This window comes from Malus sylvestris, chromosome 14, assembly GCF_916048215.2.
Source record: "Malus sylvestris chromosome 14, drMalSylv7.2, whole genome shotgun sequence".
Lineage (NCBI taxonomy): Eukaryota > Viridiplantae > Streptophyta > Magnoliopsida > Rosales > Rosaceae > Malus > Malus sylvestris.
Window position 1 is genome coordinate 22,713,276 of NC_062273.1, and position 72,089 is coordinate 22,785,364.

At 37.5% G+C, this 72,089-nt stretch overlaps 1 protein-coding gene, 2 long non-coding RNA genes and 1 pseudogene across 4 annotated transcripts; 2 read left to right on the forward strand and 2 right to left on the reverse strand.

The window, feature by feature from the left end:
- Window positions 1–7,501: 7,501 nt before the first annotated feature.
- On the reverse strand, window positions 7,502–8,177 carry LOC126600582 (uncharacterized). Its single transcript, XR_007615482.1, has 2 exons — window positions 8,145–8,177; window positions 7,502–7,878 (listed from the first exon to the last, which is right to left on the reverse strand). It is a non-coding gene; the product is annotated as an uncharacterized LOC126600582 (long non-coding RNA).
- Window positions 8,178–11,432: 3,255 nt separating this feature from the next.
- Window positions 11,433–13,868, forward strand: LOC126599122 (uncharacterized; annotated as a pseudogene).
- A 4,342-nt stretch (window positions 13,869–18,210) lies between these two features.
- On the reverse strand, window positions 18,211–20,489 carry LOC126600423 (uncharacterized). Of its 2 annotated transcripts, XM_050266998.1 has the most exons (5): window positions 20,196–20,489; window positions 19,995–20,049; window positions 19,828–19,899; window positions 19,477–19,523; window positions 18,211–18,412 (listed from the first exon to the last, which is right to left on the reverse strand). In XM_050266998.1, exons 2-5 carry the CDS (start codon window positions 20,032–20,034, stop codon window positions 18,299–18,301), a joined length of 273 nt encoding a protein of 90 aa, XP_050122955.1. In that variant the 5' UTR covers window positions 20,035–20,049; window positions 20,196–20,489; the 3' UTR covers window positions 18,211–18,298. The 2 variants fall into 2 exon arrangements, with proteins under 2 accessions (XP_050122955.1, XP_050122954.1); XM_050266997.1 differs by having other exon boundaries at window positions 19,995–20,489.
- A 29,207-nt stretch (window positions 20,490–49,696) lies between these two features.
- Window positions 49,697–50,082, forward strand: LOC126598834 (uncharacterized). Its single transcript, XR_007614986.1, has 2 exons — window positions 49,697–49,758; window positions 49,886–50,082. It is a non-coding gene; the product is annotated as an uncharacterized LOC126598834 (long non-coding RNA).
- The last annotated feature ends 22,007 nt before the right edge of the window (window positions 50,083–72,089 follow it).

Sequence of the window (72,089 nt, forward strand, 5' to 3'; positions counted from 1 at the left end):
AAACCTCCCAAACCACGCTCTAGGAGATTGTTTCAAACCATACAAAGTCTTTCGTAACCTGCATACAACACCTTTTCCAGGAGATGTTCCAATACCAGGTGGGAGATCCATATAAACTTTTTCCTTAAGATCACCATGAAAGAAAGCATTCTTAACATCAAACTGCAACATAGGCCAATCCTGGTTTGCTACTAAGGACAGAAGAACACGCACAATATTAAGTTTGGCAACAGGAGAAAAAGTCTCATGATAATCCACCTCATAGGTTTGAGTATAACCCTTAGCAACTAATCTGGCTTTATACCGGTCAATAGAATCATCTGCTATGTGCTTAATAGTAAACACCCATCTACATCCAACGACTTTCTTCCCATTTGGTAAAGGAACCAAATCCCAAATAGAATTCTTTTCCAAAGCTTCCATCTCAACTTTCATGGCATTAACCCACTTAGGGTCAGACAAAGCATCTTGCAATTTTGTTGGAATTGATACACTAGATAGCTGACATATGTAAGATGCATACAGTTTGGAAAAACGATGAGTAGACACATAATTGTTGATAGGATATTTGGCTTTGGCATGCATATCAGGCTCATATTATACTTTAGGTTTTTCACGATTAGCTCGTGGAGGCAACTGATAAGTAGAAGAAAAGTCAGAATTTACCTCATGTATGCCACCATCTTGTACCAGGCAACTCGTTAGACATATCAGCAACAGGCAACCAATCATCAGAAGGTAATTCAACAGGCAACTCGCTGGGCACATCTGATCTGTCGTTAATAGAAATAATTCCGGGAATGACAGGTGACCGATCACTATTTGTAGCCAACTAATCAGTATCACGCAACATAATAGGTTTTGTTTCCAACTCTGCATGTAACACATCATCCATACCATCTCTTCGAATCTGCACTTCACTCCCCCTCTCCCCTGAAGTAGAGAGTAGGAAGAGGGCTTCATAAAATACGAAACTTCCTCGTGGAATGTGACATCTATGGTAATATAAGTTTTTTGAGTCGGAGGATGATAACACTTATAACCTTTTTTATTATTAGCATACCCAATAAAGACACATCGGAGAGCACATGCATCAAGTTTACTCTGCTGATGAGAGTAGACATGCACATACGTAATACACCCAAACACTTTCCGAGGAAGTTTTGATACAGAAACAAGATAAACATGTTTTTGTAGCACATCAAACGGTGTCTGAAAATCAAGAACTCTACTTGGAACACGATTGATCAAATACACAGCAGCTAAAACAGCATGACCCCACAAATGATTAGGAACACATTTATCCAACATCAAGGAGCGAACAACCTCCATTGTTTGACGATTCTTCCGTTTGGACACACCATTTTGGTGGGGTGTAAACGGAGTAGTCGTTTGGTGAATAATATCATGATCATGAAAAAAACATGCCAAAGTGTGATTCACATATTCTTCTTCGTTATCAGACCTGAAGACCTTAACCTTGGTCTGAAACAACAGTATCCTCCATAGTCAAGATGTACAAACCCCTTATTCTTTTACCATGACCAATTATCTTCTGAGTTTGAATGTCTTGAAAATAACAATATGTAGAGTAAAAGTGAACATAACAATATAAGGTATCAAGAAGTTTTCCTACGGACAAAAGATTGCACATAACATCAGGAACAAGTAAAACACGGACCAGTGATAAGGTTGGAGTCAGAGAGATAGTGCATTCACCCTTCACAGGGAAAGGTGCTCCATTTGCACTAGTAATATACGGATCACGAACATAATCATATAGCTCATCAAACACTCTAGGGTCACTAGTCACATGATCAGTGGCCCTAATATCAATTATCCATTTATTTGTTCTACCAAGATGCATAACAACACTATGATTATATTGAGTCATTGAACAAAATCACGAACAATAAAGTTACAAAAGATACGCAGCGAAATGAAAACAATTTACCAGAACACTATAGCAATCACTGTTCACGGACTATTGCAAAGCACTATTCATGACACTGTAGCAATATGTTCACAAAGCAAATCACTGATTATGTACTGTAGCAAACGATATACTGTAGCGCGACACTATTCACTTTATTTTTTTATTTTTTTTAACGAAGGAAATCACGAAAAATGTGAGCACAAAATTAAAGCACACATGTCACCAAGAATGAACTGCTATGATGTCATATTAAACTAAATATGGTAAATACCAAAAATATATATGACAATATTTGGGAATTTCTTATATATTCATTAATCTCCAAAGTGGAGTATATATAGGAGTTGCAATTGATATTACATATACTTCACCACAACAACAACAACAACAAAGCCTTTTCCCACTAAGTGGGGTCGGCTATATGAATCCTAGAACGCCATTGCGCTCGGTTTTGTGTCATGTCCTCCGTTAGATCCAAGTACTCTAAGTCTTTTCTTAGAGTCTCTTCCAAAGTTTTCCTAGGTCTTCCTCTACCCCTTCGGCCCTGAACCTCTGTCCCGTAGTCACATCTTCGAACCGGAGCGTCATTCGGCCTTCTTTGCACATGTCCAAATCACCGGAGCCGATTTTCTCTCATCTTTCCTACAATTTCGGCTACTCCTACTTTACCTCGGATATCCTCATTCCCAATCTTATCCTTTCTCGTGTGCCCACACATCCCACGAAGCATCCTCATCTCCGCTACACCCATTTTGTGTACGTGTTGATGCTTCACCGCCCAACATTCTGTGCCATACAACATCGCTGGCCTTATTGCCGTCCTATAAAATTTTCCCTTGAGCTTCAGTGGCCTACGACGGTCACACAACACGCCGGATGCATTCTAACACTTCATCCATCCAGCTCGTATTCTATGGTTGAGATCTCCATCTAATTCTCCGTTCTCTTGCAAGATAGATCCTAGGTAGCGAAAACGGTCGCTTTTTGTGATCTTCGCTAGATTGCTCCGGTCATTAGTGTGGATAAGTATATAAATGGATAGAGATAGGAAAGCAAACACAAGATGTACGTGGTTCACCCATATTGGCTACGTCCACGGAATAGAAGAGTTCTTATTAATTGTGAAGGGTTTACACAAGTACATAGGTTCAAGCTCTCCTTTAGTGAGTACAAGTGAATGATTTAGTACAAATGACATTAAGAAATATTGTGGGAGAATGATCTCGTAATCACGAAACTTCTAAGTATCGGAGTGTGGAGTCGTCTTGACTTGCCTTATCTGTCTCATAGGTAGATGTGGCATCTTCTCTGGAAGTACTCTTCCTCCATCCAGGGGTGGTATCTTTAACTGGTGGAGATGCACAAGGTAATGTATCAATTTCACTTGAAGCTTACTTGTAGTTTCAGGCTTGGTCAAGCGCGATACAAACCATGTAGTAGGAGTCCCCCAAGTCGCCGAGCTAGGGGGTCTGCTGAAAGAGGTGACAGACAAGGTAAGCAATCAGAGCTCCGACTGATTGTTCACCTTCTCCCCATCTTGCAGCAGCATGAAGGATAAAGAGAAGAAAAATGAGAAGAGATGATATGAGATACTTTTGCTTTTGAAGAAGTAACTTTCCACAGGCTTATTCTTGAACTGAGCTGGAGGGTTTTCTGGTTTCCTCCAGAGTATAAGGCCGACTGAAGAATTTGAGGGTCAAAACAAGTCCATCAAATCTAGAGTACGTTCCACCCTGCTGATATGGGATACTTTTGCTTTTGACAGAGTAATGGATGTATCGGCACGTGTGCTGTTACGCTTGTCTCCACATGCTTCCTTGTATCCTTCGCACTTGCCCTATCTGTTCCTCAAGCAGATGCAGAATCTTCCCTGGAAACATAAGATGTTGAAGATGAGTACTCGAGAGCAATGCCAGGTAAGTAATCAGGTAAGGGGTTCCAGGCAGTCAGTTCTTGGCTGGAAGCTTGATTCCAAGTGCTGACTGATTGCTCTCTTTCTCCTTGTCTTGCAGGTAAAAACAAGGCCAAAGGAAAAGACAGGGAAAAAGCATGATATGGGATACTCTTGCTTTTAACCCTGATGATATGAGATATTCTTGCTCTAGTATAGCTTGTTTGCAGAGGTATTATCGGGGGGAAAGAAAGCTGAATATTTCGAAAGGCTTCGTTGGGAGTGCCCTCTCAGATATGATGAAGGGTTGAGCATTTTTGCAGGTCTGCCTGTCCGTTGGGGATGGAGGTTGACATATATAGGAGTCTCCCTAACAAGTAGTAATGCTATTCCTTTACCCTGCTTGGTCATAGCACGGTAGTGGGAGCTGTCAGTTTCACATGTTTTAACTCTGTCAGAGCACTTTGAAAAAGTGGTCTGTGGTATCTGGCTCTCGAGATTCGGAGAACGATGCCTCTTCGATTTTTGAGAAAGCAATCATGCTGGGGGTCTGGCTCTCGAGATTCGGAGAGCAGTGTCTCTTCGATTTTTGAGGAAGTAATCATGTTGGGAGTCTGGCTCTCGAGATTCGGAGGGCGGTGCCTCTTCGATTTTGGAGCAAGTAATCTTGTTGGGAGTGTTGTCTCGAATGTGAGTAAAGGTTGGGCATGTTTGCTAGTCTACCTTGCCACGAAGCACAAAGGTTGATACACAGGGACTTTCCAATTATCCAGCAATGGTACTGTTCCTTTACCCTCTCTTCGATTTTGAGAAAGTAGTCATGTTGGGAGTCTGGCTCTCGAGATTCGGAGGACGGTGCCTCTTCGATTTTGGAGCAAGCAATCTTGTTGGGAGTGTTTTCTCGAATGTGAGTAAAGGTTGGGCATGTTTGCTAGTCTACCTTGCCACGAAGCACAGAGGTTGACACACAGGGAGTTTCCAATTATCCAGCAGTGGTACTGTTCCTTTACCCTTGTGGGTAATAATATGGTAGCTAGACCTTCAAAATTTATGTGTCTAAACTTTGTTAGTGTTGTTTCTTTGCTATTCTTTTACCTTTCTTGGTCAGAGCGATGTAGTGGGAGCTGCAAGCTTCACGTGCTCAACTTTGGCAGAGAACTTTGGCAAAGTTATCTGTGGTACCCATGAGCTATTGTTGCGTGTGGGAAGTGGGTGATTGAACAGTAAGATTCATGTGCTTTCTACTTCACCAGAAGTCTTCGACAGAATGCCCATAATTTCTGCAAAGCTGAGTGTGCGTGTGACAGGTGCTGACAAGGCTAGAAAAGTAGGTGCCTCTTCGATTTCTGAGATCGGCCCTCGTGGTCTCTGAGCAGCCCAGCTTTTGAGAAAGCGAGCGCCTCTTCGATTGATTCGAAGAACGATGCCTCATCGATTTTTGAGAAAGCAGTCACGCTGGGGGTCTGGCTCTCGAAGATTCGGGGAGCAGTGTCTCTTCGATTTTTTAGAAAGTAATCATGTTGGGAGTCTGGCTCTCGAGATTCGGAGGGCGGTGCCTCTTCGATTTTGGAGCAAGCAATCTTGTTGGGAGTGTTTTCTCGAATGTGAGTAAAGGTTGGGCATGTTTGCTAGTCTACCTTGCCACGAAGCACAGAGGTTGACACACAGGGACTTTCCAATTATCCAGCAATGGTACTGTTCCTTTACCCTCTCTTCGATTTTTAAGAAAGTAGTCATGTTGGGAGTCTGGCTCTCGAGATTCGGAGGACGGTGCCTCTTCGATTTTGGAGCAAGCAATCTTATTGGGAGTGTTTTCTCGAATGTGAGTAAAGGTTGGGCATGTTTGCTAGTCTACCTTGCCACGAAGCACAGAGGTTGACACACAGGGACTGTCCAATTATCCAGCAGTGGTACTGTTCCTTTACCCTTGTGGGTAATAATATGGTAGCTAGACCTTCAAAATTTATGGGTCTAAACTTTGTTAGTGCTGTTTCTTTGCTATTCTTTTACCCTTCTTGGTCAGAGCGATGTAGTGGGAGCTGCAAGCTTCACGTGCTCGACTTTGGCAGAGAACTTTGGCAAAGTTTTCTGTGGTACCCATGAGCTATTGTTGCGTGTGGGAAGTGGGTGATTGAACAGTAAGATTCATGTGTTTTCTACTTCCCCAGAAGTCTTCGACAGAATGCCCATAATTTCCGCAAAGCTGAGTGTGCGCGTGACAGGTGCTGACAAGGCTGGAAAAGTAGGTGCCTCTTCGATTTCTGAGATCGGCCCTCGTGGTCTCTGGGGAGCCCAGCTTTTGAGAAAGCGAGCGCCTCTTCAATTTCTGAGACCAGCCTTCGTGGTCTTTGAGCAGCCCAACTTTTGAGAAAGCAAACGCCTCTTAGATTTCTGAGATCAACCCTCGTGATCTCTAAGCAGCCCAGCTTTTGAGAAAGCAAACGCCTCTTCGATTTCTGAGCAGGCGCCTCTTCGATTTCTGAAGCTCCGTCGAGTGCAGATTTTTATAAGGGCTGACATTAAGTTCCAAAGCACACTTGAATCTCCACCAGTAGAAGCTTCATTCTTGCACTTCTAAGATCTTGATTTGTCCGACCTCTTCTCTCTTCAACACCTTTGAAAATGTCTGGCCCCTCCGACCGTCGTTTTGACTTGAACCTTGTTGAAGAGGCAGCCCCGCCTTCTCCAGACAACATATGGCGCCCATCCTTCGTCTCCCCTACTGGTCCTCTTACCGTTGGGGATTCCGTGATGAAGAATGATATGACCGCTGCGGTGGTGGCCAGGAACCTTCTCACTCCCAAAGATAACAGACTACTTTCCAAACGGTCTGATGAGTTAGCTGTTAAGGATTCGCTGGCTCTCAGTGTTCAGTGTGCAGGTTCTGTGTCTAATATGGCCCAACGCCTATTTGCTCGAACCCGCCAAGTTGAATCATTGGCGGCTGAAGTGATGAGTCTCAAACAGGAGATTAGAGGGCTCAAGCATGAGAATAAACAGTTGCACCGGCTCGCACATGACTATGCTACAAACATGAAGAGGAAGCTTGACCAGATGAAGGAAACTGATGGTCAGGTTTTACTTGATCATCAGAGATTTGTAGGTTTGTTCCAAAGGCATTTATTGCCTTCGTCTTCTGGGGCTGTACCGCGTAATGAAGCTCCAAATGATCAACCTCTGATGCCTCCTCCTTCTAGGGTTCTGTCCAGTACTGAGGCTCCAAATGATCCCCCTCCGGTGCCTTCTCTTTCTGGGGCTCTACCGACTGCTGAGACTTCTCCTAAGCAACCTTTGTGAAGGCTCCCTCTTGTGTGTTTATTTTGACTCATGTATATGTACATATTTGTAGCTTATCGGGGATATCAATAAATAAGCTTTCCTTCATTTCAACGTATTGTGTTAAATACACCAAAGCCTTCTTCGCTAAGTTCTTTGAATTTTCTTTTGTTGAAGCTTGTATGTTGAAGCTTTCTGAGTGGAGCATGTAGGTTGGGGTAGTGTTCCCTTAATTTTCCGAGTGAGGAAAACTTCTCGGTTGGAGACTTGGAAAATCCAAGTCACTGAGTGGGATCGGCTATATGAATCTTAGAACGCCATTGTGCTCGATCCTGTGTCATGTCCTTCGTTAGATCCAAGTACTCTAAGTCTTTTCTTAGAGTCTATAACCCGCAACACATTGCGCTGTACTGCTTTTAACCATGTGATACTGATAGCCTGTTAGAGATAATTGTCAATATATACATGCATTACAGAATGATTTTCATGCTCTGTTAGCATAATTGCGTTCATAACTTCTCCAAAGATGAACCATACTGATAATTGATTTCAGAAAACACTACCTTTTTCTTCCTGCTTGATTTTTAGACTTTAATTCTTAGAACATAGCTATGGCATTAGGAGCATGGTTGAAGAGTAAACTTAATTGCCCCGTTCTCCGGTCCATGGATGCCTTTTGAACAAGGATCAGAAGACAATGCTAGGTTTTAAGCTACTTTATTAGCTATTTATGCTTTTGTGTGTTTGTATACATTCATTTGTTGATTTCTTGAGACTGTGAGAGTGCATCAGCTAGCTGTTTTGTTTCCTACACTAAAAATCTCAAGCATTTGGAGTTGGATTTCGGAGAACTGCCAAATCCAAATATTCCTTTAATCCCTCATGATGGTGGAGATTTACTAATTTTCCTGAGTGATTACAGAACGTTTGAACCTCAATGTTAATAAAGTATTTACTGAAGGTTTCAGGTTCAAGAAATGCCTTATTTAATAAAGTATTTACTGAAGATTTCAATTATATTCAGAAGCAAAATACCCATACCTGAAACAGTAGACAGAAAGCGTACCAACCCACAGGCCTGGCAAACGGGTCGTGTCTGTCGTGTTCGTGTAACACCTGCTATCTTAACGGGTCGTGTCGTGTCACACCTGTTATCTTAACGGGTCCTTAACAGGTCGGGTCACTTTACCCAACGGGTAAAGTGACCCGACCCGTTATGACCCGTTAAGAAAAATATTTTTTTTCCTAAATTTGCACATACCACACATTGCCACATAAATATTACTTCAAAACATTAAAACATATTTGTCGTTTAAGTACTACATCTGCACTAAAAAATAAGCGTCTAATAAAAAAAAATAATACATACACTACTAATCTATTACAAATATTAAATGTGCAAGGATATGCAAAATGAAAAAAAATTGTTTTCAAGGTTGTGAAGTCTTTCTCAAAAGTTTAAACCTCAATTTACAAAATCCTCGATTTACATCGATCATTATGAAATTGTATTGGAACTTTGGCTTGATCTCAGCCAATCCAATGGTCATCAATTTTTTAAATTTAATTTAATATATATATATATATATATATATATATATAATTATTATAGTTTTAAGGGGTATAAAATTGTTAAATTAGTATATATAATTATTATAGTTTATTCATACTTTTATTAAGTATAACATAAGATTTTGTGATATCCACTAGTGTAAATATTTTAAATTGAAGATCGAATTCATTCTTTGTATTCATATAGGGTCAAGGAGTGTAGCTGTAAAGAATCATCAAAATCGGAGTTAAAATAACCGTTAAATCGTGATTTTTCATTTTATAACCGTCGAAAAGTTTTGTCCCGTTACTTGATCTCGAAATGTTTGTTTTTTGCAATTTTTTGTGAATACGATCTCGAAGTATATACAAACATGTTTGACGGTTGGATCGTTGAAACTAGTTTCATAGAATGCGTGTATCTCATCAAAACAATAGATTCACTAACATTTAAAAGTTTATTCATACTTTCAGTAAGTATAACATAATATTTTTTTTGTATCCACTAATGTAAATATTTTAAATTGAAGATCGAATTAATTCATTGTATTCATATAGGGTCAAGGAGTATAGCTGCAAAAAATCATCAAAATCGGAGTTAAAATGACCGTTAAATCGTGATTTTTCTTTTTATAACCGTCAAAAAGTTTTGTCCTGTTTCTTAATCTCTGAATGTTTGTTTTTTTTTCAATTTTTGGCATATGCGATCTCGAAGTATATACAAACATGTTTGACGGTTGGATCATTGAAACTAGTTTTGTAGAATGAGTATCCCATCAAAACAATAGATTCACTAATACTTAAGAGTTTATTCATACTTTCATTAAGTATAACATAAGATTTTGTGGTATCCACTAGTGTAAATATTTTAAGTTGAAGATCGAATTCATTCATTGTATTCATCTGGAGTCAAGGAGTGTAACTGTAAAAAATCATCAAAATCGGAGTTAAAATAACTTTTAAGTCGTGATTTTTCGTTTATAGCCGTCGAAAAGTTTTGTCTCGTTACTTTATCTCTAAATGTTTGTTTTTTGCAATTTTTGGTTTATGCGATCTCGAAGTATATATAAACATGTTTGACAGTTGGATCATTGAAACTAGTTTCGTAGAATGAGTATCCCATCAAACCATTAGATTCACTAATACTTAAGAGTTTATTCATACTTTTATTAAGTATAACATAAGATTTTGTGGTATCCACCTAGTGTAAATATTTTAAATTGAAAATCGAATTCATTCATTGTATTCAATAGGGTCAAGGAGTGTAGCTGTAAAAAATCATCAAAATCAGAGTTAAAATAACCGTTAAATCGTGATTTTTCGTTTATAACCGTCGAAAAGTTTTGTCCCGTTACTTTATCTCTACATGTTTGTTTTTTGCAATTTTTGGCGTATGCGATCTCGAAGTATATACAAACATGTTTGTCGATTGGATCATTGAAACTAATTTTGTAGAATGAGTATCCCATTAAAACAATAGATTCACTAATACTTAAGAGTTTATTCATACTTTCATTAAGTATAACATAAGATTTTGTGGTATCCACTAGTGTAAATATTTTAAATTGAAGATCGAATTCATTCATTGTATTCATACATGATTAAGGAGTGTAGCTATAAAAAATAATCAAAATCAGAGTTAAAATAACCGTTAAATCGTGATTTTTCGTTTTATAACCATCGAAAAGTTTTGTTCGGTTACTTGATCTCTGAATGTTTGTTTTTTGCGATTTTTTGCTGATACGATCTCGAAGCATATACAAACAAGTTTGACGGTTGAATTGTTGAAATTAGTTTTGTATAATTCGTATCTCATCAAGTTCAATGGTGTGTGTATGTGTGTGTGTGTGTGTGTGTGTGTGTGTGTGTGTGTGTGTGTGTGTGTGTATATATATATATGTTTGTACCATACTTAGGGCCTCCGTATTTAGATCTCGTATAAATACTTGGGGGACTCAAATGTAATTATGTAATAAAGGAAGGGGTAAATATGTAATAAGTGAGGAGCCTTTATTCTATAAAAGGGACTTATCACCCTTACAATGAGGGAGGCGAATTCCTAGGCCATGAGGATCTTCACACTCTCTCCCTCACAATCCTCTCAGAAATACAATAATTAGTGTGGACGTAGCCCAAACCTTGGGGTGAACCACGATACATCTTGTGTTATTTACATTTCTTGCAGATTTACGGTTGGATTTACATTGTTCCAAGACATCCAGTTTTGTGCATCAACATTTGGCGCCGTCTGTGGTAAACGAAACAAAAAGTTATGTCGGTTCTCTTTCATTTTTTTTACCTCCGTCGTGAATCCGCAGAAACCCAAGAACCCAAAAAACCTTCGCAAACTCTGCAGTTTTAAGAAACCATCCAAAAACCCATTTTCCATCTCTCTCTCAACAACACAACTACCACCGCATCTTTTCATGTCTCGAAGAGTGGGATACAGAGAGACAGAGAGACAGAGATCTGAGGTGGGGGACTGAGTCAGGGACCGAGTCGGGTCACATCCCCTTTGTACTGAGTTGAACTTTCAAAGCTAATAATACATTGTGAACCCAGAAGAAGAAGGGATAATAAGATCATGGCTGTTAAATCCCACATCTAAAATTCCACTCCAGCCGTTTGATTAACCTCTCCATATCTCTCATATTTCTTTTCCATCTTTCTCTTTCCTTCTGCAGCTCAATCGATTTCTTAACTTGGCTTGACTTGGAAACCCAATTTCTTGTGTTTTCTCTCAGATTTGAGGCTTTCTGGTAGCTTATAGGTGTTATGATGGAGCGCAAGATCAACAGGTGTGGTTTGGATTCGGAGATTGAGCTGCAAAAATGCTTAAAGCTTTAGCAATGGCCTGGTTTGTGGTTCTTGGAATGGTGAATTTGAAGTTTTGAGAGCAGTTGGTTTGAATTTGAGTTTCCAAACTGAAGAGTGAAAGCAGCAATAGCTTAGGAACTGAAAGAACAGTTAAATCCGTAGAATTAGTGGAAGATTTTTCCAAATATTCCCACAATCCAGCTCATTTGGCAGTTGCACGCCGTGACTATGCCATTCTCAAACGCATTATCTCTGTTCGCGTCAGGAATTTTCGTCAGGGACGTTTCTTGGCCGACGAGCGCACAGCTCCCCGGGAGGTTGGCACCGGTTGAGGGCTGCTGTCGGGCTTCTGCTTCATTGTCGGGCTTTGTCGGGCAAGGCTCGTCGGGCAAGGCTTATCGGGCAAGACTCGTCAGGCACGGCTTGTCGGGCAAGGCTGGAAGAGAAGGACGGCGTTAACTTATAGAGGTGCCTTTGTGGGGCCTTAGGTGTAGGCCTTGAGGCTCACAATCAAGATTAACTTCTAAGTACTCAGGCGTGCTACTGCCAGCAGATGTAAAATGGATGTCGCGTTTTAGTTGTGTGTATATATATATATATATATATATGCCCGAGAAACCGTGTTAGTTATAACAGGTGCCTTTGTGGGGTCTTAGGTGTAGGCCTTGAGGCTTCCCATCAATAACTAAACCAGTGCTCGAACATATAATATTCGTTCGATTGATTGCAGGAGCCTTACAACTATTATACTTCTGATTACCCGAATCTGAGAGATAGAACGAACCCAAATAGGTGCGTTTGTGGGGCCTTAGGTGTAAGCCTTGAGGCTTCCCATCAGAATTCGTTCTTATACTCAAACGTTCTAGACCGCGGAATGGAATGAATCCAAATAGGTGCCTTTGTGGGGCCTTAGGTGTAGGACTTGAGGCTTCCTATCAGAATCCATTCCATGCTTAAGCGTTCTATGATAATCATAATATAATAGAAATAAAACTAAGGGGTAGGTCGATTACTTGCGCCCCAAGTAACTTTGGACTTCTTGTTTATCAAGGACTATCGTGGATGGGTTAAGTCCACATAAGGTTCTTTTTTCTACCTTGAGGCCAAGGACTTTCAACTGATCAAATTTACATGCCCGAGGGTTTAGAACTTAGATTTGGTTTGAACAATGAAGATATATTCAAATCGGATCCAAGTACTAAGAGATTCTTTTAATAGTCATCTTACTAGAAATAACTTGAATACAACTGGAAGTATACAACATATTGCTAGGCTAATGAATGAAAAGACAAAAACAAAGAAGGTCGGGCAAACCTGGTCGTCTTGCAGGTTCCCATCTTTGTGGCTTATCAAGGGTCTGAGAGCTTTTAGGGAGAGGTAAGGAGAGGAGTTTACAAAGAGAAATCGATACTACAACAAGGTTGAACAGGGTAGCAGAGCTATTACAAGGGTTTGAGTGAAGGCCTGTCCCGAGAGGGATGAAGGCTTGGGCTGACTACAGCTTCGTTCTGAAGGCAAATCTGGCTTTGAGCAGAGTTTGTGCTTGCATTTGTTTGTTTGTTTGAGTGTCCTTAATCCTGATTTCTCTTTCTTCTTTTATAGACAACTCAGCTTGGCCTCTTGTAGCAGCAGCCTTACCCGAATGCAACTTGAGAGGCAATGACTTATCAGCTATATTACTTGTTCTGCCATTATAAAGTACTTTATGGGCTGTATAGCTGGTCAGTCTATACCACTTGGCTTTTGGGTAGGTGAGCAAGTGGTCTTCATGAGCTGCACCAAGTCAGAAAAGCCCATTTTCTACTTTCTGGGTTTTGGCTGGGCTTAGGCCGGCTCTTCCTTTAGGCATCCCTTTGGGCCAGCCCCTTTCCTGAGCCCAAAGTTCAAGTTTTGATCCAAACAATCTCTACCTTCCCTCGACTTGCCAAGGCCAGTGAAGTAAACACCAAAAATGAATCTTTTGAGGCTTAGCTCCGAGCTGATGCTGTATCTGCTGCCATTGATCACCGAGACATTCCTGGTTGTGAGACTCCTCTTCATCTAGCTGTGTGTCTTCGGGACCCAAGTTCAGCGGAGATTTTGATGGCAGTTGGTGCTGATTGGAGTCTTCAAAATGAGAATGGTTAGAGTGCTCTCCAAGAAGTTGTCTGCACTAGAGAGGAAGCAATTGCTATAATCATTGCACGGCACTACCAGCCCCTTGCTTGGGCTAAATGGTGTCGTAGACTTCCCCGTATTGTTGCCTCTACGGCCCGGATTCGTGATTTTTATATGGAGATAAGTTTTCATTTTGAGAGCTCAATCATCCCGTTTATTAGTCGAATTACTCCATCAGATACTTACCGAATTTGGAAGCGTGGTTCCAGTCTTGTGAAGCAGGGGAGGCTGCAACACTAAGCTGTTTAAGATGATTGAAATGCCGACGTGGACAACACAAACAAATCAACTGTTGTTGATTCTTTTTCCAAATCCAGATCATCACCTTCGAAGAAGAACATAAGCAGCCATGGCTGACAGAGTTTTGAAACTGAACCCAACACCCAAAACAAAAACAACGTAATTTCAGAGCTCAAGTACCAGAAGGAAGCCCACATTAAGGAAATCGAAACAGAGTACCCTGTGTGCCTGTCTCTGTTTGCCAACAGCGAAGAGGTCCCGCAGCTCTGCGTCTGCAAACACCCTTTCCACTTTCTGTGCATAAACATGTGGCTTAAGGATCACTCCAACTGCCCCATTTGTAGAGCTTCAGTCGCCGTTGATTGGAGTAGTGGTGATAATCGGACGGCATCTGCTGTTCAACTATGGAACGCATCATCTCTCTCCTCGTCACCTTCTCTCTCCTGATCGTCTCGCGTGCCCAATTGGACGGTGCAGATCCTCTGATCAGGCAAATGGTGGATGTCTGTGGGAACAGTTTGAGAAATGAATATTGCCTTTAATTAGGTCATCATAAATAAAGGCAAATCCCCAATCAAGGTTATCCAAGCAGCTGTCATTTTAGAGAAAGAGTATTGCCCTTAATCATGTCGTCAAGTGACATATCCAAAGCAGAATACAGAAAGCAAAAGAAAGAAGCGGAGAGACAGAAAGAAAAGCAAGAAAAGCAAGTGGGTGATGTCAAGGCTGTCTAGGCAGCTATTACGTTTTACAGGAGAACATGCAGAAAGCTGAGAAAGACGAAAGCAAAAGCAAAAGCAAAAGCAAAAAGAAAAGGGAAATGGCATTATTTCTTGTCTATCATCTGCCAAAAGAAAGAAAAATAAAGAGAAAGCAAAAGAGAGGCACATGGGGACACTGCAAAAGCAAGGAATAAAAACCCCACCAGAAAGATGTGATTTACTTTTCTTATTTTTGAATGATGTAATTTATTTTTCGTATCTTTCGGAGATATTAGTATAACCCAATCAGAGGGTAAAAAAAAAAACGGCAAACCCCAAAATAAATGGGCTGGAATATTGTGTGGAGGGCGAAAGCTCATAAGCCCAAAATAGCACCAACCAGGTGACCAAAACTACGTCCAGTACTACAAAAATTATTCGGCACCCTACCGCTATTATCACCAACCAGGTGACCAAAAGTACGCCTAGTACTACAAAAAATTATTCGGCACCCCGCCACTATTATCGCCACCCAGGTGATCAAAAATACGCCCAGTACTCCAAATTATTTGGCAGCCTGCCACTATTATCACCAACCAGGTGATCAAAAGTATGCCCAGTACTTCAAATTATACATGAGCATTACTCATATCAATCATACATAAACATTCATGAGCATCAATCATACATAAACATTCATGAGCATCACTCATGTCAACATCCATGAGCATCACTCATGTCAACATTCATGAGCATCACTCATGTCAACATCCATGAGCATCACTCATGTCAATTAACATAAACATTCATGAGCATCACTCATGTCAACCAGCTTCAAAAGCTTCATTTACAGAGCTTTAGCTTCAAAAGCTTCATTTACAAAAGCTCCAGCTTCAAAAGCTTCATTTACAGAGCTCCAGCTTCAAAAGCTTCATTTATAGAGCTCTAGCTTCAAAAGCTTCATTTACAGAGCTCTAGCTTCAAAGCTTCAAAAGCTTCACCTACAAAGCTTCAGTGCAGGGTATACAAATACTGCATCCGAACAACCGCCACTTCGGCCCATACATGGATTCAATTTGAAGTCTCCAGCCAACAAACTCTATTGACCGAAGACTTGGGGGACTACATTATGTACCATATATTGGGCCTCATGAAAAATACTTGGGGGACTTAGCCCATTATTTATATACTGAGGAACGAGCCCTTATTCTATAAAATGGACTCTCTCACTTTCGTTAGAAAGCACTTATCGCTTATGTATTAAGGAGCGAGCCCTTATTTTATAAAAGGGACTTCCTCACCATCATTAGAGAGCATCAACTCTAGCCCATCATTTATGTATTGAGGAGCGAACCTTTATTCTATAAAAGGAACTCCCTCATCATTATTATAGAGCATCGCTGCCTGCTGAGCAATCGCCTCACCACGAGCATCAACTCTATCCCATCATTTATGTATTGAGGAGCGAGCCCTTATTCTATAAAAGGGACTCCCTCATCATTATTAGAGAGCATCGCTGCCTGCTGAGCAACCGCCTCACCGCGAGCATCAACTCTAGCCCATCATTTATGTATTGAGGAGTGAGCCCTTACTTTATTAAAGGGACTCCTTCACCATCATTAGAGAGCATCGTCGCCTGCTGAGCAACTGCCTCACCGCGAGCATTAACTCTAGCCCATTATTTATGTATTGAGAAGCGAGCTCTTATTCTATAAAAGGGACTCATTCACCATCATTAGAGAGCATTAACTCTAACCCATCATTTATGCATTGAGGAGCGAACCCTTATTTTATAAAAGGGACTCCCTCACCTTCAACGCCACAAGCCGAGCCAACCAAGGCAACACAAACAGAGCAACCTCACAACATGTGCTACTTCTAGTTGAGCATCATTTTAGATTGGGCACCGCCTCATATCGAGCATCAATTTTAGACGACATCTAGTTACTTCGGTCCACACATGGAATGAATTTCAAGTCTCCAGCCAAAAAACTCTCTTGACTGAAGACTTGGGGGACTACTGTTTGTACCATACTTAGGGCCTCCGTGTTCAGATCTCGTATAAATACTTAAGGGACTCAAATGTAATTATGTAATAAAGAAAAGGGTAAATATGTAATAAGTGAGGAACCCTTATTCTATAAAAGGAACTCTTCATCCTCACAACGGGGGAGGCGAATTCCTAGGCCATGAGGATCCTCACACTCTCTCATTCACAATCCTCTCAGAAATACAATAATTAGTGTGGACGTAGCCCAAACCTTGGGGTGAACCACGATACATCTTGTGTTATTTACATTTCTTGCAGATTCATGGTCGGATTTACGTTGTTCCAAGACCTCCGGTTTTGTGCATCAACAATATATATATATATATATATATATATATATATATATATATTATTTATTTATTAAGTAGATTTAAATCTATTTATTTTGTATGTATAATTGACCAATACACGGAGTAGTACATCACATGCATTATAAAAGTAGTGGGATATGTCATATGTGTGATAAAAAGTTAATAACTTAAAAATAAAATAAAAAATCTCACCACTTTTATTAATTTTCATTTTTCCCTCTCTTTTTTGTTTCCTTTTCATCTTTTCTTATAATTTTCATTTTTTCCTCCCTTCTTTTTCTTCAAAGGGCAGCAGCCTACCCATTTTTCCCTCTTTTTTTTTGTTTCATATTCAGCTTTTCTTATAATTTTCATTTTCCCTCCCTTTTTCTTTAAAGGGTGCGGCAGGAATGGAATGGAATTATGGAATCAATGGATGCATATTAATTAATAATTATTATAGTTTTTATAAAATTTAATTTAAAATTTAATATATATAATTATTATAGTTAATATTTTGGGGGTATAATTATTATAGTTAATTTAATATATATATATATATAATTATTATAGTATTTTTTTAGGGTTATAAAATTATAAAATTAATATTCTGCTTATCGTGTATCGTGTTACCCACGTGTATACCCGAATCAATCCGTTATCTTAACATGTGCTTATCAGGTTACCCAATAACGACCCGATTCGTTATCGTGTCGACCCAAACACCTGTTAATTTCGTGTTGTATCATGTCAGGTTATCGGGTCGTGTCAGGAATTGCCAGGCCACCACCCTAAACAAGTGGGAGAGAAAACCATACATAGAGACAATATCCAGAGATTCATGATGTCAAATTTATCAAAGTTTACTTGGTTTTTCATTCACACTCACAATGCACAACACCATCAACATCTTAATATTCGATTTAACACTAAAACCCTAAAATTCCTAACCCTAAATTTGATTTAACACTAAGACCACCAATTTCTAATTTAATTTTGCAAATTGAATCTAATTACAATACCAAAATCTTCAAATTAAGGCATTAAAGCTTGATGAGTGAGAGGGAAGAGAGAGATCGAGTGAGAGAGAGTTTGGGTTTGGTATCCAGTAGTGAAAATTTTAAAAAGCGCCTATTTTTTACAATTGCACCACCAAAATTATCCCAAATGACATGACGCAGTTATACATTTTGACATCACTCAAAGTGTTTTTGTGCAATGGCCACATTGTGGCATCGTCCAAGGTATTTTTTTAAAAAACAATTATTATAAAATTGATTGAAAATGTAACTTTACTCCCTTCAAATTCAATTTTTTTTTACATAAAACCCACAATAATATAATTTTCTAACAAAAACCCAACCCGAACTACAATAAATTTAAAGCTACTTAATAAATATACATACCATTTAATTTCTTAAGTGTTATATGTACAAAATAAATGACACACCTCGACCCGAAATATCCAGCTGAACATTTGAATCGCGATGTGCTGGCTGACACCTGGAAGGTGAAGAAACCATTAAATGTAGTGATGTGGAAAATGTGAATAAATTAAGGGAAATGTTATTGGCACTCCAAAAATCTCATTCTACACTCCTCACAAGTATATTTTTCTTTCCTAATATAGAAAGTTTGGAGTGTAGAATGAGATTTTTAAAGTGGTAATAACAATTCCCTAAATTAAAACCTAAAAGTGACTAATTTATAGTGCGCATGTGAGCGGGATTGAACCTATATCACACAAGTGATGTCAGAGCATGGATAAATGGTAGTAAAAGAAGAGCAAGATATTTATAGCGAAAGGAGAGGTCTCATATGTAATAGCTTTACCAACAATCTTCGTCGTCACAAAACCTCTGCCACTAAAATCCTAGATGGGTGAAAAACAAGGGCGAGTGGGCTTGAAAATAAAGTTTTATAAAACCATTTCGAAAAGTGTAACCCCTCGCTGTAAAACACGTATATAGTTTCCTAAAAATATTATAATAATAGTATGTAATAAGTACACTACATCACAAGTAAGCTATTGGATGTAGGCACAACAAGAAGATATCTTAACATCAAATCTCAATTCAATAATATAAGAAATTGATGCTCATTAATTTATGTAGGCATACAAGTCCATTGCAGAGGTATTCAGACAATGGAACAGGCTGAGTGTAGGTTTCACATTCTAATACTACATCACGTGAGATGTGCTAGTCACATCACATACAAGTCCAACACATCATAGAAAAGGACAGGCTAGCACCTAACTTTGGATCCAAAGCGAATGTAAACGGTGCATGTGAACTACACATAAAGCTAGTACTTGGCCTAGGACAGTACAAATAACTAAGAGACACCGTGCAAACATGTAATAATGAGCAGGTAAAACACAAGGATGCCATGCCACAATTTATGCTCACAAATAATATTAAAAACATAAAGTGTACGAAAAGTTTATTTGTAAAGCTAAACATGGCACACGTCACATCATAATATATAAAAGCAGTTGTTAGGAAAATCATATATACATATACATACATAAAAACAAAAGACCCATTCACATAACCATAACTTACTTGTTCTTGATAAGCCTTATCATTCGTCAAATCGAATAAGCTTGTACCTATACCAAGTCACATTGACTTAACAAAATACTTAAACATGAATAATATACAAAAAGTACAGATAAACTATAATCTGTCCAAATTTCGCATTTTACAAAATTGCCCCTAAACCTAGAGGTAATTGCAAAAATGCCCCCAACTTCCGAGAATTACCAAACAGCCCTAAAGCTTCAACAATTTTTGCAGTTTGGTCCTTGTTGTAAAAACAATAAAGCTACATCATTCTTTTATAAAATTTCTCACCAAACAAGCATATTCTAATATTGTACAATTTCTAACACCTAACATGATTAACAAATATACCATTGGGGTTCTCGTTCGTGGTTGCATTTGGCTGAAAAATGGCCTGCAAGAGTCGGGTTTCTTCTCCGAATTCTGGAAAGTTTACACCGAGAGCATGCATGTCAGTTCCTTAGTGATTTCCAGCTAAATAACAAATAAAAACCACATGCATGAAGATATGTAGTTACCTAGGATCGATTCTAAGCGAGCCCGAGTGCCACCACTCATGAACTTGACGGAAGTCTTGCCGGAGTTTGATGTTGGGGTTGCGCATGCATATGCAAAGGATGACAAGGTTGAAAACATGCGGATTCAAGTTTAGACTTAACATAATGCTCATTTCCATCACAACAAAAGCCCAGAAATTGAAGAGAATGAAAAAATCTCACCTGAGATAGAAGGTGAGAGCTCGAAGCTCTCAGGTCTAATGGCACTGCACTTCACAGTGCACCAATGGCACATGCAAGACCATCACTAGGTTCCCTGAGTCCCAAGGATTCATGATATATGGTTTTGATGTTGGATTTGACAAGGATTTGTGGTGAGAGTAAGGGTTATCTCTCGGTGCTAAAGATAGGGAATGTCGAGAGAGAAAAAGGGATTTAGAAAGAGAGATTTCTGAAAATAATGAGGGAAGAGTTTTTTTTTTTTGTCAAAGTGGGAAGAGTTGAGTGGGCAGAGAGAGGGAGTGACGTGAGGGAGTGGAGAGTGCACGGGAAAATGGGATGTGTGTCAGACAAAGAGAGAAGATGTGAGGGAAGAGTATCGGCTGACGTGGGAGAATAAATAAAATAAAGGGTTCTTTAGATATAGATCCTTGTAACTCTTATTTCCTATATAAAAACCCGCATAATTATAAACATTCAAATAAAACCCAAATTTAAAAGTGATTGCCATGTAAGAAAGTAATTGACCTATTAATACAAAATATTTACAACTTGTACCACAACATTCAAAATAAATCAATAAATATTATTACTCACCTTAATTACAATGAACAAATAATTTATTGCATATTATTACCCCTAACACACACACACACACACACACACACACACACATATATACACGTTCAAATGTATCTAGTACTACCACAAGCTCAATATATATATATGTACGTATGTATGCACAATACTACATATATGATCAAACATATTATACTAATTAATCTACCTATATGTAAATTTATGATGAGCAAATAACATATATTTTGTAGGTATATTATATTGTATGTATCATCATATATATTGGGCACATTTTATTATTATATGTACAAAATAATAGGTAAAATAGTATTGAATAAAATAATAATTTTTTTTATGTAGGTACATTATTTTGCATACATTGGGTTTGCTTTATTATGTAGGTAAATAAAATTTGGGGGGGAGGGGGGATGGGACATGAGAGAAGAAGTGAGAGAGATTTAATAAAAAGTAATGATGGTGTGTGAAGAAGTAGAAAAGTGAGATGTTGAAAACCTAAACAAAATAATATTAAATCTTCCACTTGCCTTTATTAAAGTTAAGAAGTTCTTATGCGACTCTCCCATGTACGAAATTCAACTTCAAAGTTTCGAGAGATTTTTCAGTGTTATCGTCACATGAAATGGTATATCACGTATTTTTATATAAATTATGAAAAATATGTGTTAAAAGGTTAATAATTTTAAATTTTAAATTTTCACCACTTACGTAAAAATACATGATGTACCATACGTGTTCTCGTCACAACTAAAATTTTTCCCAAAGTTTCATTTGTACTTAATAAAATATTAATTAAAAGCCACTTGCTTCTCTTAGTCAAATCAGTGTACTTATGCATGCTTTTAAACTGCACTAGGGCTGATTTCGTGCTCCAGATAGGTGGTGGTGTGTGCCGCAAAAGGAGAGATTCCAAGTTTTGGATTTGCTTCTGGTATTTTCATAAAGTTTTGAACATAACTTTTTCATTATAACTTCGAATTGAGTTCCATTTACGGCCACGTATTTATAAAAATGAGTATTATTCGAAAATAGTAAAATAAGATTGGAAGGGTGAAAGGGAAGTCGAGGTCCATGTGGAAGGTCTACGTGGCATCTCTGGGGTATTTTGATAATTTCACTACCACTGAAAATAAAATATGATAAATTTCAGAACGAGATGTCACAATAAATAAATTTAAATCTACTTAATAAATATATATACCATTGAAATTGATGGGATACGCATTGTACGAAACTAGTTTCAATGATCTAACCGTCAAATTTGTTTGTATATACTTCGAGATCGCATATGTCAAAAATGGCAAAAGACAAACATTCAGAAATCAAGTAACGGGACAAAACTTTTCAACGGTTATAAATGAAAAATCACGATTTAACGGTTATTTTAACTCCGTTTTTGATGATTTTTTTATAGCTACACCCCTTGATCCTATATGAATACAATGAATGAATTTGATCTTCAATTTAAAATATTTACCCTAGTGGATACAAAAAAAATCTTATATTATACTTAATGAAAGTATAAATAAACTCTAAGTGTTAGTGAATCGATCATTTTGATGGGATACACATTCTATGAAACTAATTTCAACGATCCAACCGTCAAACTTTTTTGTATATACTTCGAGATCACATACGCCAAAAATTACAAAAAACAAACATTCAAATATCAAGTAATGGGACAAAACTTTTCGACGGTTATAAAAGAAAAATCACGATTTAACAGTTATTTTAACTCCGGTTTTGATGATTTTGTACAACTACACTCCTTTATCCAATATGAATACAATGAACTAATTTGATCGTCCATTTAAAATATTTACACTAGTGGATACCACAAAATCTTATGTTATACTTAATGAAAGTATAAATAAGGGTTAATATCAGTTTACTATCCTGAAGTTTCGTGGTTTTCAACGTTTGGTATATGAAGTTTTTTTCGTCCCAAAGTCATACGTCAAGTCTTAATTTTGGAATAGTTTCATACATCCGTTAAATTTTCCGTTAGAACTTCTGTTAACTGATGATGTGGCGCCCACATGGATAATAACTGAGTGCCACATGTTAATATGGGCCCACTTCAATTAAAAAAAAAAAAAAAAACCACTCATCTTCTACCTCCCCCCAACCCCTCCCTTCCTTTTTCCCTCTGCAACCCTTACCCTCTCCCTTAACCTTCATTATCCCAAAACCAGTCTCCCCCAACCCGCACCCTCCCTTCCTTCTTCCCTCATATCCAACCCACCTTGGATTACATTCCTGGACTTCTTCCCTCAGATCCAAGCTGTGTGACGTCGTCGTTTTAGTCGTGGGTTTTTTTGTTTTGTATTTTTTTAATTTTTTTTAATATTGAAGTGGGCCTATATTAACATGTGGCGCTTAGTTATTATCCACATGGGAGTCACGTCATCAGTTAACAGAAGTTCTAATGGAAAACTTAATGGATGTATGAAACTGTCCCAAAATTAAGATTTGAGGTATGACTCTAGGATGAAAAAAACTTCATGTACCAAATGTTGAAAACCATGAAACTTCGGAGTAGTAAACTGAGATTAACCCTATAAATAAACTCTAATTGTTAATTTATCGTTTTGATGAGATACGCATTCTACGAAACTAATTTCAACGATCCAATCTTCAAACTTGTTTGTATATGCTTCAAGATCGCATACGCAAAAAACAAACATTCAGAGATCAAGTAACGGGACAAAACTTTTCGACGATTATGATTTTGATGATTTTTTACAGCTACACTTCTTTATCCAATATGAATATGATGAACTAATTCCATCGTCAATTTAAAATTAGTTAAACATGACTCCTAGAGAATTACAAAGAAGTTCTCTTCTCATTTCGTTCTCTTTCTTTTTTTGGTTAGCAAGGTCAAGGCCTTTCTCGTTGGGCGAGTGCATCCAATTCAAAAGTCATTCCCGTTCAACTTCTGCAAGGATAGAGATAAGCTTTCATAATGAGATTTACTTCCATGAATATGCATGCCAAAAAGATGCTATTTGCTGCTATTCCATCTATTTGTGCATTAAGTTCGAAGAATATTTCAATCTATAATGAAGAAATGATAGTTGCTCTTTGTTTTATAGGCTTTATCATATTGAGTCGTAAGAGTTTAGGAGTGGTACCACAAAAATCTTATTTTATACTTAATGAAAGTATAAATAAACTCTAAGTGTTAGTGAATCTATCGTTTTGATGAGATACGCATTCTACGAAACTAATTTCAACGATCCAACCGTCAAACTTGTTTGTATATACTTCGAGATTGCATACGCAAAAAATGGTAAAAAAAACATTCAGAGATCAACGGGACAAAACCTTTCGACTGTTATAAACGAAAAATCACGATTTAACGTTGATTTTAACTCCGATTTTGATGATTTTTTTACAGCTACACTCCTTTATCCAATATGAACACAATGAACTAATTCAATCATCAATTTAAAATATTTACACTAGTGGATACCACAAAACCTTATGTTATACTTAATGAAAGTATAAATAAACTCTTAGTGCTAATGAATCTATCGTTCTGATAGGATATGCATTCTACAAAACTAATTTCAACGATCCAACCATCAAACTTGTTTGTATATACTTCAAGATCGCATACGAAAAAAAATCGCAAAAAAAGAAAAAATATTTAGAGATCAAGTAACGGGACAAAACTTTTTTGCGGTTATAAACAAAAAATCACAATTTAATGCTTCTTTTAACTCTGATTTTGATGATTTTTATAGCTACACTCCTTTATCCAATATGAATACAATGAACTAATTCGATCATCAATTAAAATATTTACATAGGTGAACCACAAAAACCCTTTGCTCGATGCAGTTTGTTTGTCGCGCAAACACCCTTTGCGTGACACATTGGTTGGTACGTCGCGCAAACTGTCTTTGTGTGACGCAGTAGTTGGTGCGTCGCGCAAAGTATGTTTGCGCAACAACTCCATTGTGGCGTTGCGCAAGTTATATTTAAAATAAATTAATTAATTAAATAAAAACAAAACACATACTACTTTCCTCTTGAGCAAACTACGTGGCCTTTTGAGCGGACTACGTGACCACTTGAGCAACAAAACACATACTACTTTCCGCTTGAGTGAAAGAAAACCACCGCTTGAGCAGCAGACCCCAATGTAATGCCCGCTTGAGCAACCTAATATTTTTTTTAATTTTTTTTCACAATTCTTAAAACAAAAGCAATGAAACCTAATCCGTGAACCGCAAACTACAACACATAACTGTGCATTCCCAAACTATCCAAAAAATGGGACAATTCAAGAATTAATTGGACCGCAGTCATGCTTTTGCATCCATGCACGAAATCCAACTAATTCTCAAACGGGAAACTAAGGGCTTGTTTGGTATCCTATTTGAAATTTTTTATCATTTCTCAAAACATTTCTTAAGAACATTTCTTGAAAACAAATTTTTTAAGACTAAAAAACTTGATTGGTTTGCGATTTAAAAAAGTTAAATTTTACAACTTAAACTAGAGAAAGAGATCTAAAAAGAGGGGGTCGCATGAAAGGGAGAAAGAGGAGAGAGAAGGGAAGAAAGTAAGAGATGATTGAAGAAGAGACGAAAAAGATAAAAAAAAAAGGAGAGAGAAAGAAGAAAAGATAGAGAGATAGATGAAAAGAAATGAGTGAGTTTAAGTTTAAAAACTCTAGAAACTCACTTTTTATGTTTTTAGAGAAAGAGGAGAAAGATGAGAGAGGAGGAAAGATAGACTTTGAAAATAGTCTTACCAAACAAGTTTTTAAGGCCTAAAACTTGAACATTGTTTTTGAGTTTAAAAAGTTGGATTCAAATAGAGTACCAATAAGGGCCTAAGCTTTTGAAAATAGTCCTACCAAACAAGTTTTTAAGGCCTAAAACTAAAAATTGTTTTTGAGTTTAAAAAGTTGGATTCAAGTAGAGTACCAAACAGGTCCTAAGCTTTTATTCAAAAAAGTGTACGAAGTTAAATAGTATTAACTTCCTACAACACCAAACAATTTTGCACTTGATGTACAAAAATATGTGCATACAAATAAATTAAATCACAATAATTACTTAAACTAAATAAAATAGATACAAAATATTAGTACTTCTAAACTATAATGTTGATGGCCTTAGTTTTTACTTGTTTATACTAATTATATCATAGATATACATATTCTAGTTAGTTACACTCGAGTAATTTTGATGGTGAGATAAACGTAGTGTTAGAATATGAACACAATTGTACAAGTATTTTGGCTAGATATTGGTTTTAAAAAATCTTATTGAAAGATGTTTTGGTTATCTTCAAATGAATCCTAAATTACTTACTTGTATTAAAATTGGAAGACCATATTGATTTTCTACAAGGATTTAATAGGATAATCATTGTCACATCCCAGCTCGAGTCCCCACCACATCACGGGCTCGACTCTACTGTAGCATGATATTGTCTGCTTTGGGCCCTGAACATGCCCCCACGGTTTTATTTCTGGGAACTCACACGAGAACTTCCCAGTGGATCACCCATCCTGGGATGGCTCTCGCGCGAACTCGCTTCACTTCGGAGTTCCAATGGAACTTGAAGCCAGTGAGCTTTCAAAAGGCCTCATGCTAGGTAGAGATGGGAATATACATATAAGGCTTACAAAATCTACTCATCTGGGCGATGTGGGATGTTACAATCCACCCCCCTTAGGGGTCTGACGTCCTCATCGGCACATATCCGGCTAGGGATTGGCTGTGATACTAAATTGTCACATCCCGACCCAGGCCTCCACCGCATCCCGGGCTCAACTCCATCGTAGCACGATATTGTCCGCTTTGGACCCCAACCACGCCTTCATGGTTTTGTTTCTAGGAACTCACATGAAAACTTCCCAGTGGATCACCCATCTTCGGATTGCTCTCGCGCTAACTCGCTTAACTTCAGAATTCCGATGGAACCCGAAGCTAGTGAGCTTCCAAAATGCCTCGTGCTAGGTAAAGATGGGAATATACATATAAGGCTTACAGGATCCACTTCCCTAGGCAATGTGGGATGTTACAATCATAGCCATTGTTTATCTACATGAATATGGCATCTGCTCACAAAAATCAACCTGCTCGTTATTGAACTAAAACCTATTGTCAATAGCTTAGCATTGAGAAGTTAATAGTGAGGATGAGATTAGCTTTGAAGACCATGGCTTCTGTAGGTTTTCTATATAATTCTTAATTACATGTGGTACATTGGATTTACCCTCAATTCAATCGTATAGCACAAATCAAGGAAATTTCAAGGGGAAACCAACATTTCTTACAATTTCTTTCGTGTAAATATATAAGTTAACCCTGATAAAGTATTCAAATGCTAATTCCAAATGAAGCCCAACATCAATATATCTACAGTCCCACTCCTTTTAATAGGTAAAATTAATAAAGATTAATTAAAAATTCAATCCCACAAAACTCCACCATTACCAAAAAAAGGCATATCAAGTAGGCAAAGGTACATTTTACAAAAATCCCATATTGAATTTGAAGAAAATACCTTCAAATTCGTTCTTCAATGATATTCATACATAAAAATCATGTACAAAACAAATTTAATAGTTTAAGTTTGAATTCTCAATTCAAAGTTACATATACAAAATCCAATCGCTTATCGGATAAGAATAGATCGATGAAGGGAGAGGAAATGGAGAAGAGAGATGAAATATTTGTATGATGAATTTAAGACCAAGGGAGGGATTGGAGAAGATTTTGAAGAGAGATGGGGGAGGGAGGTAGCTACGGCAATTGGGTTTGCAGTTTCTGCCTCCCAAATTGGAAAAAGTCGTTGACTTTGCGCGACAAAGACTAACGTCGCGCAAAACTGTTTAGTGCGATGAAGGTGTACATTCGTCACACAAAATAGCTTTGCGAGATGGAGGTGCACATACGTCACACAATGTTAGGAAAAAAAATAGTTGAAGTCTTTGTTTGGCCCCAAAAACTAGTGCGATGCCGTATATGCGTCGCGCTAGTTTTTAGTGCCAAACCAAGACTTTTACCGTTTTTTCCCTAACATTGTGCAATGAAGGTGTTCCTTCATCGCGTGTAGCTGTTTTGCGCAACGTCAACCTTCGTTACGCAAAATGGCTTTGTGTGACATTTTGTTGTCATCGTTGCGCAAACATACTTTGTGCGATGCAATTTGATCTGTCACACAAGTATGATTTTGTACTAGTGCCCTGTTGTGTTGTCACATGTTAGGCTTGAAAATTCATCACACGTGAGGGAGGTGTTGAGAATGAATCTCACATTGATGGGAGGATAGACCTTGCATGAGCTTATAAGTAAATTGGGCTATTCCACATATTGCCTATTGGTTTTATGGTGAAACCTTAATTTCCTTCGGTAACTGCAACGTGACTATAAGCTATTGTGACCAATAAAGGTCACCATTGGGCCGTACTATTGGGTATGTCACTATTTGGGCAACGTGACCAATGGCCATTTTTCTTGTAGGGTTTTTCTTTTATTCTGAGTAGTAGTCTACAATAGTTAATCTAAATTACATAGAGGTGGATTTGACATGGATGCATACAGAGGAGTATAATCTAGTTAACTTGTTTAAACCTATTATAAGTTCAGAGTTGCTTTAAGGTTATGTTGAGGCGGCAAGGATTTAACCTAACTCAACCAGAAAAATGATTGGTTTTTGTTGGTAGTTCAGTTTGGACAAGTTATAATCTAATTCCACTCACCTATGAGTTTAAAACTGAAGTTGGGTGTTCGGCTGGGTTACCAAACCTAAGTTACACCACTAATCTGCAGTCATTTCAATTGATGAATTAAAATTGTTTTCTTTGATGAAATACGACAGTAACGTAGACCAACCCCTGGCAAACCCAAACTTCAAAAGAAAAAGAAGGGTGGAGGAGGAACATGAGATGGAAAACGAAAGGGTGAAGTAGTACTTCCAGTCGAGCAAACCCAATTCTTTACGCTTTTCCAGCTTTTACATGTCAGGAAAGTTGAATTTCATTCAATGAATCAATAAAGTTATACTATTGTTGTTTATATACAACTATTCACTCTCTCACATAAAGTCTAACCTTATAACTAACTTGCCACCTATTACAACAAACTCAACAAATTAACCAACTTTAAGTTTTATCAGTAACTGAGTCTTTTACAATGCTATCCTTTACATCCCCCTCAAACTGAACTGAGGAGTACGAAGAGACAGTTTGGATCGTAAAAATGAAATTTGTCTTTGGATAGTGACTTGGTGCAAATATCTGCAATCTGATCTTTGGTGCAGACAAAATGAACTGAAATGGCCTTTGACAACACTTTTTCTCGGATGTAATGGTAATCAATCTCAACATGCTTTGTTTGAGCATGAAACAAAGGATTCTTAGCAAGAAAGATTGCAGATTGATTGTCACACCAAAGTTGAGGAGTAGAAGGAAGAGAGAAACCAATATAAGTAATCAACTGACATATCCATGTGATTTCAGCTGAAGTATTTGCTAGAGACCGATACTCAGCCTCTGTGGAAGAACCAGCAACGGTTTGTTGCTTCTTAGCACTCCAACTTATGAGAGAAGATATCATAAAAATGCAGTAACCCCCAGTTGATCTTCGATCAATTGTACAACCGACCCAATCAGCATCAGAGAAGGCTTTGAGACCTGGAACATATGTGGATATGGAAAACCAAAGACCAATGTCAATAGACCCCTAGAGATATCTGAGAATTCGTTTGACAGCCTGAAAATGGGATTGCCTTGGACTGTGCATTAACTGACAGACAAGATTGATTGCAAAAGATAAATCTGGCCGAGTCGGTGGACAAATGGTAGGATTTGGATCAAGTCAGTGCAAAAGATAAATTTGAGCGGGAAGCTTAGTAGAGAAGCGTTGAGTGGGAAAGCGTAGGATTTGGATCAAGTTGGTGGACAAATGACGGTGATACCATGTTAGGAAAGCTGAATTTCATTCAATGAATCAATAAAGTTACACTATTGTTGTTTATATACAACTATTCACTCTCTCACAGAACTCTAACCTTATAACTAACTTGCCACCTATTACAAGAAACTCAACAAATTAACCAACTCTAAGTTTTATCACTAAATGAGTCTTTTACAATACTATCCCTTACATTACACAACAAAAACCCTTTTTGCAAGGCAACCTCAAAATCAATTTTTCTTGATTCGTCATCAGAAACCTAGAGTCTTTCTATTGACAATAAGAATATTCAGTCAAACTTTACAATCAATGAGTGCCAGGAAAATAAAATTCTCATATTTTGCAGCTAAGCAACATGTGTTCGTGAATATTGCTATACTTTGGTACATGTGATGACCAAGAATGATAAAGAGAATTAATATTAATTCAATAATGTTTCCCACCTTCGTCTTTATATATATGTTTCGAATATCGATGATATTAAACAATTGATCAAATCGGACATCATGCGTCCATTCTTTTATTGATTCCATGATTATTTTACATGCAAGTTTTTAACCTTTTTCGAGCCAGGTCTTGTGGAAGTTGGCATGCAGACAGTTCTGGGGTTGGCAACTGTTTACCATATTTTAATAATAGACTCTTATTAAACTAAACACTTGAAAATATAATACTTTGCCCATCTTATGAATCTCACTTTTTTCCAGATTCCTGGAGGCAACTCAGGCAAGCATCTTTTAAATAATTCAATGGGCGTTTAAACTCTGTTGCATTGCGTTTTATAGTCTAAAAACAGATCAGAAACTTTGCTCAAAACATTAATTTTGCTTTAAGGAAAGAAGATGAAGAATAGAGGAAACTAAGTTGAAGAGGCCGAACTTTGATAAATGTCGTAAATCATCGGTAATCATTTGGTTGAACAAGTTTGAGACCATCGATGTTGTAAAATGCCGTAAAGCATTGAACATTATTGAACTTAAAAATTAGTTAACTTTGATAAATGCCGAATTATTGAACATTAATTAGCAACCTCTTGATTTACGGCATTTACCAATCAATTTTTTGAGAAATTTTAATGAAAAGAATTTTGATATTAAGGGTAATGTTAGGGAGACTAAAGTTGAACTAAATAATGTGTCACTTAAGAAATAGGCACAGTAATCAACACTAAAATAATAATTCAATCATCAACTTCTATGTCATTTAGTTTACAAAATTTTGTCAACAAATTTAGTCTACTTAGCATTACTTTTGATATTAATTAAGAAGTTTTAAATCTTTTTGTTTAAATATTTTCGTTCTAGTTTCTCAACTTTTTTGTCTATTAGTAAATTGTAGAGTATAAAATTATCTATTTTTAAATTTTCAAACATTTATGAGTAAGAAGAAGAGTTGAAAATATAAATTGAAAAAAGTTGAACTGAGAGTGTCAGTAATAATTTCATTGAACTAATATCATACCAAAAGTTCCAATGGAATAATTCGTGGGTTTTATTTATTCCAGTTAAAAGCAAATTACAATATCCATTTAGAGGATGGGTACACGAGCTTGATTGCCGCAGCTTTACATTGGTTTAACAGTGTGGCTATCTTAAGTGAGATTCTATATAGACTATTTGTTATTTTATATTTTTTTGCTAAATATTTTGTAGAGTTAGTATGAAAATTAACATTAAATGGTGAGGTGACAGAGAATAAAAAAGAGTTCCATATAGAAAGAATCTCGTTAGCATATCTCTTTAGTTAATATATGATAGTGTCATTTGCAGACTTCCTTTTACTAATTTCCACACATTTTTATTAATTTTTGTTTTGATCTTCTTGAACTCTTTCTATTTGAAGATTATAAATCAAGAAGAGTGTGAAAATACGTGTTTAGATAGTACCATTCATTATTATATTTTGAATATAGCATGTGTCGCAGTCCGATTCGTGGACTTAGATTGTCAAAAATTATTAAATCTTATTTTCTACAAAAAATTGATTAGTTTGTATCACATCATATCGCATCACATGGCGCACAATAGTAGGCTGGTTAAGTGGAGAGGACAAACCCTAAAATTAACCTTTCCACGTGATGGCCAGTCTCCACAACCTCCTTCAGAAACCATCCGCTGACGACTGACCAGCGACTGTTGGACGCATGGAAAGCCACCCTGAAACCCTTCCTCTAGGTTCTCCGTCCATGCCTGAAGCATTCCGTCTGATCATACTCCATCAGTATCCCCAACCGTCACTGTTTGACTTCGAAAGTAGAGAAAAGAAGGGCGGAGAAGTTAATGTTGTGATATATCTCTAATTAATAATGCTACCTTGTGTTGTAAATTTCGGACTTAACAGACCTAATTTGTTTGAAATATGACTTTCATTGATAAGATTGCAGGTAATAACTATGGGGACTTAAAATGCAATATGAGTCTGCTACCTTTGTGATTGTGCTTGGAGTTCTGCTATTATATTAATTAGTAATATAAAGTGTAGTCCAATTACTTATAAGTTATAAGAACATATAAAGTGTAGTCCAATTACTTATAACTCATGAACAATACAAATCAAGTGACGTGACACACATGTGGCGCTTGAGCACACGTGAGAACCTACCATTAAGAAATTAGGATTCCATCATAAAAACAATTGATAATATAAAAAATAATCTAATTATTTGTAAATACATGCAGGATTTTTTTTTTTTTTTGCGACGTAGGATTACACTCAACAAGGCCTGTTAAAATTACTTGTAAATACGTGTATTATGATTCATGCACGTACGTAGAATGCTGTATATGAAGTTTCAGAACTGTTAAAATTATATTGTGAGCTGATGATCATTGAAAAAAGCTGTGTACGCTTTCAATCAGAAAAGAAAAAAGGAAAGGATAAAGCTCAGAAGCCGTCATTACTCTCAGTCCTACTTTTCCCTTTCTTGTATATCTTGTGCATTTTCAATCATTGTTTTATAGAGTACGATTAAATTCCATAGATTTATAACACTTAATATCTTTGAAACTTTCAATTAAGGATAAGATAATGTTAATGAGGTTAAATTTATAAATAAAATTTTATAAATTAAATGATATGAAAGTTGGCGACACCGACACCTCATTTAGTTTGTAAATATTGTTTACAAAAGTCTCTGTAGCATTATGTTTAAGGATAATATTAGAGAGACCAAAATTTTAAATTAAATTTGAAAAACAAATGATGTGTCAAGTACGTTAATTAATACTTAAATAATAATCTAATAATTAACCATTACATCATTTAATTTACAAAATATAGGGTGACACGTGGGCTGTGCAATAAAATATTATGACAGTGAAGTGGACCCCTTGCCCACACATCAGGCCATCTCCAACCGATGGCTGGCCAGATGGCTTGTTTTAGCCCTCTGGCCCTCCAAGATATTAATATTTTAATGAACAGTACAGGGCCATATTTGCCTCCGTCTCCAACCGAGGGCCAGAGGGCTCATTTTAGCCCTGTCACAAAAAACCGTCTTCAACCGAGGATCAAAGGGCTATGGGGCCAAACATAATTTATCATTTAAAAACTACAACAACTTAAATATAAAAACTACAACTAAAATTTAAAAATGACAAATTAAATTTAAAAACTACAAATTAAATTTGAAAACAACATTAACTTAAATTTAAAAATTTTGGGAGGAATGGTGAATGAATGGTTTAGGTATTGATAGGAAAAAAAAATATAGAATTTTTGAGAATTAAAAAAAAAGGCCCAAAAAACCTAAAAAAAAAAAAAATTGAATCCAACGGTAACTGGCACCAGCTAGCTGTTGGATTCAAAATTCTTTTTAAAAGTTCTTGTCGGTTATAACCGACAGGAATACATATATTGTATTTCATGTAAATGCATTCCTATCGGTTATAATCGACATGATTAAGCGGTTTTCTGGTCAGCCCTCCAACCCTCTCCGATTCCGTGGGGCCATCTCAGATTCCACATCCCTCTGGCCTAGCCCTCGGTTGGAGACGATTTTCGGGCTATTTTCGGCCCTTTGGCCCTCTGGACTCTTTGGTTGGAGATGGCCTCATGCTCCAAATTCCCCAATCCATCCACGCGAATGAGAAAAAGCGCCTCATCAAGCTCCCCGTTAATTAAATTTATAGTCTAAATTTACAAATTAAATAATATATCATCATTAAAAATAAACATGTTAATCAACGTTTAAGTAATAATTCAAATATTAACTTCTACGTTATTCAGTTTACAAATTTTAGTCTCCACGTGTTTTTTTTTTTAGTACATCGATATTTTTACATTATGAGAGGGAGAGTTCGGCTAAACCACACAATGAACAGCCTAAATTGGTATCGAATGTACCATCCACAAGATTTGAATCTAAGACCTCTTACTTTTAAGCGAAGTGGAATACCACTATTTATATAGTAACACGTGATATACTACTCCGTATTTTACTCACACTAAAAAATCTCTCGCAAAACTACGCTCTCCAATTTATGAATGCTTCATATAAACGAGAGCGGTGGCTCCAATTGCATTATTCTTGCATTACATGTGAATTGTTTTGAACTTTTTTTTCTTGGAGCAATTATTCATATTTGATTTTGGTTAATTGATAAGTGAATATTATATCTTAAATTTGAACATTATTGATTTATATTTTTCTTTATACAATGATACTATCACTTTAAATTACACTAAAGAAAATGAGAGGATCACGATATAGTACGAGCTGGTTTGGAATTATGGTGCTTTTAAAAAAAATAACTTATTAAAAATTATGGAATATCAAATGTGTTTGGTAAAACAAAAAAAAAATAAGTGTTTTTTTTTTAAACTACTGCCAATGACAGTAGAAAAACATAGAAAAGCAGATGCAGAGGCTACCATGCTTCTAAAAAAAGTATTTTTTTATGCATAGTAATCAGGGCCCATATAATGAAATTTTCAAATAACAAGTATACCCCAACATATTTTACAAAATTAAAATCATTGCCCCTATATTATTCTCTTTGACAATTATTATAGGGGCGTTTATATTTAAATGCCTCATTGTTCTATTTGTTAAATTAAACATCTATACCTTTTAGCATTTTTACAAAACATTTTCCTACATTTTAAGTGCCAAATATATTATGACACACCTCGACCCGGAATGTCCACCACATCCTAGGCTTGGCTCCACCGTAGCACGATATTGTCCGCTTTGGGCCCTAACCACGCCCTCATGGTTTTGTTTCTGGGAACTCACCCAAGTAGAACTTCCCAATGGGTCACCCATCCTGGGATTGCTCTCGCGCGAACTCGCTTAACTTCAGAGTTCCTACGGAACCCTGAAGCCAGTGAGCTCCCAAAAGGCCTCGTGTTAGGTAGAGATGAGAATATACATATAAGGCTTACATGATCCTCACCCCTAGGCGATGTGGGATCTTACATATTATAAGTAGCATTTTTTTAATGCAAAATTACACAATTTGCCATATATATAATGCACCAATTAACTAATAATTAGCCAAATCTCCTAGAATCTAGTAGACGTATGTTTTAAAAATCTAAAAACATATCAAATTTGATTTATTTATGCTTCTAATGTGATATATATTTATGTTCTTCTTTCACGATCATTCTACAATTTTTTCGTGACATTTCTTTTCTGTCAGTCGATACTCTTCCGTCCTTATGGTACATTTGGAAAATAGATTCTAGTGGTAGATGATATGGGGTATGTTTCCATTTAGTATTGGTACGTTTCTAGCTGATATGTTGGTAAATTTTAAGTTGGCATAGGTACATTATAACGACCCGTCCCAATTTATTGTATATATTTTATCCCCGAGTATGTAAAGTGACGATAATGCCCTCGAGGCTTAGTGACGTGGATGTACGTATATAGTTTTAAATTATTTTTCTTCCTGTCGTAATTAAATAGTACGCGTCGTTACGAGAGTGTTGACGTGAATTAGGGCCGAATCGGGTTCGTAGCGAAAATGTTACAAATGAATAAGTGGAATTTGGGTAGGTTTCTTTTTAGTTGGGTCCAATTGCTTGAACCTTATACATTGTAGCCCAATTAGGGCTTGAGATTTTTTTTCAAGTGGCTAATCTATGACTACACACACACATACACATGTGCCAAACTTCCCTAGTTGGTACCACACATATTGGGCCTCAGACTTTGATACATTGGACTTCATTACCCAACCCATACAATTATGTAAAAGGAGGAGCCCCTTATTCTATAAAAGGGGACTCCTCCCCCCCCTCACAAATCGGACTCGGTGAACCTAACAGAGGGCAATACCCTCACAAATACAACAACACTTTCTTTCTCTGGGGGACTCCCCCTCACCCTTGTAATCCATACATACAGTTAGAGAGAAATACAATCAACATTAGTGTGGACATAGCCCAAACATTTGGGTGAACCACGATACATCTTGTGTTCTTTACTTTCTTGCAGATTCACGGTCGGATTTACGTTGTTCCAAGACCTCCGGTTTTGTGCATCAACATTTGGCACCGTCTGTGGGAATCAACACGAAAAACTATGTCTGTTCTCTTTCATTTTTTCACCTCCACCGTGAATCTGCAAAATCTGCAAAAAAACCCAGCAACCCAAAGCTTTCCCAGAAAAAAATCACAAAAACCAAGAACACCACTCTCTTTCTTTCTCTCTGTAGAAAGCTCTCATCTTTCTCTCTCTACATTTCTGGAAACACTACAAACTACACCAAGAAGTTTGGGTCTTTACAGATATTAGAGGAGGAGGAGGACACTCCATTTAAAGAGATATAAAAGCTTCATTCGGGAGTCGGGACTTCATGCAATCTTCCGAGGTCTTATCTCTCCATCTTTCTTCCCTCTTGTTTTATTCTTTGAGAAGGATCTGCCTTAGATCTGAAACTTTGATTCAACGGTCCGATCCAGTTTCAAAATTTCCCAGCACTTTTCCATTCACTCCAGTTTCTCAACGTTTCCAACAATGTATGGGCCGACAGAATCCCAGAAATTCTAACTCGTCTCAAAACCCACCAAGCTTGCATAAATCTCCTGCTCCTTCACTCCCCCTCTCTCTCTCTCTTGGTCCGCAGTTGTTGAAGCTCGGAGACACAACAATGGCGACGGTGTTGATACAGAGGCCCAGGCCCAGCAGTTGGACCTCAAGGCTCGAGACAAAATGGAGCTCCAAAATCCATAAATATCTAAACCGACGTCGGATTAAAAATCACAAAGTAATTGTTTCTCACTCAAGGGGGCCAAAAAGATGACCATGGTGTACTCGCGGCTGTCAATCCACGCCGTGCTGAGTCTGATAGCAGCCGGTACAAAGGTCACACTCTCACGGAGAAAAAGTTGCTTTCTTTCCTCAAGTCCAAGTCCATCGCCGACCTCAACTCTCTTGCCTCCGATATCGTCCCTCTGGTCTTTGCTGACCAATCTCCCAGAGGCGGGCCTCGTTTGTCCTTCGTCAATGGCCTCTGAGTGGACAAGTCAACCCCTCTCAAGCCTTGTTTCAAAAGGTGGTGGACAATTTTTACGAGGCAGCTCGAAAAGAAGTCGATTTCCAGACTAATGCCGAAGAAGTGAGAATCAAAGTGAATTTGTGGGCCAAAAAGGAAACTAGGGGACTAATCACAGGGGTTCTTCCTTTTGGATCGGTTAACAACATAACGAGGCTCATCTTTAGGAATGCATTGTACTTCAAAGGAGTTTGGGATGACCAGTTTTATGCATAAAAAACAAAGAAGTACGACTTCTACTGTCTCAATGGCAAACCATCGGCAACTCGCAGCGCTTCTCTCAGTCGCCATCCCCAAAGACTCCTCATCCCTCCAACTGATTGAGCCAACTATTTGCTCTTGACTCGTATCCCTGGTGGATGTGGTAAGCAGCTGAAGAAAAAGAAGGGAGAGACAGAAAGACAGAGAGGACGCGGTGTTTGTTGTAATGCTGTCAGTTATCATTATTTTAATCTGGTGAGTCTGAAGGGTTTAATCAACCACCCACATGGAAATGGCTAGCTATGGGTGTGTTTGCTGTAAAGCAAGCATGCAAAATCTGCAAATGAGCATGCGTTGAAAAAGTGTACCAGAAGATGCTTGGTGAGACTTTCATTATCACAGCCCCAGCCTGATAATAATGGAGAAATGGCTTTTCTATAAAAGCCACGGGAAAAGCCACAAGCAAAAAAAAGGGTATCGACCACCAAAGAAGATTCCCACACTTTCATTATGCAGGTTCCTATTTTTTGAAAAAAAAAGAAAAGTAGAAAGTAAAAGAAGATAAAAAGAAGTAGACATAATTGCGGTGGTGATGGCATGCAGAAAAGGGAATTATGTGCGTGACCCATTGAGCAGAGGGTCGGATTTATTTTTGAATGATGTGATTTATTTTCCTTATCTTTCGGAGACATCTGTATAAACCCCATCAGAGGGTAATAAAAAAAACGGCAAGCCCAAAATAATGGGCTGGAATATTATATGGAGGGCGAAGGCCCATATGCCCAAAACAGTCAGGCCCTCTATTATCACCAACTAGGTGATCAAAAGTACGTCCAGTACTACAAAAAATTATTCGGCAGCCTGCCGCTATTACCACCAACCAGGTGATCAAAAGTACGTCTAGTACTACAAAAAATTATTCGGCAGCCTGCTACTATTACCACCAACCAGGTGATCAAAAGTATGCCCAGTACTCCAAAATTATTTGGCAGCCTGCCGCTATTATCACCAAACAGGCAATCAAAAGTACGTCCAGTACTCCAAAATTATTCGGCAGCCTGTCACTTTTATCACCAACTAGGTGATCAAAAGTACGTCCAGTACTCCAACATTATACATGAGCATCACTCATATCAATCATACATAAACATTCATGAGCATCACTCATGTCAATCATACATAAACATTCATGACCATCATTCATGTCAACATTCATGAGCATCACTCATGTCAACATCCATGAGCATCACTCATGTCAATCAACATAAACATTCATAAGCATCACTCATGTCAATCAGCTTCGAAACTTCATTTACAGAGCTTCAACTTCGAGAGCTCCAGCTTCAAAAGCTTCATTTACAAAAGCACCAGCTTCAAAGCTTCACCTACAAAGCTTCAGTGCAGGGTATACAAATACTACCTTCGAACAACCGCCACTTCGGCTCATACATGGATTGAATTTGAAGTCTCCAGCCAACAGCCTCTATTGACTAAAGACTTGGGGGACTACACTATGTACCATATATTGGGCTTCCACAACTGGGCCTCATAAAAAATACTTGGGGGACTTAGCCCATCACTTATGTATTGATGAGCGAACCCCTATTCTATAAAAGGGACTCCATCACCATCATTAGAGAGCATCAACTCTAGCCTATCATTCATGTATTGAGGAACAATCCCTTATCTTATAAAAGAGACTCCCTCACTTTCATTAGAGAGCACCCATTATTCATGTACTGAGGAGCGAGCCCTTATTTTATAAAAGGGACTCCCTTACCTTCATTAGAGAGCATTGCCGCCTACTGAGCAACCGCCTCACCGCGAGCATCAACTCTAGCCCATCATTTATATATTGAGGAGTGAGCCCTTATTCTATAAAAAGGACTCCCTCACCTTCAATTCCACAAGCCGAGCCAACCAAGGCAACATATGCCACAAGCCGAGCAGCCTCGCAACATGTGCTACTTCTAGTTGAGCATCATTTCACTTCGAGCACCGCCTCATATCAAGTATCAGTTCAAGACGACATCTAGTTACTTCGGCCCACACATGGACTGAATTTCAAGTTTCCAGCCAAAAGATTCTCTTGACTGAAGACTTGGGGGACTACTGTTTGTACCATACTTAAGGCCTCCGTATTTAAACCTCGTATAAATACTCGGGGGACTCAAATGTAATTATGTAATAAATGAATGGGCAAATATGTAAAAAGGGGATGAGCCCTTAGTTTATAAAATAGTCTCTTCACCCTCACAATCAGGGATGCCAATTCTTAGGCCTGAGATCCCCAAAGCCTCTCTCACCCTTACAAACAGAGGAGCTCTCATCTTCACATACAGAGGCTCTTTCCCTCATAATCCTCTCAGAGAAATACAATATCAGTGTGGACGTAGCTTAAACATTAGGGTGAACCATGATACATCTTGAGTTATTTACTTTCTTGCAGATTCACGGTTGGATTTACGTTGTTCCAAGACCCCTCCGGTTTTGTGCATCAACATCCCTCAACCTCTTTTTCTTTCTCAAACTTTCTCTTGTCTGTACGACCTGAGTTTTGCAACTTTCAAACACCATCAAAACCTCATGGATCGAAATCGAGATTTCTATAATCATACTCCTCTCGAGCTTTAGAACCTTGTAGTACCATTTGCTAAGTGTGTTGGTTTCTAAAACCCGAGATTCAGGAACTCCGGCTAGGAGCGAAAATAGCTTCAACGTGATCGAGCGTGATTCACTTGGTTTTGAGGCTTAGTAAGGTACTTACTCAACTTCCCTACGATGTGAGACTAGTTTTGGAGAAGTTTGGACATTGGAATAAGCTCGATAGTGGGATTGCAGGGTCAGCCAGTTTTTCCAAGGATTTTTTCCGGCCATTTTCCATTGGATTTTGGACTATTGATAGGTAAGATTGTGTTCTCCTTGTTGAGAGCTTCAAATCCATGTAAAGTTTGTGAATTTTGGTTGAGATTTGAGGGAGATATTAAGATTTTAAAATTTTCCAGAAATCGACAATGCAGTAGTGATCGACGCCAAAATCCGACGAACCAAGGAGAATATTCCATCAACTTTGACGGAATATACTGACGGCGTCAGGTAACTTTAATAGAATATTGTAGGAATTTAACAGAATATTCCCTAACGCCGTTAGGGAATCCGTTAGTGTGCCAGGCACGTGCCTGCGCATGGTCAGCGCATGAGGGTGCGTGGTACATCGGAAAATTGTTCTAAAAATATGGGGATGCTCATGGTGTTGAGTAGGCCACGATGGTATATTCAAATATCCCAATTGAGCAACATATGAGAAGTTATTACACGGTTTTGGTTATGTGCTTAAAACTAGCGTTAAATTAGTTGTTTCGAATATAGGTGAAACATTTCCGGAGGACGAACGTAGCCAGGCGAGACTCGGGGGTTACGACCCTGCTACATACCAATGAGTGAGCTTTTGGTTTTCTATATATATATATATATATATATATATATATATATATATATACGTATATATGCTTTGCATTTTCCTAGAAACTATTTTGAAACAAGCGTATTCTTTTAAATGCCATGTCATGCTTGCATTTCATTTTATTATATGCATTGGTATGTATATGTAAACTATTGTATGACGCTGCGGAGGCTATGTAAGTTCAGGTGAGTACTGTATGATGTTAGTGGTTGCATTGGTTATGGTTATACATATAGGCATGTAAAGCTCATTATCATGCACCTTGGTGTTAGTGCTCCTGCCCGTGGCCAGGGCACAGTCCCTATTCGACTTTTCAAGTGGGGTACTCAAAAGAAGTGGTGTTCTATGGAGACCACGACTTCCTGTTCTACATATCAGGAGTTTTATGAGGTTCTACTTCGGGTTGATGATTCTGAGAATGCCCTAGATGATAGTGATGAGGAGGAAGAAAAAGATAATAACCAGAAGAAAAATAATAATAAAGATAAAGGGCAATCATCGTAGGGTCTTCACAAAACACAGAGTTTTAAACGAAGTGGTACTAGCTCGAGTTCATCCAGTGGTGGTTCGAGTTCTACTGCGCAGCGGAAGGGCAATCGATTTTCAGAAGGTTCCCAATTTCAGAGACAGAGATTCTAACAGTTTAAGTGCGCCACTTTGTCGTAGATGCAATAATCAGCATAGTGGGGAGTGTAGACGAGGTAGCAGTAGATGCTTCACTTGTGGTCAAATGGAACATCGGGCTATCTAATGCCCATAGAACTAGCAGAAGCCCCAGCCACTTACCTTGCCACCACCAGCTCCTATTCAGCAAGTCCTAGGGCTTAGTGGTTATACTCCGATGGGTTATGGTGGTGCATATCATTATCAGGAAAATATAGCTCCATATTTTAGAGGACCGTATCAATACCCACACGATCCGTATCATTAAAGTAGTTACACTCAGTACCCAGAAGGTTACATGGCATATCCACCATATCCAGGTGGTGGATCACAGTGGTATCCCGGAAGGCAGTCCTAGAACGTTGAGGTTGCTTTTAGCAGTGCAGGATCATCAAGGCAGCCTAATCAGCCTGGTTAGGGACATGGTTTGCAGGGACGTGGAAATTAAGCTAACAGAGGTCTGGAGGACGACAACAGCCACAGGGCCGTGTTCACCACATTACTTTGCAAGATGCGCAAAGTAATCCTGATCTGATTATGGGTACGTTGAATATTCTTGGCCATTTTGCTAGAGTATTAATTGATTCTGGTGCCACACATTCTATTATTTCTCATATGTTTGTTCAGATGACACAACCTTACCCCACACATCTCGGTTATAAGTTAGAGTAATCGATGCCTAGAAGTGAGAGACATGTTATGTTAGCTGGGTATATCAAGGATGTCCGGTTATGGTAAAAGACATCGTCATACCAGCTAATCTTGTTCCATTAGATATCGTTGATTTTGATGTTATTCTGGGCATTGATTGGTTACATTATAATCGTGCTAAGATGGATTGTTACAAGAAGATAGTTAGTTTTCATCGGCCAGGCTTGCCTGTGGTTACCTTTGTGGGTGTACGTAGTGGACTGAAACGTAATGTTATTTCTGCCATGAGGGCCAAACGGCTATTGAGGAAAAGTTACCAGGGTTATTTGGCTCACGTGTTATTGAATGAGGATACTTCTACTCGTGTGGAGGATGTTCGAGAAGTTAGGCATTTCCCTGATTTTTTTCCTTGATGATTTATTGGATTACCACCAGATAGAAAAGTAGAGTTCACTATTGATTTATTTCCAGGTACATATCCTATTTCTTTAACTCTTTACCGAATGGCTCATGCTGAGTTGAGGGAATTAAAAACCCAGTTGTAGGAATTGGTTGATAAGGGTTTTGTTTAGCCTAATACCTCACCTTGGGGAGCTCCAGTTTTGTGTGTACGAAAGAAAGATAGGACTATGAGGCTGTGTATTGACTATCAACAATTAAATCGGGTAACGATTAAAAACCGTTATCCGTTGCCGCGTATAAATGATCTATTTAACCAGCTTCAAGGTGCCTGCGTGTTCTCCAAGATTGATTTGAGGTCTGGGTATTATCAATTAAAGATCAGAAATGAAGATGTTCCTAAGACAGCTTCTATGACTCAATATGGTCATTATGAATTCCTTATGATGCCATTCAAGTTAACAAATGCACCCGCAACTTTTATGGGCCTGATGAATTGATTATTTAGGTCATACTTTGATAGGTTCATTATTGTCTTTATTGGTGATATTTTGGTGTATTCTAAGTTTAAGTCAGAACATACTATCTCACTCTGATTTTGAAGAAATTGAGGGAACACCAATTATATGCTAAGTTTAGCAAATGCTAGTTTTGGTTAGATCAAGTAGCATTTTTGGGGCATGTAATATCAGTTCAGGGCATTCAGGTGGACCCATAGAAAGTAGCTACAGTTGAAAATTGGGAGCAGCCACGAACCGTCACCGAGGTATAGAGTTTTCTCAGCTCATCAGGTTATTACTGACGGTTTGTTAAAGATTTTTCAACCATAGCGCTACCACTGACAAGGTTGACTAGAAAAGATGTTAGATTAAAGTGGGGCGATGATTATGAATGGAGTTTTTGACAACTAAAGTATTGCCTTACTGACGCACCTGTATTGGCGCTTCCAAACGACAGTGGTAATTTTGAGATTTACAGTGATGCTTCTTTTAATGGTTTAGGATGTGTGTTAATGCAGCATGACATGGTAATTACGTATGCCTCACAACAGTTGAAACCTTACGATATGAATTACCTTACCCATGACCTCGAGCTAGCAGCCATTATTTTTGCCCTGAAGATTTGGAGGCATTATTTATATGGAGAAAAGTGCCGAATTTTCACACCATAAAAGCCTCAAGTACATATTCACCCAAAAAGATCTTAACCTTCAACAGCAGAGGTGGATAGAATTACTTAGTAATTATGATTACACGATTGAGTACCACCCTGGTCGTGCAAACTTGGTGGCAGATGAGCTTAGCAAGAAATCACATGGCCAACTTAATGCTTTATATGCTTGCCATATCCTTCTTGTCATAGAATTGAGATCTACTGGAGTTGATTTGGGAGTGATAGATCGGGAAGAAGCTTTACTTGCAAGTTTTCAAGTCAGACCAATTTTAATTGATCGTGTACTCGAGGCTCAAATGAATGATGAGAAATCTCAGGAGTTAATTCAGGTAGTTTCAGAAGGGAAAAAGAAAGATCTCAGGATCCAAGAATTTGATGGCATGACAGGGAAAACGGATGTACGTGCCGAATATTGTAGAACTAAAGAAAGATATTCTTGATGAAGCACATATATCGGCATATGCGATGCATCCTGGGAGTACCAAGATGTATCACACTATTTGACCTTTCTACTACTGGCCTGGCAGGAAAAGAGAGATTGATGAATATGTGAGTCAATGTGCAATTTGTCAGCAAGTCAAATTTAAAAGGAAGAAGCCTTTTGGATTAATGTAGCCACTTCCCGTTCCCCAGTGGAAATGGGAAAATATTACCATAGATTTCGTGTACAAGCTTCCTCGTACATGAAATGGTTATGATGGCATCTGGGTGATAGTGGATCGGCTTACTAAGTTAGCTCAATTTATACCAATTCGAGAGAACTATTCTTTAAGCCGATTAGTTGAGCTATTTATATCAGAGATTGTTAAGTACCACGAGGTTTCAGTTAGTATTATTTCTGATCAGGATCCTAGGTTTACTTTCAAGTTTTGCGTAGCCTTCCAAGAAGCTCTTGGTTCGAGACTGCTTTACAATATGATGTATCATCCACAGACAGACGAGCAATCTGAGAGAACCATCCAGACGCTGAAAGATATGCTAAGATCTTCTGTACTGTAGTTTGGCGACCCTTGGCATAAACGTTTGGATTTGATTGAGTTTACCTACAATAATAGTTACCATTCTAGCATCGGTATGTCACCTTTCGAGGCAGTCTATGGTAAATCCTGTCGTACTCCTCTGTGTTGGTCAGAAGTTGGTGAAAGGGTGTTAGTGGGCCTAGAGATTGTTGATGAGACTACCCAGAATATTTAGGTAATTAAAGCTAACCTGAAAGAGGCCTAGGATCGATAGAAGAGCCTTGTCGATAAACACACCACTAATAAAGTCTATAAAGTTGGAGATTGGGTATTTCTAAATCTATCTCCATGAAAGGGCGTAGTACAGTTCGGTAAGAAAGGTAAGTTAAGTCATCGTTACGTTAAACTGTACCAGATTACCGAATGGGTCAGTGAAGTTGCCTACAGACTTGAGTTACCTCCAGAACTATCAGGAGTCCACGACGTTTTTCATGTTTCTACGTCATTATTTCTCTGATCCATCACACATGATACCTCCTCAGCAACTAGAAATTAATCCAAACTTAACATATGACGAGGAGCCAGTGACAATTTTAGACTGGAAGGATAAGGTTCTTAGGAACAAAACTGTGCACATGGTGAAAGTTTGTGGAGGAACCATTCAGTGGAGGAGGTTACTTGGGAGACAGAGAATCGTATGCGAGATTTATATCCACATTTATTTTATGGGTATTGATATATTGTTATGCTAGTGTACATATATTTCGAGGAAGAAATTTTCTTAAGGGGGTAGGTTGTAACAACCCGTCCCAATTTATTATATATTTTATCCCCGAGTATGTAAAGTGACGATAATGCCCTCGAGGCTTAGTGACGTGGATGTACATATATAGTTTTAAATTATTTTTCTCGCTGACGTAATTAAATCGTACGCGTCGCTACGAGAGTGTTGACGCGAATTAGGGCCGAATCGGGTTCGTAGTGAAAATGTTTCGAATGAATAAGTGGAATTTGGGTTGGTTTCTTTTTAGTTGGATCCAATTGCTTGAACCTTAAACATTGTAGCCCAATTAGGGCTTGAGATTTTTTTTTAAAGTGGACAATTTGTGACCACACACACATATACACATGTGCCAAACCTCCCTTACCCTCTCTTTCTTTCTCGAACTCTCTCTCATCCGTACGACCTGAGTTCTGCAACTTTCAAATACCATCAAAACCTCATGGATCGAAATCGAGATTTCTATAATCATACTCCTCTCGAGCTCTAGAACCTTGTGGTACCATTTGATAAGTGTGTTTGTTTCGAAAACCCAGGATTCAGGAACTCCGATGAGGAGTTAAAATAGCTTCGACGTGATCAAGGGTGATTCACTTGGTTTTGAGGCTTAGTAAGGTACTTACTCAACTTCCTTAGCATGTTAAACTAGTTTTGGAAAAGTTTGGACGTTGGAATAAGCTCGAAAGTGGGATTGCAGGGTTAGCCGATTTTTCCAAGGATTTTTCCGGCCATTTTCCATTGGATTTTGGACTGTTGATAGGTAAGATTGTGTTCTCCTTGTTGAGAACTTCAAATCCATGTAAAGTTCATGAATTTTGGTTGAGATTTGAGGGACATATTAAGATTTTAAATTTTTCTAGAACCGGCGACGCAGCGGTGATCGGCGCAACAATCTGGTGAACCACTGAAGAAGGAAAGAGAATATTCTGTCAACTTTGACGAAATATACTAACGGCATCAGGTAACTTTAACGGAATATTCTAGGAATTTAATGGAATATTCCCTAACGCCGTTAGGGAATTTGTCAGTGTGCCAGGCACGTGCTTGCACATGGCCGGCGCGTGGTACATCTGAAATTTTTTCTAAAAATATGGGGATGCTCATGGTGTTGAGTAGGCCACGATGGTATATTCAAATACCCCAATTGAACAACGTATGAGAAGTTATTACACGGTTTTGGTTATGTGCTTAAAATTAATGTTAAATTAGTTGTTTCGCATATAGGTAAAATGTTTCCGGAGGATGAGCGTAGCCAGGCAAGACTCGGGGGTTACAACCCTACTACATACCAGTGAGTGGGATTTTGGTTTTCTATATATATATATATATATATGTATGTATATATAACACATATATATGCTTTACATTTTCCCAAAAACTGTTTTGAAACAAGCGTATTCTTTTAAATGCCATGTCATGCTTGCATTTCATTTTATTATATGCATTGGTATATATATGCAAACTATTGTATGACACTGTGGATGCCAGGTAAGTTCCGGTGAGTACGGTATGATGTTAGTGGTTGCATTGGTTATGGTTATACGTAGAGGTATGTAGAGCTCATTATCCTGCACCCTTGTGTTAGTGCTGCTGCCCGTGGCCAGGGCACAGTCTTTCACGTGATGTTCACCTCCCGCACAGCACGCTCACCTTGGACCCAAGTTTGGTGCACAACCCTGTCGTACAGACGACATTACGTGGTTCCGACTCGTAGATGACCCGCGATTATTTGTACAACCTTCACGTGATCGTAGACTTGAGCGTACTTATTTACACCCAGTCCCGTCGTACAGACCACAATAGATGGTTCTGACTCATGTGCATGCATACTTGATGAGCTATAGGTTCAGCCGTACATGTCACGTTAGGTGACTCCGGCTAGCATATCATTTATATTGATTTATTTCACCTGACTTATTTATTTCATTGCTGAGATACTTGACATGGCATATACTCGGTTTTCATTACTCTCGAACATGATTTTTACATACTTATATATTACTATTTTCTGGGAAATTATATGGGTTTTACGGTGATGAGTTATTATTTTTGGAAAGTGAAATGGTTTTAAAAAGCTTTGTTTTTGCCCACTCATGTTTTCTATTTTGCGCCCCTCTAGATTCTAGTTAGACGTTTGTATTGGTGGCTTACGAGGACTCTACGGCGGTTCTGACAGACTTCAAATAATGTATGGGTTTCTTTTGTGCCTTGTATAATTCTTACCTAGCTGGCTGGACTGCATCTAGGTAACCTATGCCTTGAATATGTGTATATACACTTTAAATACCTTCACTCACACTTATATAATTGTCTAGTGTAAGTTAGCTAGTGTGGTTTTTATTTACTCACATTTTCATATCATTGTTATTTCCGCACTGCGTACATGGCTACATCATCCTCACGTGATGGCTAGCATGCTTCAATTTAGCTCGGGGTGTGTCATACATTTCATATTAGCATCACTACATTTCAATTTGGCATGAGTACATTTCTAGACGATATGTTGGTACGTTTCAAGTTGGCATGGATACATATCCTATCAGCATTGCTACAATTCAATTTGGCATCGGTATGATTCAAGTCATATTAGTACATTTCAACATGGCATGAGTACAATTCAAATTAGAAACTAATATATTTAAATTTGGTTTCAATTTAAAATTCACATTCATATATCTCATGCCGAATGACATTAATCTCATTCCAATTAATCCCTTAAACTAACAACTTTTATGCAAATTATATTGTGCTACAATATTTTAAAATCACTTGTTTTATGTTGCATACTACACAACCATGCAATCAAACTAGAACTCAACAAGATAAATGTAGCGTCTATGGTGTTTTCACCATGTTGAATTGGCTATCTCAATTTTTTATGTTGATGTAAGTTTTTTTCGTGATTAATGAAGTTTTATTATAGAAAAATAAATGTTAAAAATTCAAAAATTAAGAGATAATATTGATGATTTAATAGTTAATATCTATTAATTATCCAACATCCCTTAAAAAGGGGCATAGATTCTGAGACGCCAAAAAACCACTAGTAACTAAAAAGATTATGTGGGAAATCAACATATAACATTTTTCATTTAGAAAAAACTAAATAAAATAAATTTAAAAAAATACTTAGGTGGCCACTAGTCAAAGCGTCCTAATCAAATCTTTAAAAGACACAAATATTTAATAAAAAAAATTGTAAGAACGTAGTGGGGCATTCTAATTTTCTCATTATTATATCATATTAAATATTATATCTTTTTTAGTCATTTATCAATATTCGCAATAATTTATATAGAAGTTTACCAAACATTAGGTCATTATTTTTTTTTTTTGTAAAAAGAGCTTTTACAAAAAAAAAAAAAAAAAAAATTATCAAAAACTCAATAATTTTATTTTATAGCTGTTTTTTCTCAAAGCATAGCATAAACAATTTTTTTTTTTAAACACAACAATCGGGCAATACCAACGCTACAAGAATATTGATTATTAGGGGCAGTAACTTAGGGGCAAAAAATAAGGATTCGTCTCTATTAATTTGCATTAGGAGCGGATATATAAATTTGCCTCTAATTAAAGTGATGGGGGCGGAATAAATATTGTTGCCATTAATTTCAGACATTATAGGCGAATAAATGGGCCTCTAATATATTTAATGAAATTTTTAATAATTTTAGTTAGGTATTTACATTTTTTTTTTCCGTTTATTTTGGATGTGTTTAATGGACAAATCAAAATATATTAACTCCCAAAACCCTAATTCTCCAATACCTATGCACCCACATCCCTTTTTTCTCTCATTTCCAACCTTCCACGCACACAGACCTTCAATCTACTCCTTCCTTTTGAACTCGTGTTCTCTCTCATTTCTTTCTTCTTCATAACTTTTCTTCTTTATCTTTCTTCATTGTGATATTCTAGAGATCAAAAAACTAAGCGACAAAATTTAAGAATGGGGAGAGTGCCCAAATTTGAAGAATTCGAAGTAGAACTGATTGAAAATTTTCAAGAAATTTTAAGGTAAAGGACTTGTGCTAATCTCCACTTATTGATTTTCTTACTTTTAACTTGGTGTAAGATTTCTAGGTTTTATTTTTAGAAGATTACCATATGAACCGGCTCGATTTGGGTTGGGCATTCTTTGTTATTTTTGTTTGTTTTGTTTTTACAGATTTAATGTACAATTCTTTTGAGAAGGGTGACAATACAGGTTTCTTCTTATTTTTGTGAGTTCTGTTTATATTTAAACATTACTTTATCTTATATTGCACTTTTATCTAGGATTTTCAATTGAAGTTTTATTTTGTGGAAATCTATTTATTTTTCTTTCATCTCCCTCTACTGTATCTACAGGGATGAAGGAATGATAAAAGACGAAGGCATTTGGGTTTTTGGAGGCTAAGATTGAGTATTTGATTAGATACAAGTTTTGTTATAATTTTATATGTACTACATTCTGGGCTAGATTTGTACTTCTTCCTCTTTCATGTATTGCCTATAAACATTGTAAATCAAAGATTTAACATTAGTAAAGAAATTTATTTCTTTAACTGGTACTAAAGTTTTGATTTGAGTAGAAGACTATTTCAATGCATTCAAGAAGAATATCTAGAATATATATATGGTATATATGTATGTGTGTGAGTGTGTGTGTTTGACCAAAAATGTAAGTATATATTAATCTAATTTACGAGGAAAGTAAAATTAAATAAATTCTACAATAGGGGCAGAATTGTATGCCTCAATTGCTTTAACTGCCAGCATGGCAGGAAATAGAATAGGGGCGGAAAGTGATGTTATTAAGTGCGGATGGAGTAATAGCAACGGCAGTTTTAGAGGCAAATCTTTTATCCGCCACCCCTTAGTTTTAGAGGCGTAAATTAACAATAATTGCACCTAATAATAGTTAATAGACGCAAATAAAACTGCCTCTAATAAGTACGAATTTTGTAGTGCAAATTAGCCCTAAGATAAAAAGTTATATTCCTCAAGACAATCTCCTATTTTGCATGATTTAAGTTTTGAAAAATGAATATAATTATTCAAGGAATGTTAAGATTAGGGATGTTTAGTCCACGATTTCAAATCATTTTCATCTTGGATATTAATACATTATCGTCCATAATCTTCATCTACTATTCAAAAGTTGAAATGACTACACGTTGTTCAAAAGTTTGGAAATCAAGGTTATAACAAAGCAAATAATTTATTTATTTTTTATTGTCAAAACAAAAGCAAATAATTGAGGTGCATGTAGTTCCATATTCAAATCGTATGAAACCTGCTTGTATTGCTAGCTAGAAGTCTATTTCAATTTTTATGTTTATCCTTCCTTGAAATACACGATTCTTTGTAGAAAGTGCTGTTACTGTTGTCCGATGTTGCTTGAGTTGTAAGGCATCGTTATAGTGAAGCTATACAAATCTTCATGTGGTGGAAATGCCTTGCATTGAATGTATACCCTTTCCACCTCTCCCTTTTATGTCATACTCAGAGAGGGTATATATATATAGGGTAGTATTATTCACATTTATTTTTATTTTTCACACTCTTGTTAATTTTTCATTGATCTTTTTCAATTCATTAGATAGACTAAAATTGAAAAGGGGTGTGAAAAATTAAAAATAGGTGTAGATAGCACTATCCTATACATAAGTCATGCAACAGGATAACTTGCACGTAAAGGAAATAAGATAACGAGAAAAGCGTATAAATATATTACATGTAAGTTTCTAACTGAGCTTGTGACAATAAAAATTAAATGAAACGTTAATTTAAGAGTTTGAAAATTCAAAGCCATAAAAAAAAGTAAGAGAGAACTCTCAAAATTATAATAAATAATATGAAAAAATGGATTTAACACTTGCAAGAAATTCTAATTGAAGACAAGACATGAAAATCAAAATCTCCTCAAAACTTAAAAAATTCATAGTTTAACAACAAAATTTGACTCAAACAGTCCATATGTGACGTTACAAAAGTGAGTTTGGTTTTAAACGCCACTATATTTATAAACAGGAAGATAAATGTATCTTGAGGACTAAAATCTGAGCTTAGAGTTTTTGAACTTTAATCCTTTAAGAAGATTAAAATTTAATAAAAACTTGATGTTAGATTGAATATTGATTTTAGTCCCTTAATGTGTACTTAATTCAAATACATATTATATTTTTGTTTTTATATTTAATAAATAACTTATGTAATGTTATTATATTAAATTTTAAATTTATTATTATACACATTTTAATTCATTAATTTTATGTAACTTTCTCTAATTAGTGTACCTAAACGTTCGTATCATAATATATTTTACTAAATTAGTGTACCGAAATGTCCTTACCTAAATATATTGTAGTGAATTAGTGACACATAAGAAAATATGTAAAAACATAAGTGTACCGAAAATTCCATACCTAACTATATGATACTAAACTATTGTACCGAAATGTCAGTACTTAAATATATTTTACTAACCTAGTGTACCGAAATGTCTATACCTAAACATATTTCTAGTGTACCGAAATGTTTGTACCTAAATATATTGTAATGAATTAGTGGCAGATAAGAAAATATGCAAAAACATAAGTGCACAGAAAAATCTCTATGAGAATATTTTCTTATATAAGATACTTACCAAAATGCGAATTAAAATTTATAATATTTTCATAAAATTTAAATTCATAAAATAATAAATAAAAAAAGAGACATTGAATACATATGTTGGTATTGAATAGAGTCTAGGTACTAAAATCAATTTGTAATCTTGTATAAGATAATTTTCGAAACTTCATCTTATTTAGGGATTAAAATCTAATTTTCTAAAATTACAATGCTTTTAACTTTGTTGTTCTTTGTAATTTTCAATTTGTTGTGTGGTTCATTCCGTCATTTGTTCTACATCAGTTTTGTTTCTACCACTACTAGGAAACCAGTTATTAGTGACGTTTTGAAAACCGACAAAAAACATATATTACTGTCAGATTTTAAGCAAAATGCGACAGAAAATTGATGCAGTGGCGGATATAATAAGCGACAGAATTGCCTGCGTCAGGAAATTAATTTTCCGACAGAAAATATTCTAAAACCGACAAAAATTGTGTCGAATATAACCAACAGAAAATGATTAAACCATCCGACAGAAATTAATTAAAAATGCATAAATAAAACCATTTCCTGTCAGATAAAACCGACAGGAATTATATTAATAATAAAAAAAAATTTAAATCACTTTCTGCATTTTCCATATTCCTGCATTCACCATCCAACCTCGCCGGAGCTCGATCTCGCCGGTGACTGTCAAGGCCCTTAAAGTCTTAGGCAAGGGAGCAATAATGGGCACCATTTTCTTAGTCCACGACCCGTCATCCGACCCCTCCGCCCATCCCCACCGTATGTCACCATTGTCTGCCTCCCTCCATCACTTCATCCAACCTTGGTTCAAAGTCAGGTGTGAATTAAAGTTCTACAACGAAGTAAAAGCAAAGCTCATATCAACCATCAAACTTATTTGAAAAACGTTGAAGTTTTTCAAATATATACTAGACGAATGAATACTTTGTTAATAGACCAAGAACTGAATATTTCTCACCTTTTGGACAACGGTATCATCCGCATTGACGAAATACTGCCTGATCAAAAGCAAGATCAATTTTGTGACTTATCAAGAACACAACAAAATGAGTCGTACCAAATGCATTTGCTCTGAATGTAAAGAGTCTAACTTACTTAACAACCGAATAGGAGGGATTGTCTTGTAATGGATTGTGATACGTCTGCAAATTGCCATGAAACATACGAAACTGCGTGTTAGATTTCGTTGCCCCTTGCAGCAAAACAATCAAGATAGGATTATCACATCGAAAACTAAGAAAAGCTGTTGGCTCCAAGTGCTTCCAAGAAAAACTGTTGGCTCCAAGTGCTTCCTATAAAAGTTGTTGGCTCCAAGTGCTTCCTAGAAAAGCCATGGGAACTCTGCAACTTCTCAAGCTTGAACAAGAAGAAGCAGATGAGTTGGTGCATGATGTAGCAACGTGAAAATATATAGAATAGGGTATACATCTCATGCATATACTCCCCAGAGACAGATAGAGGGAGAGAGTATGAGAGACGACTAATAACTTTCGGTTAGCTAGCTAAGCTTGGTAGCTTAGCTACTGTGCTGTGAGTGTGAGACAGACACCAATGAGAGAGAAAGAGAGTCTATCTGCAGTGTGTGTGGAATTGTTGGTTGGAATGGGTTGCAAGTGTTCGAACATAATAGAAAAGAAGAGAGGAGAAGGAGAAGGAAATGAGGACAGGAGAATAGGGGGAAGGAAGAAGCATCGGCGCAAGGAAGATGGAAGGGTTTTAAAATTTTAGGTTGTTTTCATTATTATCGGTTACAACCGACAGAAGCATTTTTTTTAAATAAAAACCGACAGACAAATTTCATTACTGTCGGTTATAACTGACAGAACAAAAATGGCGGCAAAATTCCTTCCAAAAATTTTAAATTTTCCCTCAAAATTTTAAATTCCCCCCAAAATTTTGTTACGATTTAAAAAAATAAAATAATAATTGTTTGGTTTAATAAATAAATAAATAATATGTTGTTAAATAGAATATGTTTTTAAAAATTAAATAAATAATTGTTTTGTTTAATAGATAATTTTTACACTTTTGGCTTAATAGAGAATAATGCATGTAAAATATGCGATAAAGAAACAAAAAAAAGAATTGTACAATGAAAATATCATCACACAAACTAAATATTGTCTAATCAATACTTGAAAAACATAAATAAATATTGTCTAATGAATAAATTTGATATTCAATTTAAAATATTTACACTTATACTTAATGGAAGTATAACATTAACTCTAAGTGTTTGTTTAATCTACCGTTTTGATGCGATACACATTCTACGAAACTTTTTTCAATGATCTAACCGTCAAACTTGTTTGTACACACTCCAAGATCACATACGTAAAAAAATCACAAAAAACAAACGTTCAGAGATTAGGTAACAAAACAAAAGTTTTCGACGGTTATAAACGAAAAATCACAATTTAACGGTTATTTTAGCTCCGATTTTGATGATTTTTTACAGCTACACTCCTCGACCCTATAAGAATGCATTGAACAAATTCGATCTTCAATTTAAAATATTTACACTAAGGGATAAATCTTATTTTATACTTAATGGAAGTATAACATTAACTTTAAGTGTTTGTTTAATCTACCGTTTTGATGCGATACGCATTCTACGAAGCGTTTTTCAACGATCGAACCGTCAAACTTATTTGTACACACTCCAAGATTGCATACGTAAAAAATCGTAAAAAACAAACATTCACAGATTACATAACGGAACAAAAGTTTTCAACGGTTATAAACGAAAAATCACAATTTAAAGGTTATTTTAGCTCCGATTTTAATGATTTTTTTACAGCTACACTCCTTGACCCTGTAAGAATGTAATGAATGAATTTGATCTTCAATTTAAAATATTTACATTAGTGGATACCACAAAATATTATTTTATACTTAATGGAAGTATAACATTAACTCTTAAGTATTTATTTAATCTACCGTTTTGATGCGATACACATTCTACGAAACTTTTTTCAATGATCTAACCGTCAAACTTGTTTGTACACACTCCGAGATCACATACGTAAAAAATCACAAAAAACAAACGTTCAGAGATTAGGTAACAAAACAAAAGTTTTTGACGGTTATAAATGAAAAATCACAATTTAACGGTTATTTTAGCTCCGATTTTAATGATTTTTTACAGCTACACTCCTTGACCCTGTAAGAATGTAATGAATGAATTTGATCTTCAATTTAAAATATTTACACTAGTGGATACCACAAAATCTTATTTTATACTTAATAGAAGTATAACATTAACTCTTAAGTGTTTATTTGATCTACCATTTTGATGCGATATGCATTCTACGAAGCGTTTTTCAACGATTGAACCGTCAAACTTATTTGTACACACTCCGAGATTGCATACGTAAAAAATCACAAAAAACAAACATTCAGAGATTAGGTAACAAAACAAAAGTTTTCGACAGTTATAAACGAAAAAATACAATTTATTTTAGCTCCGATTTTGATGATTTTTTATAGCTACACTCCTCGATCCTATAAGAATGCAATGAATGAATTCAATCTTCAATTTAAAATATTTACACTAGTGGATAAATTTTATTTTATACTTAATGGAAGTATAACTTTAACTCTTAAGTGTTTGTTAAATCTATCAATTTGATAGGATATACATTCTACGAAACTAGTTTCAACAATCCAAACATCAAATATGTTCGTATATACTATGAGATAGCATGTGTAAAAAATCACAAAAAATATAATATTTAAAACATGTGTTTATTTATTTTTAATCAATATAACATTTTAAAATAATAAAATCAGACATGATAAAGTACACCAGATGTTCATGTGTGTTTATGTGCCAGACAATGTGCATTGTGACGCATTGGAAAAAATTGTTTAAATTTCTTTGTATCTTGTTGCTTGCCTGTGAGGGAGCATAATCCTTATTACAAAAATGATAGAGCTTTAGATTGTAGTCTGTTGTTATTATTCTCTCAGAAAATTTATGGCTTGTGGGAATTGGGTTCATTAGACTTTAGGGTCATGAGTGAAAAAAAAAATAAAAATAAAAATATGTGTTTTTTTATTTATTTTTAATCAATATAACATTTTAAAATAATAAAATTTTCATTTATGTCGGTTATAACCGCCAGAATACTAAAATAATAACCACCATAAAGTAGAATAATAAAATAGTCAATTTCTGTCGGTTATAACCGCCACCATTAACTTAAAAACCGCCAGAATATGTAAAAAATATTAAAAAAAAAAGATTCAAAAATACCGCCAGTAAATATCTGGCAGTATTTTCTTGATATCCGCCAGTAAATATCCACCAGAAATGTATGTCCAATATAACCGACATGATTTTTCTAATATCCGCCAGTAATTAAATGATGTGTCGGATATAATTTATCCGACAGGATTTTCTAATATCCGCCACCATCATCCGTCACCTAAAGCTAATATTGTAGTAGTGTACGCAAAAAACTGAGGCGGTGAGCTGAAGTGCATGCATGATTACTGTGTATATACATATGGCGCCGCCACGTATGGTAGTACCAGTAATACGTAGCAATACCAAATACCAATGTATACAGTTATTATGCAGACTCCAACACACAAGTCCCCAAGCCCATGCTTGGGATGCTTGACCACTCTCTCCTCTCGTGTTCCCAGTAAGATAAGAGGAAGAAACTGAGTTTGCGGCGTTTAGTGAAATTTACAACCCATGTGGATAGGACCAATCTGCATCATCATCATCATCATCATCATCTTCAATAACAGTACCATGATCATCTCCAGTAAATAAGTACCATAAATATTCGGGTTCACTACATCACTACTCAGTCAGCACCCACAGCTTTCTGACACAAAATTTAGTGAAAAAATAAATCTAATATTTATTTCTTTCTTTTATCTTATTCAGGAATCTGGATCTGGTAAAGAAAATAAAATTTAGCAGTGACTGCACCGCACCCACCCCCAGTGACTAAGGGTCAAAAAGTTATGGCAAAGGGTTATGAGTGCCCCACTAATGTCCTTGGTTGGTAGATAATCAATAGTATTGCATACTTACGATAGAATTGTCATGGATTATACATTAAAACCAAAATTGACCAGTTTAGAAAACACATTTGTCCGAAAAAAGAAAACACTCTGCTCAGAAACGCTTTTAGTAACTATGTTGCAATATTAGTACTAATTTTTAATAAAAATACAAGTGTGAAAGAAGCAAAAAACATGTGTTCTTTCATGAAATACTTCAAGTGTTTTTTAAACACATAAATAATTTTAACATTTTTACCAAATATGGTCAGAATTACTTTTAGTAATTTTAAAAACAATTTCAAACAGACTTTAAGAGTGTTGATAAACTTACCCCACTGTCTTATCTTTTCAACCACTTTTAAATAAAACTTTTGAAACTAATTTTACCCTCTTGTAAAATGTCATCCAATGACCAAAGTAAAAAAAGAAAAAGAAAATTTCTTCTCTATTCACCATAGCACTGCAACTATCTCAATTCCATTAAATAAATATTTTCTTCATTTTCTATTCCTCTAATTAATCATATATAATAGTTATTTAAAATATTTTACCAAACAATTATTTAAAAATTAATAGATGAAATGGGAGACTAGAAGAAGTAATTGGGCTTGAAGGAGTGGGATTGAGTGTCGGGATTTTGGAAAGGGGCATGAGGATGGAATTTTGGGAATGCGGCATGAGGCTTGGTCATGGGGAAGAGGGAGGGAATGAGTGGATATATGGAAGGAAGGAGAGTTGCAATCGGTTGGAGATATAAGAAGTGACCAGATTCTAGAATTCTAGTTGGAATGAAAATCGGGAAAGGAAAGTTCACATGATCAAAAGCTATGGATATTTCTGAGAGTAGATCTTGTGCCTCAGCGGCGAGGTGACTCGTGGAAGGACGGAAGGTCCTGGGGGACCCTCGGCTGCTGTATGGTCTCTGGTCTTCCTCTGAGATGAACAAAGAAATGAGAGATGTGGAGGACCTGGGCTCATGATTCGGATCCAAGCTGAGATTGTCTAAGAAAGAGCTAGGGGGCATCAACATCGAAAGGAAGGATGTTGAAGAACCTTTATTGGGATTCAGTACACTATGATTGCTAAAGTGCTCACCACCAAAGATGTGAAGGGTGATGTGTTCATCGATTGCTTTATGTCACTCTAGCGAGGACATGAGGGGGTCTCTATCAGGGACATTGGCGAACATAGGTTCCTGGCATGATTTGGGAGACAACGTGATATGCAGAGGGTTTTAGATGCGGACCAGCCTTGGTCCTTCAAAAACAACCTGGTAATGATGGCGTATCGAACTGAAAATGGTCTGAATAAATAGACACCTCTATCTTTGGGTGCCTTTTGGGTCAAGTTTCATAACGTTCTGGTGCTCAACATGACTCAAGCAGTTGCAGAATCCATTGGTGGTTTGATGGGCTCTATTCAAATGGTGGATAAGTTGAGAAGCCGGAACCACATTAAGAGGTTTCTCCGTGTGAAAATCAGGTTCAATGTCCGTGAACCCCTAATGCAAGAGATGTTTGTCAACTTTCCTAACAACGGTAAGGTCTGGGTTGATTTTAAGTATGAAGCACTACCGAAATACTGCCTCATCTATGGGATGTTAGGTCATGCCACAAGAGCTTGTAAAGACCTTCAGGCTGGAGGAAAGGGTAAATGTGAGAGCTCCAAGGAGATGGAAAAGGCATTTGTTTTCCGCTGGTTGGATGCAGGGATGGATATGAGGGGAAGCCCCTTGGGCACTAGTTCACGAAGCAAGGCCTCTTTAAGCTCAAGTGGAGGATGTAGGAGCTCAGAACGCTGGAAGGAAGATCGAAGTAAAGAGCTTGATGGAGGACAACATTCTGGATGCTCATCGACGACATCAGGAATGAGGTGTCACGCACAGTTTGGGGGTTCCAGACCCCAGTGTGGAAGTGACTGTACTGCTAAGATGGAAGATGATGTGCTTGATACGGGCTCTTCGTCGAGCAAGCCTCGATGGTCCTCGAGCAAGAGTGTTAATGGGGATTCAAAGCTTCTTGACAAAATTCGATGCCAACGACTGGTGGAGGAGAAAGCCAGACGAGTTAGGGAAATTTCATTTGATGCTGGGCTAATTGGACCAAGGGGAGTGGTAGCTGCTGGAGCTGAAAATGTTATCCTTCATGAGCTTCCTGAGTAGGTCGAGGGTGAGGATGTGGCAAATGTGTCCTTGGGACCAAGCCAATGGTTCGACCTAAACTCTATGCCGCATGCGGTAAATGGTATTGAGAGTGGCATAAATGGTAAAGGGAGGATGAAGTCGTGCAGGTGACTGGTGAAGGGGAGGTAGAAGGGTACAAGGCTATAAATGATGACCTTTTCGAATTAGCACCTATTTTTGAGGTAGTGATGAACAAACACAATGGGAGAAAACGGGTGTACCAAGAGGTGGAGTTCTCAGTGCCAAGCCAATGTCGGGAACTTAATAAGAATCGGCCGAGGAATGGCTTATTTCTAGAGGCGGAGGAGACCAACCTTAAGATGTCTCCTAAGTCTCCATGAAGCTAATCGTTTGGAACTGTCAGAGTATCAGGGGTGACCTGACAATTGACAACCTGATGGAGCATAATCGGCTCCACACCCCTGACATAGTGGTTCTGCTAGAAACAAAGAACAAAAGCAGGCGCTATGAGTTTCTTAGACGAAGGCTGGGAATGGAGTATATGCACGTTGTGGAACCTAAAGGGATTGGCAGCGGGCTGTGCTTATTTTGGAGAGATATCTCACTAGTAACCTTGGTGAAATTTGAGGACTATGTAATTGAAGCAAGACTATGGGACATGAATAATAGTTGCCATTGGCATTTGTTTGCTATTTATGACAGTATTGACGAGAAAAAACAAAAAGACCAACGGAGATGCTTGAGCAGAAGGATCGAAAAAGACAGGGACCAAAGTCTCCTCATCGGGGATTTCAACGATATACTGAGTAACGAAGAAAATGAAGGTGGCAACTATAGAATGGCAGGGAGATCCCCTATCTCCCTACTTATTTCTTCTCTGCACTGAAGGTTTTTCCATGTTGATTAGGAATGGGTTGGAGCAAGGTACGCTTCACGGGTTCAAGATTACGCCAAACGGTGTACCAACAACGCATCTTCTTCTTTTTTACGAACAATTCTGTTCTGTTCGATAATGCTTCGGTGGAGGAGGCGCAGGGGGTTACGAGGGTGCTAAAGGTTTATGCACGGGGATCCGTCCAGGAAGTTAATTTGTCTAAAAGCTTGGTTTTCTTTGGCTTGAAGACTAAGTCCTGTACTAAGAAAAAAATTATGGGATCTTTGGGTATTCAGTGCAAGTAGGGTTTTGGGAAGTACCTTGGGCTGTAAGTGGATTTTGGCCACTCCAAAAAAGTTATTTTTTAAGAAGCCCGAGATAAGATCGAGACCCGTATGGTGGGGTGGGCAGAGCAATTTTTGTCCCAAGCAGAGAAGGAAGTCCTAGTTAAAGAGGTGGCCATGGATATGCCTAACTACACCATAAGCTGTTTTAAGCTTCACATTGGGGTCTGTAGAGACATGGAGAAAGCTATAAGAAATTACTGGTGGAGAGGTAACGAGCAAAGGAAAGGTGTCCACTGGATCTCCTAGGATGGGCTAATGAAACATAAGCATGTTGGAGGCCTTGGCTTCAGAGACATCTAATGCTTCAATCTGGCCTTTCTGGCTAAGATTGGGTGGCACTTAACCTAAAACTTGATGTCTCTCTTTGCAATAGTCTTGAAGGACAAGTACTTTCCAGGTGCAACTTTTATGGGTGCTTGTAGGGGAGAAACATTTCCTGGGGTTGGAAAGGAATTTTTGAAGCTCGTAAGGTGCTCTAGCAAGGCTTAAGATGACGGGTGGGAGATGAAGCTAATATTAGTATTAGGGAGGACCCATGGTTCCCTAAGCCCTCCAAGTTCAAAGTAAGGCCATGAGATGGCTTGCAAAGCACTTTGGTGAGCAATTTAATTGATCCAGCCACAAAATCTTGGAATGCTGATTTGATCTCGGTGGGCTTTAATAAGGATGACGTGGCTCCGATCTTAAGTATCCCTTTGAGTAGGACTAGATGTTGTGATAGATTGGTGTGGCACTATAATGTTAATAGGGATTACTCGGTCAAATCTGGGTATAGAGTGGCTGTGAGCCTTATGGAAAACAGGGCCTTGGGGAAAAATGGGCGGGGCATGCCCAGTGAAAACCAAAAGAACTTCCAGGTGTAGAACCTGATATGGAAGTTGAAGGTCCCCTAACAAAATTAAACTCTTCATTTGATGGTGTTGTAATCATGCGTTGGCAGTTAGACGCAACTTGCAAAGGCGTCATATAAGGGTTGATAATGTGTGTGGGGTTTGTAGTATGGTGGACGAATCGAAAAATCACCTAGTTTTCCACTGTGCTCTCAGTCACCAGTTTTGGTTCTGCTCGCCACTCCATTTGAACTCCCACGGCTTGGCTGGTGCAGATTTCTTAGAAAGTTGGGTGAACCTTTGTAAATAGTTCAAAGGTAAGGATAAAACTGACGAGATCATGAAGACATGGAAGAAAAACAGGAACGATTTGATGTTTAATGGAATGATGTGGTGTTTCATGGAGTGCACCGGCAACCTTTGGAAATCTTTGAGGCATGGAGGAAAAACATCTCTGACTTTAGAGATGCAATGTCCGGGGAATCTAAAGGTGAGTGCCCCAATGGTGGGTTAGCAGCAAGGGTTGCGGGTCGCAATGTCGTACAGTGGCAGAAACCATGGTTCGGGGTCATCAAAGTCAACATTGATGCGACTTGGTGTAAGAATAGCCTGCATGTGGGTGTGGGCTAGGTCAGTCGAGACTTTGCCGGTTTGCTCCAAGCTACTAGTGGCTCAGGAGTCGGGTTTTGTCACTCTGTTGCCGCTACTGAAGCGTGTGTGATCCAGGAGGCCATGTTGGCCTGCAGTGACAACGGGTTTGAGAACATGATTATCAAATCCGATGCTAAGGTGATAATCCAGATGCTTAGGAAGGAATTGCCTTATGACTTCAGCCTCGAATGTATACTTAGAGATAATGAGAGTTTAGCGCCCAGGTTGACGTCGTGTTCACCTCTGTGCCTAGGGAGAGCAATTGTGCTGCTCACTCGATGGCTAAGTTTGTATTTAAGGAGGGTCGTGCTTTTGTCTTGGATTGTATCAACCCAGAATTTTTGTTTAACATTCTCGTTAAGGATGTAAACATTCCCATTTGTCTTTAATATATTCTATCTTGGAAAAAAAAAATCGGGAAGGGAGACATTGACTATGAGTAGAGGCTTGACTGTGCTTATTAACACATTTAAAATATATATATATATATATATATATATATATATTTAGAGATTATTTTATGAATAATAATTAAAATAACATTTCAATTTTTAAAATTTTTATAGTAATTGAAGTTATAATATGGGTGAGAAAATAAGACGTTAAAGTAGGTCGAGCAACACTTGGCTTTTATCACATAAAGTACTCACAAATTAATAGCCCTTACAGTTGCACCAGTCTCCAATTCACCTCTAGATTTATTTGAACAAAAGAATATATAATGACTTTTGTTTGTACACAACTGTTGCCATACCAAATATGGTTATTCAGAATCCCAAGTTTTTTGTTTAATCATCACTTAGTTGAAATTAAGGGGTGGTTACTGAAATTTTAGGTGGCAACCGGTAATCTTAACTATTTTCCTATTAGCTAATCATCTACCTGAGATTTCAAGCTTTTTGTTTAATCATGTACCTAATCTTACCTTTTAGCTTCCAGCTTTCCTCTGCCAGAATTGGTGCCTACATTGAAATTTATTTTGTGTACCAAAAGGCTTGAATACTTTGTGAAAGCGAGTGTGTGGTTAGGTTGGGTGCATGCAAAATAATGTCCAGGAAATGGTGTCCATAAACGCTAAACAGAATATGAAAACTAGGGTTTGAATATCTTGTTTGGCAACGCAAGGGAAGGAGAAAGAAAAGACAAAGAAAGCAACCACAAAGTAATAATTATATTGTCTTTCTTATTTGAACTATTAATTCATGTCCGGACTTAAAAGAGAGGCTATGGTGGAAATATTTACTTAATACATTCATCATGGCGATAACTATTAAATGGTGAATGTGTTAAGGAAATGCTATAGCAACTCCACAAAGATAAGAGAACAAAACATATTACATATATGACGAGAGAATGTTACGCATATTTTAGAATAATCAAATGATGATTAGGGGCATGCTTTTGTGGGTTCAACTTCAATTAGGTCCAAGAGCCTTTCTTGGTATCTTTGAAACCCCTACGTAAGAAACAAAAACAAGAACCTCTAGCTGGAATGATGAAATTAGCATGTGAGGTATGGAATCTGATGTGCAGAATATATTAACCAGTCTTGTACACACAACTTTTCGAAAAGGGCGAACTACAGACCGTCCTGTAATATAATATGAGCCATGATTAAACTGTATTAGCAGTGTTGGTACACAATTCTCGACATGCTAGTTTCAACCTACACTAATACCAAAAGGCTTGCATGTGATGTGATAATATCCTCTATATTTGTATATTGACTACACTAGTACTAGTATGATTGTTATGCATCATATCATTGAATCCGTATTTGTATTATTTGGTCTAATGTGCCCCCACCCATGTCCTTATTTGACGAATATTGACAAACATTGTAAGACTTTCGGATGGTAATCACTAATCTGTAGTGTTGGTGTTTGGGCAAAGTTTTCTCTGGAGAAGGCTCCTCGGACCTCAGCACAGCTCCTCAAGAGATTGACACTTTTAGATGTGTAGTCGAGCTCTTACTTGTTGAAGTGCTACAAGAAGAAAATAAAGTTAGTTCTCAAAAGTGTCTTTGTGGGGCCTTAGGTGTAGGCTTTGAGGCTCGCAATCAAACCTAACTAAGTACTAGGCGTGCTACTGCTATCTCGGCATAGCAGATGTAGAACAAGTATGTTTTAAGTTTATTACTTGCGCCCAAAGTTACTCAAACTCCTTGTTATCAAAGGATTGTCGTGGGTGGGTTAAGTCCACATTAAGTTCTTTTTCTTGCCTTGTAAATAAGGATTTTTAGTTCATAGTCTTATATGTTCGAATGAAGGGAGTCTAGAGCTCCTTAAGTTATTGTTTGATCCTGAACTGATCTTAATGAAAACATATCAATTAAGCTAACCAAATCCAAATGCAAATGAGACTCTTAAAATAGGAAAAGAAAAAAACAAGTGGGAATAACTTGAATACATGTTAGAGAATGCATTAAGTAATAGATCTACTAATTTAGAAAACAAACAAAGAGCTTCGGGCAAGATTTCACCTTGTCTGGCAAGGTTGAACATCTTGCAATCACTTCTCTTTGAATTTACAAGATTATATGCTAAAAGGGATGGATGGTAAACAAGTTTACATGAGAGAATCAATACTACATCATTGGGAATGGTAGTAGACATTTTATACTAGAGAAAATATAACTTTTCTAAGGAAACTATCACTAAAAAGGGACTGAATCTAGGTTGATTTCAGCTTGTGGATGCAAATCTGGCTTGAGAGCAGAGTTTGTATGTTTGTTTGTTTGATTGATTGAGTGTCCTTGACTCTGGGGCATGTCTTTCCTTTTACAAACAATTTGGCCCAACTGATGTAGCTTTTGCTTTTGCCCGAAAGCACTTGAAGGGTAGTAGGTCATCAACTTTCTACTAACAATGCCACTGGAAAATGTTCTTTGGCTGGTAGTAGGTTAGTCTCCATCATTTGTTATTTCAATTATAGATACGTGACTTGTATCATGGTTGAAAAGGCTTCAATTTGCTTATGGGCTCAATGCTGGACTTCGGGCAAATCTTCTTTTTAGTTGTCATCCTTGGGTTTTCCTTCATTAAGGCCCAATATTCAAATATTAACCCAAATAGTTAGTAATGTAAAATCTTATCATACATCAGCAACGGATAATTACTCATGCGTATGTGTTCACTACTAACCACTCTGATAACTAAACTATTCCTAGCTACCATCTTAACCGACCACTTAACGTTCTCTCACCCTCTAATGTAGGTGGCATTCCATCACTTAAGATCGTACAAATGGCAGCATTTGTTAAAAACTAAAGAATATAGACTTGAGTACTAAAACCATGGGAGAATTGTCTCATTTCTCTGACTATATTCCAAACTATATTGGTTTAGCAGAATAGTTTCTCGTACAATTGTATATATATATATATAATATAGGAGAACCAAATATATGGCAGCAAAAGGTACCCAGAAACCGCTCACTGGAACACTGTTTCTTTATCCCAGAAACCTAGCATTACCCTTAAATTCAGGATAGTGTAATAGGCACACTATTTTTACCTTTTACTGACATTTCTTAATTTTTTATTTTGAGGAAAGTTTGGTCTTCTAAAAGTGGCAATTTCAAGATTTGGGTGAAAAATAATTGTATAGATTTTGAGGAAACCTAGATGAGATCAAGAAAGGAGAAAATGGGTAAAAATTAAATTCTTCCAAAAATGGAAAAAAAAGGAATTTTTTTTTAAATGTTGTAGATGCACAAAATCAGTGAGAACTTTGGTACAATAGAAAGTGTTAAGTTTGTGACCTTCACTAGATTGCTCCGGTCACTAGTGTGGATAAGTATGCAAATGGATAGGGACAGGGAAGCAAACACAAGATGTACGTGCTTCACCCAGATTGGCTACGTTCACGGAGTAGAGGAGTTCTCATTAATTGTGAAGGGTTTACACAAGTACATAGGTTCCTTTAGTAAGTACTAGTGAATGATTTAGTTTAAATGACATTAGGAAATATTGTGAGAGAATGATCTCTATTTATAGAAGAGAGTTTCTAGTTTCATTCTGACATTGACACGTTTCATGTTGTGATTGGCTTCTGTTGTTGACATGTGTCGCGCTATGATTGGTTTCTGATGTCGACACGTGTCGCGCTATGATTGGCCTCTTAGTTTGAGGGAAACTCTTATGGGTCCTTGACGGTATAATATTGACCGGTGCTCAGTAGTTTCGGGATTGGTCAAGTATGGTACAAACAGTGCTCCCCTAAGTTCACGAGTGAGGGAAGCTCCTCAGTTGGGGACTTGCAAGATCCAAGTCATTGAGTAATCACGGAACTTCGAAGTACCGAAGTGTGGTATCCTTTTCACTTGCCTTATCTGTCTCATATGTAGATGTGGCATCTTTTCTAGAAGTACTTTTCCTCTATCCATGGGTGGTATCTTTAACCGATGAAGATGCACAAGGTAATGTATCAATTTCACTTGAAGCTTACTTGTAGTTTCGGGCTTGATCAAGTGCGATACAAACCCTATAGTAGGAGTCCCCCAAGTCGCCGAGCTAAGAGATTTGCTGAAAGAAATAACAGACAAGGTAAGCAATCAGATTTCCAAGCAAGCAACCTGGATTGGAGGTTCGACTTCGGCTTCCGGTTGATTGTTCTCCTTCTCTTTGTGTCATAAACAGCAACAAGGATAAGGAAAAGCAAATGGAGAAGATATGATATGAGATGCTTTTTCTTTTGAAGAAGTAACTTTCCACATGCTTATTCTTGAACTGGGCTGGAGGGTTTTCTGGTTTCCTCCAGAGTATAAGGCCGACTCAAGAATTTAAGGGTCAAAACAAGTTCATCAAATCTAGAGTACATTCGACCCTGATGATATGAGATACTTTTGCTGTTGACAAAGTAGTTGATGTATCGGCACGTGTTCTGTTACGCTTGTCTCCACATGCTTCCTTGTATCATTCTCACTTTCCCTATCTGTTCCTTATGCAGATGTGGTATCTTCTCTGGAAGCATAAGATGTTGAAGATGAGTACTCGAGAGCAATGCCAGGTAAGTAATCAGGCAAGGGGTTCCAAGCAGTTGGTTCCTGACTGGAAGCTTGGTTCCAAGTGCTGATTGATTGTTCTCTTTCTCTTTATCTTGCAAGTAAGAACAAAACCAAAGGAAAAGATAGGGAAAAAGCATGATATGAGATACTCTTGTTTTTAACCCTGATGATATGAGACTCTTACTCTAGTGTGGCTTGTTTGCAGAGGTATTATCGGGGGGAAAAGAAGCTGAGTATTTCGAGAGACTCTGCTGAGAGTGCCCTCTCGGATGTGAAGAAAAGTTGAGCATTTTTTTATTTTCTGGTCTGCCTGGCTGTGGAAGATGAAGGTCGACATATATAGGAATTGTCCCAACAGCAAGTGGTAACGCTGTTCCTTTACCCTTTTCGGTCATAACAATGTAGTGGGAGCTGCAAAATTCACGTGTTTTAACTTTGTCAGAGCACTTTGAAAAAATGGTCTGTGGTAACTGGAAAGCTGATGTTGCGTGTGAAGATTGCAGACAAGCTTTATCCAAGGAAATCTAGCTCTCAAAGTTCGGAGAGCGGTGCCTCTTCGGTTTTTGAACAAGCAATCTTGTCAGGAATCTGGCTCTCGAGATTTAGAGAACGGTGCCTTTTCGATTTTTGAGAAAGCAATCCTATTGGGAGTCTTGCTCTTAAGATTCGGAGAGCGGTGCCTATTCGATTTTTGAGCAAGTAATCATGTTGGGAGTCTGGCTATCAAGATTCGGGGAGATGTGCCTCTTCAATTTTTGAGCAAGTAATCCTGTTAGGGATCTGGCTCTTGAGATTCGGATAATGGTGCCTCTTCGATTTTTGAGAAAGCAATCCTGGTTGGAGTCTGGCTCTTGAGATTCGAAGAGATGTGCCTCTTTAATTTTTGAGCAAGTAATCCTGTTGAGAGTCTGGCTCTCGAGATTCGGAGAGCTATGCCTTTTCGATTTTTGAGCAAGCAATCTTGTTGGGAGTGTTTTCTCAAATGTAAGTAAATGTTAGGCATTTTTGCTAGTCTGCCTTGCCACGGAGCATGGAGGTTGATACACATGGGGACTTTCCAGTTATCAAGTAGTGGTGCTGTTCCTTTACCCTTGTGGGTAATAGTAGGGTAGCTGGACCTTCAAAATTTATGTGTCTAAACTTTGTCAAAGATCTTTGGCAAATTATTTGTGGTACTCGAGGAGCTGATGTTGCGTGTGGGGATTGTCGACATATTTTACTCAAGAAAATTTGCTTCTCGAAATTCGGAGAGTGGTGCCTTTTTTATTTTTGAACCAACGGCCATGTTGCCCTTTCTTTTATAGGGGCACCAATTGTGTGTAAGAAGTACGTTCAGAGAGTTATTGCTTGTAGGAATTTTTCCCCTATTTTTGTACTTCAGAGATTTATTGCACCTCATTTCTCCTTCATCATTTCTGAGAATGTATGGACCATCCGACTGTCGTTTTGACTTAAACTTAGGTGAAGAGGCAGCCATGCCTTCTTAAGACAACATATGGCGCCCATCCTTCTTATCCCCTACTGGTCATTTTACCGTTGGGGACTCAGTGATGAAGAATGATATGACCGCTGCGGCGGTGGCCATGAACCTTCTCACTCTCAAAGATAACAGACTACTTTCTAAACGGTCTAATGAGTTAGCTGTTAAGGATTCTCTGGCTTTTAGTGTTCAGTGTGCAGGTTCTGTGTCTAATATGACCCAACGCCTATTTGCTCAAACCCGCCAAGTTGAATCATTGACGACTGAAGTGATAAATCTCAAACAGAAGATTAGAGGGCTCAAGCATGAGAATAAACAGTTGCACAGGCTCGCACATGACTATGCTACAAACATGAAGAGGAAGTTTGACCAGCTGCAGGAATCTGATGGTCAGATTTTACTTGATCATCAGAGGTTTGTGGGTTTGTTCCAAAGGCATTTATTGCCTTCTTCTTCTGAGGCTGTACCTCGTAATGAAGCTCTAAATGATTAACCTTCAGTGCCTCCTCTTTCTGGGGTTCTGCCTAGTACTGAAGCTCCGAATAATCACCCTCCGGTGCCTCATCTTTTTGGGGCTTTGCCAACTGCTGAGACTTCTCCTGAGCAACCTTTGTGAAAGCTCCATCTTGTTTGTTTATTTTGATTCATGTATATGTACATATTTGTAACTTATCGGAGATATCAATAAACAAGCTTTGCTTCATTTCAACGTATCGTGTTAAATACACCAAGGCATTCTTCACTAAGTTCTTTGAATTTGTTCTTTTGTTGAAGCTTTGTGAGTGAAACATGTATGTTGAGGTAGTGCTCCCTTAATTTCCTGAGTGAGGAAAACTTCTCGGTTGAAGAGTTGAAAAATCCAAGTCACTGAGTGGTCGTGAAACTTCCGAGTATCAAGGTGCAGTAGCATATGGTAGGAGTCCCCCAAGTCTCCGGTCAAGGGAGTTGACGCAGGAGGTGTCTTGCTAGTAGCCAAGTTTCCAAAGTAACAAAACTTCACCATTTTCCTTTCTAAGTGGTAGCCCAAAACTCATCCTTCATATATATTTGTTATGAAAGTTGTTAGGCCCAAAAATAAAAGGCCTAGGCAATTTTTTTTTTTGAATTTTCAAATTTTCGAATTTTCGAATTTTTGAATTTCTGAAAATATATATATTAAGCTTTGTAAGTGAAGCTTTGGTTTTGAAGCTTTGTAGGTGAAGCTTTGAGGTTAAAGCTTTGTTGGGTACCATGAATTGATTTTGCTTCACACTATCTTGATCAAGATAGTGTGAAGCTTTTGTAGGTGAAGCTTTTATGGTGGGTGAAGCTTTTGTGGTGGGAGAAGCTTTTGTTGGTGAAGCTTTTATGGTTGAAGCTTTTGTAGGTGAAGTCTTTGTGGTGGGTGAAGCTTTTCTGTTTTTGTGGGTGAAGCTTTTATGGTGAGCTTTTATGGGTGAAACTATTGTGGGTGAAGCTTTTGTGTTGAAGCTTTGTAGGTGAAGCTTTGGAGTTGAAGCTTTTGTTGGGTACCATGAATTGATTTTGCTTCACACTATCTTGATCAAGATAGTGTGAAGCTTTTGAGAATTTGTAGTTGTCTTCCGTTGATGAAGCTTTTGTGATGAAGCTTTGTTGGGTACCATGAATTGATTTTGCTTCACACTATCTTGATCAAGATAGTGTGAAGCTTTTGAGATTTTGTAGTTGTCCTCCATTGATGAAGCTTTGTTGAATTTACCATATAAATTGAATTTACTTCGAACAGTCTTTATCAAGAGTGTGTGAAGCTTTCTACAAGTTGTAGTTGCCCTTCATTGATGAAGCTTTTGTTGGCACCATAAATTGGTTTTGCTTCACACTGTCTTGATCAAGAGTGTGTGAAGCTTTTGAGAATTATGGTTGAACTCCTTTGATGAAGCTCTTGTTGGTACCATAAATTGGTTTTGCTTCACACTATCTTGATCAAGAGTGTGTGAAGCTTTTGAGAATTGTGGTTGCCCTCCATTGATGAAGCTCTTGTTGGCACCATAAATTGGTTTTGCTTCACATTGTCTTGATCAAGAGTGTGTGAAGCTTTTGAGAATTGTGGTTGCCCTCCATTGATGAAGCTCTTGTTGGCACCATAAATTGGTTTTGCTTCACACTGTCTTGATCAAAAGTGTGTGAAGCTTTTGAGAATTGTGGTTGAACTCCTTTGATGAAGCTCTTGTTAGTCCCATAAATTGGTTTTGTCTTGATCAAGAGTGTGTGAAGCTTTTGAGAATTATGGTTGCCCTCCATTGATGAAGCTCTTGTTGGCACCATAAATTAGTTTTGCTTCACACTGTCTTGATCAAGAGTGTGTGAAGCTTTCTACGAGTTATAGTGTTTGCATTGTTACAGAAAAGAAATGTCTGAAGCAAATACAAGAGGGTTGAATAGCTTGATCTTCGTATACCATGCACTGAAGTTGTTGCAATAAGACTTTGTTGGTAACTATAACTCTTGTTGGGCATAAGTGCTCCCCTAGTTGAGTTGTAAAGCTTGAGGGTTTTTTATTATTTGTGAATGCTAGGAGTTCACATGTACAAGTTGTACCACTCGTCTTCTGATAAGTGGAATGAATGGTGAGTTGCTTTCATCACTTGGTTGGTTGTACGAAGGTGAGTTCCTTCATCACCTTTCCTCACATTGCATCACCTAGTTGGTGGCACGAGGATTAGTTCCTTCTTCACCTGGTTGGTGGCATGAATGGCAAGTTGCCAAATGATATTAGAGTACAAGTTGTACATTTCATCACCTGGTTGGTGGCATGAAGGAAAGTACAGGTTGTACATTTCATCACCTGGTTGGTGGCATGAAGATGAGTTCCTTCTTCACCTGGTTGGTGGCATAAGTGGCAAGTTGCCAAATGATATTAGAGTACGGGTTATACATTTAATCACCTGGTTGGTGGCATGAAGGAGAGTACGGGTTGTACATTTCATCACCTGGTTGGTGGCATGAATGGCAAGTTGCCAAATGATATTAGAGTACAGGTTGTACATTTCATCACCTGGTTGGTGGCATGAAGATGAGTTCCTTCTTCACCTGGTTGGTGGCATAAGCGGTAAGTTGCCAAATGATATTAGAGTACGGGTCGTACATTTCATCACCTGGTTGGTGGCATGAAGGAGAGTACGGGTTGTACATTTCATCACCTGGTTGGTGGCATGAAGATGAGTTCTTTCTTCACATTTCATCACCTGGTTGGTAAGAATAAGGGCAAGGTGTCGAAGCATATTGTAGCAAGTTTCGAATGACACAAAGTATGTTGAACCCTTTCGAAGCACAGTTGGCTTAAGTATGAATATGTTGGAATGTATGATTAAACGAATATACTGTGAAGCTGTTCGTATAGTCTTGTTGGCATACACTTAGACTTTGTTTCATGTTGGAAGCATTCATGTTGAAGCTTTGAACCCGAGTGTTTCATTGCTAGGAATGTAAGAGGATTAGGACCAAGTTGTCTAAATCACCTCTTTATTGAATTCATGTCGAATAATCTTCGTTACATAGGATGCCGAACAGCTGAAGCTTAACATTTATACAATGTGAGTTTACTTGTAA

Bases quoted from the DNA above. Each gene is read 5' to 3' on its own strand.
- LOC126600423 (XM_050266997.1), bottom strand. From the start codon at position 20,112: ATGTTTTCAACCTTGTCATCCTTTGCATATGCATGCGCAACCCCAACA. The intron at 19,900-19,994 runs GTAACTACATAT...TAAACTTTCCAG, and splicing joins TCGCTTAGAATCGATCCTAG to AATTCGGAGAAGAAACCCGA. The intron at 19,524-19,827 runs GTATATTTGTTA...GACTTGGTATAG, and splicing joins CACGAACGAGAACCCCAATG to GTACAAGCTTATTCGATTTG.